Below are 72089 nucleotides of genomic sequence, written 5' to 3'. Positions count from 1 at the left end.
GCTATTGTGTGAGCCCAGGTCTTCTGATTCAAAATCCAACACTCTTCACATTATATTGCCTATGAATAGAAAGAATTTAACATTATATAACCACTTAAGAGATAATAAGTGTCACTGAAGACACCAGAGGCAGAAAAGAAACTACCATTGAGGTAGGAGGAAAACCAGGACAGTACAATGCCTCAAAAGTTGGAAGAAGAGAAAATTTCAAGGTGTCAATAATACTGAATGTGGCACAGAGGTGAGGATTAGGCATTGAGAAAAGGCCCCAGGATTTGTTGATTAGGAGGTCTCAGGTAGCCCTGCAGAGAGTGATTTCTTTATGATAGTGAAGGCAGAAGCCAATTGTACAGAGTAAAGGAGTGAGTGGGAAGCAAGGTGGCACAGTGGATAAGAGTGCCAGACCTGAAGTCAGGAAGACCTGAGTTCAAATCTGGCCTTAAACACTTATTAGTTGTATGACCCTGAGCAAGTCACTTAACCTTGTTTGCCTCAATTTTTTCATTTGTAAAATGAGCTAGAGAAGGAAATAGGAAACCGTTCCAATATCTTTGCCAAGAAAATCCCAAATGGGGTCATGAAGAGTTGGGCACAGATGAAAAACGACCGACCAACCAAAAAGAATGAGTTGATGATGAGGAGATAGAGGCAGCATATATTTTATCAGTGAATTGAAAAAGAGACATAAAACATCAGGTCAAAGGAAGGTTTGATCATGACAGGAGGGACCTGAACAAGCTTGTAGGAAAGGGGAAGGAAGTAGTGGAGAGAGAGATTAACGATACTTGATATTTTCTCTTCTCCCTTTCCTTCTATCTCTGCACATCCAGCCATTAAAACCCTGCACCTTATTTTTCTAAAATCTGTTCTTTTTTATTTATCTCTCCTGCCAAGACACTCATCATATCCTGCCTTGATTTACACAGACTCCCTCTCATTGGCCTCTCTCTCATCAATTCCCTTCTCCAGCTCTCTGCCAAACATTACTGCCAAGATAATTTTCCTTTCCTGCTGTTCAGACTCTGTTTCTCCCACTCTGCCTTGGCTTCCCTTCACCTTCAAGCTTCCCCACAACTCTGCATCTACTCACTCTCATCTGCATCCAGGCCTACAAATCCCCACTTCTTCTTCTGCTTGACCATTGCCCTTGGAGGCTCTAAGCATCTCCTTTGCCCACCCATGACTTCAGATCAACTCTATGCCCTTTTCTCCACCAAACCTTGATATCAGAGACAGTTTTCTCACTATTGCTAATCATTGAAACTCTTACTTCTTTTTCTAAGCAAAGCCACAGGTTGTATAGAAAGCTTTTTTAGTCCCAACAATGTTGTTCTCCATGCTGCCTTTCCCTAGAGTATATCTGAGTATATTGTTACACTCTAATGCTGTACTGTCCTCATTATCTCTCATTCCTGACAGTGTTTGCTCTTCCAGACAAGGATTTGGTTATTTGCCAGGTGCTGGCTACTGCATATAGAACATTTCTGTGTAACCTTGGGATGTTACACACACAACTCCCCCCCCCACATACACACACAGACACAGACACGATTTATATCACAAGAATAGGCTAATACCCAACTAGTTTGTCCTTGAGTAAATTTAGTTTAATTTCACTCATTATCTAAATAAAATTCTGTATAAAAAAGGAAAAAGGAATCAGAGATTAATATAGAGAACTTGGCTGTGACTTTCCCCTCTTATTTTCCCCTACAAATAGCATATATAGTTAAGATGTATTTGGGTGAAAAGGAAATCCTGGGAAGAAAACATGAAAGAATGAATTCATCTTAACTCTGAAATAAGTAATTAAGAGTATAGCCTACTGACATCAAATCAAATAGTGAAATACCTTCCATCCTTTGTTCTGGCTATTGCTATTTAGCTTGCTTTTGGTTTATAACTCACTATAAAGCCAAGAATTATGCAACTGGATGGGGAAGTATTTAGTTCAATGGTTGCCTATTTTTCTTCAAACCCCTTTAGTTCAGTGGTTCCTTATGTTCTCTGTATTCTTTTCAATAGCAAAAAAGTGCTGTGAACCCACAGGGTAATTTAATATTCTGTATAATTCTTTACTAATTATTTTTAGTGTGACCTCCCCTTCTTTGACCATTGTTGTCCACTAAATGGGAACCACTGATATAGTTCAACTTTCTAATTTGACAGATGAGGAATTCAAGAGGGAAAAATGAATATATTTGCCCAACTTTACTCAAGTCTTCTAATTCTCGGTCCAAAACCCTTTTTTTCTATACCCAAGGGGTCAAGCACCATAGGACTTTAGCCCCCATTGCAGCCCACTTCACTTCTAAGTTTGACCAACAATATTAAAATATAATTCAGAAATGCTTAACAAAATAAATGAAATACAATAGAATATAGATAATGTTAATATGTGGTCTTATTGACTTAAAATAAGGGATCCTTATGTATGGTTTAGTGGCTCCCCTGTTTCTATTTGAGTTTGATACCAGTGTTCCACACCAGCCTAAGGAACCAGGGAGTCATCTAATTGTATGTACATAGACAGGTAGAACAATATAAGTAGATAGCTTGTATCTTTCCTGTAATATGATTTCTCTGTTCTTTACTTAACCTTTTAAGCTTTATGTCTTTCAAGGAAAAAGCCCCAAGTACCTAGCCTTTAACTGAAGATGTCTGGGGGGGTTTTGAGAAAAAGTTAGATTTCAAAGATTTTTCTTTATATTTTTTCTTTTAAACTAATGAAATATGATGACAAAAGTCTTGCTATACAGCAGCCAAGTTTCATTTTCAACAAGAACCAGTAAAACTGTCAAAGACAAACTGTTTTCTGTCATACAAATGACTAGATCTCACATAAATACAACAGCAGAGAGCTTCAAGCCTAAATAACCATGTAAATGGGCTCAGCATTTCTTGAGACAGATGGTGGATAACATACTGATGGCTTATGAATTTCAAAAAGACTGTCCTCCAAAAAACAACGAAAAAAGTGACTGTAGAAGTATATTTAAAATATTGCTAACGTTGAAACCAAAATAGAAAAATTGCATCAATAAAAAAATGGAAAAGATGGAAAGGAAGGGCATTTAGATTACATTTTAATGACTTTGGGAAGAAAAACCTCTCTAAGGTGCTATTAACAGAAAGGCATTGGCAGGAATTTCAAAAAAAGGAACAGTATTAGTTGCTTCATTCAAATCCAAGGTTTTGGAAAACTTAAAGCTATTGTGTCAATGGACTATCAACTTTGAGGTGGCAAAGTTTATGTAGGAGAAGGAATACTTGCTCTGGAATCAAAAGACTGAGGCTTTGCTACTTACATCCCATATGGCCTTGGGCAAACCATAGCATCCCTGAACCTCGGTTCCCCCACTTGTAAAATGAGTGGTCTCAAATTCAAATAGAATTCAGGGCCACTAAACCAAATATAAGTTTCCCCACAGGTCAAATATTGACTTAGAAAACCACATGTCAATGCTCTATATGTTTTTTTGCATTTTTATATACTCCGTTCAACATTTTCCAATTATATTTCAATCTTATTTGTGCCACACTGGGGAGTCTCATATTTGATGACTCTGGTTTAAATGACTTAAAAATTGTTCATTTTTATAATATTGATATTATAGTATAATTTCTTCTGATTCTTTTTTCATTCTGCATCACTTCAAATAGGTCTTTCTATGTCTCTTCGGAAATCATCTCATTCTTCATTTCTTATACCACAATGGTTCTCCATTATGTTTGTATTCCATACTTTTGTATTCCTGATAAATTTCAAATATGTACATACATAGGTAAATCATATCTCTAAATTATAGCTCTGGGCTTCTACAGACTGGGTTCAATCTTAGGTGCTTCTCCATAAGATCTCTATTTCTGACTCATGTTCCCACCAAGAAATTCTCCTAGGAGCACTAGAATTTGATTTATATCTAGGTGTCTACAAAAATGGTATAGAGTCCTCAGACCTGCAAGCAATTTATTTCATCAGAAAGAAACACAAAATAAAAGGACTTGCACTCAAACACAAGAACAATCGAAACAACTTTCCTTTCCTCTCCAGTGAGTCTCCAACTCCAACCCCCCTGACCAAGTCCCAGACATTGAAAATCCTTTGTTAATGAACTGTGGTAAAGGCAGCTAGGTGGCACCGTGGATAGTACACTGGCCCTGAAGTTGGGAAGACCTGAGTTCAAATTTCACTCACTAGCTATGTGACCCTGAGCAAGTCACTTAACCCCAATTGCCTTAAACATCCAGGGCCATCTCTAGTTGTCCTGATGAATATCTTGCCACTGGACCCAAATGGCTCTGGAGGAGAGACTGAAATAGATGATCTTGCACAGCACTCCTTCACTTAAAATCCAATTCAGTGCTAGGCATGATATCACTCTGATGTCATAGTCCTCTTAAAGAATGAAAGACAAACAGCAACAAGGTAAAGGTAGGGGTAAAGCAGGGAGGTAAAGCAGAAAGATTTAGACAATAGAAGAAAATAGTAAGACATAATTTAATTCCATGTATGTGTTTTTTCTTTTTGCTTAATTTTTTTGTTTTTGTTTCTAAAATAAATTTTATTATCTTTTGTTTTTGCATTACCTAAATGTCTCCCTGTATCCTTTCCTTCCTTCTTCCAAAAAAGTCATCACATATAACAAAGAAGAATCAGCAAAACTGATCTATACATCAAAAAAATTGAAAATATATACAGTGCTCCATACCTGTAGACCTTCCAACCTCTGCAAAGGAGTGAACGATGTCTTCTCATACCTTTTCTTTGGAGTCATGCTTGCTCTTTGTAATTTAGCAATATTCACTTTCAGTTGTTTTGTGGGTATTGCCTTTCCATTTACATTGTTACAATAATGTAACATTATTTTCTCAGCTGTCTTTATTTCATTATATATCAGATCATAGAAATCTTTCTGTTTCTTTGCACTCATCATATTCATAATTTCTTGCAGCATAGGAATATTCCATTATATTTATTTACCCCAATTTGTTTAGTCACTCCCTTACCTATAGCTGATGTCCTATCTTAATTGTGCCCTATCTTAATGTGTTGAGTGGGCCTATGAAGAATTTATGGAAACATGTGAACAATAATTACTCAAAAAAAAAAAAGACCTGGAAAGTTGTGATCTTAATCAGTGGAAAAGAATCTGCCCTGATGATGCCATGAATCTGCCATTGTGAACACACACACACAACATTTGCAAAATTTACTCAGCACTCTATTCAGTGTACCACCTAGCTGCCTAGTGGATCTGATGGGTGTTTGAAAGCTGCATTCATGGACAACCATTCATCATTAGCCTCCTTACCCTTTCCCCTTCCTGATTCCCATTCTTTTTTTTTCAGGGCATTGAGGGTTAAGTGACTTGCCCAGGGTCACACAGCTAGTAAGTATCAAGTGTCTGAGGCCAGATTTGAACTCAGGTCCTCCTGAATCCAGGGCCAGTGCTCTATCCACTGCATCACCTAGCTGCCCCCCCCCGATTCCCATTCTTAACAACTGGAGTCTTAGAATTGAACAAATTGTCTCTCACATACATTATTATTATCATTGACCATCAGAAAATCCAGGGCAGAGAATTGGAGTTGCTCAGTATAAATCTGTTTACACTATTGGAAAAAGGATCTATCATACTAGGAGGGATCAAGTATTGAGGTACCTATCTCCACACCTCTGTTCTCATCAAGATCTCTTGCTACAATGTCCTCTCCACTTCTTTCACCAAACTGAATCCTGCTTATCCTTTAAAGCCCAATTCTAATCCAGTTTCTCTCCATGATTATCCCTAGTCAACAATGTTTTCTCTCCTCTGAACTGTCATACAGAAGATCATAATGGTTAAGTTACTTGCTCAAGATCATACAGCTAGTAACTGTTGGCATAGGGATCCATATTTCTCTGTATTACTCACTGATACTTATAATCATAAGATTTAGTACAGGAAGGGACCTTAGAGATCACCTAGTCTTAACTGACTAATTTTTCAGATTAATGGGGGGAAAATCCTGAGGTGCATAAAGGTTAAGTGACTTAGAGAAGATGATATAAGCTGTTAAGTATCATAATCTATCTTGTATTGTTAATTACTCTGTGTGTGTGCCCTATCTCCCAAAAGGAGGCTTAAGTATTTTAAACTCAAGGATGAAAAGCCAGATGCTTTCAATTAACACAAAATACTCTAATTTTATTTTGAAATAAAAGTCTTTATCCTACTATGTCTATTTTCTTATGGATTAAAAAAAAAGCACTACAGCAATGCAGCGTGGTCTTTCAAGGTATTCTTAAGTTCCACTCCTTCCAGTATAAAGTCTAGTACCAGATATACAACTCATCTTTCTTGACTGATCAAAGTAGTAGCTTCTTCATGGATTCATTCATCTATTTGACTGTTGCAACTGATATGGAACTGTGACTGAGAGCATTAGAGAGTTGGATTATTGTTGCAGCTCTGCTACTAATAAGTTATGTGACCTCTTTGTACTTCGATATCCCCATCTGTAATATGAAGGAGTCCCTTTTTGGACCCAGTGGTCCCTCTACTTTGCATGTATCTCAATGAGGTAAAAGACAAAAACAAAGGTCCAATATGCACCAGCTTATTGACAAGACCACGTTCATGGTAGCAAAGAACAGGAAAAAAACTGGTGTTCATAGACAAGGCAATGGTTTTTGTTAAAAAGTTATGTGTGGGGCAGCTAGGTGGTACAGTGGATAGAGCACCAGCCCAGGATTCAGTAGGACCTGAGTTCAAATCTGGCCTCAGACACTTGATACTTACTAGCTGTGTGACCCTGGGCAAGTCACTTAACCCCAATTGCCTCACCAAAAAAAAAAAAAGTAAAAAAAAAAAGTTACGTGAATGTAGTGAAATATTATTGGGCAGTATGAATTGATGATGGTGAGGAATTCTAAAAGAAATAAGGAGATTTGTTTGAATTGATGCAGAGCAAAATAGATACAAAAGCACTATACACAATGACTTTAACAATATAAATGAAAGGAAACCAAATTCTAATTGAAAAACCAATAAACCAATAATGTTTCCAGAAAACAGATAAGAAAATCCATCTCCCTTTCCTTGGCACAGAGGTTATAGGGAAGAATGTTGTATTCACATTAGACAAAGTCATTGTATCAAGTGTTTAAAAGTATTTCTCATTGCTATAAAGGAGAATTTAATTCAAATGTGTGGGATAGGTGTAGATATTTCCAAAAATGATTGCAAAGGGGAAAATCCTAGAGAAAGCTCATTTTTAAAAAGGTATTAAATTTAATGATATTTAAGGCCTCTTCTGGGATTAAAAAATATGCATCTCAGATATTATAGTATATATTTTTTTCAACAGTTTGCCATATCACCAGAGAATTTTAGACTGAACTGTTGCTTTCATTCATCAGTGGCACTCCTCTATTAAAGCAGATTGGCATCTGCTCTTCAAGTTAGAATTGCTTGTAATACAAAGGTTTAAGTGACTTGCCTGGGATCATACAGTCAAGGTAGTACTTGAACCTAGGTGTTTCTGATTCTGAGGCCAACACTCTATCTATTATATCATGTTGAAGTTCTCCTCATATACCACCACTCATTACATAGCATTTTTAAACTTAGGAAATGCTGTGTCAGGTATTCAGTTAAGCATATATTAATTTCTGTAATTTGGGAATTTCAAAGTTTACAGAATTATTTTACTGTCTTTTCAAGATTGAAGTCCACGTTTTTGCAAGATTGAAGTCCACGTTTTTACTGTCAAAAAGGAGTAAAATCCTATCCATAGAAAAGGAAGTCCTGTGCTCCTGAGTATTTCTCCCATTTAGAAAGCATTGACAGAGCAAATCCAACAGAGAAAAGTGAAAGAGATCCATTGGCTGGGGTATGCTCCATGGGATAACAGGACTAGTGTTCACAAATATCACAGAATCACAGAATCTCAGACTTGGAAAGGACCTCAAAATCCATGCACTCTAGTCCACACCTAAAAAAAGAAATCTCTTCTACAACATTTCCCCAAAACGGTCATCCAAAATTTTGAAGACACTTGATGAGCAAGAATCTATCAGCTGGAAGCAGCTAGGTGGCGCAGTGGATAAAGCACTGGCCCTGGATTCAGGAGGACCTGAATTCAATCTGGCCTCAAACACTTGACACTTACTAGCTGTGTGACCTTGGGCAAGTCACTTGACCCTCATTGCCCTGCAAAACAACAACAACAGCAAAAACAAAGACAAAAAACAATAAAAGAATCTATCAGCTCAAGAGTTGGCCCGTTCCATTTTTGAAAAGCTCTTAATTGTTGAGTTTTTCCATCCTCAAATGGATATGTGACCTCATAGGCTTAAATTTTCCCTCCAACACTGAAGATGGCAACCCATCCATGACTTCCTATCTGATGTGATGACTGCCCATGTTCTCCCCTAAGTCCACCACAAGGAAACCAACCAACAAGCTAGAAGCTGTCTTCAATTTTTTTCTGATATCTCCAGGGTACCAGTAGTACACTCTGCCTATCTACCTGTCATCTCTTGTCCTTACCATGCAACCCTCATGTTATCTGTCATACATATCTATGACACCTTTGTTCCTGTTCTTCTTTGAAGTTATTCATTAACAACTTCTACATATTGTTTCTGGTTCCACACATATTTGGAACACCTAGTTTCTTTGATGAACTTTATGATAATTATTTTCTTCTCACCATAAATTGCCCAAATTACTCTCAAATGTATAATAGTAATAATTCTTTTAACGAATCACTGTCATCCTCCAAAAGAAAAAAAATACCTAATGTGAAATATTTTGATTTCTAATCCAGGCCATTGTTAGCAGTTGTGAGGTGTGTTGTAGAAATGCTATTATTTACAGTATTTTCTTCATAGACATGGAAGCATTTTTGTAAATCCTTCCTGTTCTTGATAAATTTCAAAGAGAAGACTATAGGGTTCCTATAGAATTAATTTGAATAGAAAGACTTATTTTTTTTTCTTTTTTTGTTTTTGTTTTTGCAGGGCAATGAGGGTTAACCCTGTGTGACTTGCCCAGGGTCACACAGCTAGTAAGTCTTAAGTGTCTGGGGCTGGATTTGAACTCAAGTCCCCCTGAATCCAGGGCTGGTGCTTTATCTACCATGCCACCTAGATGCCCCAAACAGAAAGACTTAGTATATAAAATTCTCCTGACTACAAGTCTATTTTTGTTTCAGTTCTGTTTTCTTTTAACCTGGTCCTATTTTATTTTTATCAGTGTAGGGAACACCAGGTATGGGAACTCACTCAATTGATGTTGATAAATAATTTCTCTGTATGTCTCATTTTGTACTTAGCATCTCTCATCTCTCCACTAAAGGGTGGGAGACATATTTTATTATTGCTTAGAAATTTGTCTGGAGAACAGAGAATCTCAGTGATTTGTTCATGGTTACATAGCTTGTATAGGTCAAAGGCATGCTTTAAAACCAATTCTTACTGAGTCCAAGACCACTCTACTATTGACTTTACCAAGCTGTCTCCCTGTTAACAAAAAGAAAATGGAGCTAATAACCTGACAAAAATTTCTTCTTTAGGAAGGCATGCTGGCTCTTAGTGACCACTCTTTTCTCAATGCTCACAAGCCTTCTCTTAATAATATGTTATAGAATTTTTCCAGGAATTGAAACCAAGATAACTGGTTTCTAGTTTAAAGAATTTATTCCGGGGGTGGCTAGGTGGTGCAGGGGATAAAGCACCGGCCCTGGATTCAGGAGTACCTGAGTTCAAATCCGGCCTCAGACACTTGACACTTACTAGCTGTGTGACCCTGGGCAAGTCACTTAACCCCCATTGCCCCTCAAAAAAAAAAAACAACCCAAGAATTTATTCCATTCCCTTTAAGAAAAAAAATCAGGATATTTGTCACCTCTCCATCCTCCACAATTTTTCTTTTTCTTTAAAATGAAATGTTTTTATTATGAATTTGACGTTATTACCAAACAAATATTTTTTCATACACAAAAGACAGAAAAATAGGATTGATTGTGAAACTACAAACCTACCATATGTAGCTTATTTTAAGTATTTATCAAATTTAACATGGTAGTACATATACTGCCAATCTTGCCTTTGACCCCTTTTGAATTTCCTTCTGCTCTCTTCTGCGTTTTATTAAATGTTTAATCAATACTATTTCATTGTTTTCTCTTTTTAATTTTATTATCACTACTCTGACCCCAACTCGAAGCACATCCTGAATTTAAAAAAAAACAAAACAAAAACACAGCGCTATTAAGTAGATAGGCTCAAGGAAAATAAATTTGTATGACACTAGTCGTGTCTGAAAATATTATTTTTTATCTTATTATCTATTAGCTTTCCTTTAAGAGGTAAGAACATGCTTATGTATCACTGTATTTCTCCAGGGACTGTTTCTCAGGGTGATGGTTGTAGACACCAGCCTGAAAGTACCTCTATTCCAGAGGGTCATGGCTTCAGGATACTGGCTTGTCTCCATCAGGGTTTAAGGGGATATGGTGCTAAAATTGGTTGTAGCTGCAGTTTGACTTGCCTGACGAAGACTGCCTCATATTTCTCTCTCGGGATGCCTTGCAGTTGGTTGGCATTTTCAGGGGATGTCTGTCCCCTTCTCCCTTTCTAGCTGTCTCCTTAGATGACAGTCTTGGGTGATAGTCTGAAAGAATTGTTGGTATGTGGGACACTACTATCCCCAAGACTTTCAGGTTCAGGGTCTTGAGCTATTTCTATCAGCATCTGGGTAGAGATGGTGGCTAAGGACGTGGTGATGCCTCCCCGGCTGATGATTTCTAGAATGATTTTACCACCTCCCAAGTTTATTAATAATCCACCAATGTGACTGTACTCCTGTAGCCCCTCTAATAATTGCGATTTTCACTTTTTTACCACAACAATCTGATGAGTATGAAGTGGAACCTCAAAGTTGTTATAATTTATATTTCTCTTATTATTAGTGATTTGGAGACCCTTTTCATATAGTTATTAATAACTTGCATTTCTTCTTTTGAGAATTGCCCCTGTCCATTGGCTATTTGTCTACCATAGAATGCTTTTTGTTTCTATATATTTGTGCTACCCTATATATCTTATTAATCTGACTTTTATTAGAGAAATTTTCTATGAAGATATTCCTCAGTTAACTGATCCTTTCTAACTTTATGCTTATGCAAAAGCTTTCCAATTTTATGTAGTCAAAATTGTTTATTTTATCACTTGTGATCCTTTCTATATTTTGGTCAAGAACTCTTCATGGTTCTGAAAAGTGTTTCCCTTCCTGTTCCTCTTTATGACCTTTTAATCTATATCTTTTACACATTTAGAGTTTTATTGTGGTATAAGGAGAAATGGTGATCTAAGCCTAATTTCTCCTGGACTGCTTTCTAATTGTCCTGGATACTTTCATCAAAGGGTAAATCCTTATTCCTTAGTTTGTGTTCCTTGGTATTATTAAACATTATGCTGTGATGGTCAAGTAATTCTGGATCTTGTATACATAATGTATTCCACTGATCAATTTTCCTTTTCCAGAATTTCTCTATTATACTTAATGCTAGCTCTTGATTTAGATATGTGCTATTGACCATATTAAGGAAAGGTACATTTCTGTTCTTTATTTATTCTGAAACCTAGTACTGTTTCTCACATTTTCTCTCTCCTTTTTACATGGGATCCACCCTTGAAAGTTAAGCTTTTTCTTGTTTGTAGCTAACTATTTCTTCCCCAATTTTACCATCTACCTTCAATTACCCCTATCCTTTTCCTGCCTTCTGCTTGCTTCCCTGATAAATTTCATGCTAGATGAGTGAGGTCCCTGAGTTCTCCCCTTTCTTCTTCTTGTGCACCCCAATGTGAGAAATAGCAAGTTCTTCCTCCATTTTCCTTATTTCTCCCTCAATATATTCCTTTTTGCTCTTAAAATAAACAAAAAAGAGACAACCCATCCCCAGATCCTATATTTGTTGTTCCTTGATTCCTCTGTAACATGAGAAGCTAATGGGATTTTGGAGGTATACTTGTCTCTTCCCCTCTATTAAAATGTCAGCACTTCATCATAAATTAGCCCCTTTCCATTAATCAAATGTATTTTCTTTTCTGGGTTTCTTTTGTCTCCTGATTTACATTTCCAAGATTCTGTTCAACTCTGGTATTTTCATCAGTAATGCTTGAAAGTCCTCTATGTTGTTAAAGATTTTTTTTAACCTTGCAGGATTATACTGTTTTGCAGTGCAAGTTATTCTGGGTTGTAAGCTTTTAGAGTTGGCCTTTTAGAATATTATATTCTAAGACCCTCTTTTTCTTCAGAGTAGCTTTCTTGTGTGATTCTGTGATTTCTTGGTATTTGAACTCCTTCTTCTTGGTGACAATATTTTTTTTTCTTTGACTTAGACGCTCTGAATTTTGGCGATGGCATTTTCAGTATTTTCCATTAGATTTTTTTCAGGAAAAAGCCAGTGTATTTTTTTTTTAATTTTCACTTTTCCCTCTAGTTCCTTTTTATCTGGCCATTTTCTTTTATGTTACCTTGAAATATGGTGTTCAAGTTTTTAAAAAATTGTCATTCATGGTTTTTAGGTACAATGATGATTCTTAAATTATTTCTCCTTGATCTTTTTTCCAGGCCAGTTTCCTAATTATTGACTTCGTTTTAACCTTATTGTCCCATGAAGTTGTTTTTCAAGAGGTTCACTACTTGACAAAGGTTTTCCACCTTCTATTCTGAGCTGTTTATTATCTTCCCAATTTTCTCTTCCTACTGAGATTTTATTTACATTATAATTTCTTTTTTTTCCCTCAATTCATTTATTCTGGCCATTTTTGTTGTCCTTATGACTAAATCATTCTTTTTTATGGAGTTTTATTTTAATTTGTTATATAGGCCCTCTTTCCTTTGGGGTTTGCTTCTTGGATTTTCTCAAGCACTGGTATTTCTGTATTGTTTTGTTTTCTTCTGATCACTTTTTATCTCCAGCCTCAATTTTTGGAGGGTGTACTTTGTGCTTGGGTCAAACTCTACTCACTCCCTCATTTTTGGATGGCATTACCTGGCCCTGCTTGGTAATTTCTCCTCTATAATCTGGATGCCCCTGGCTCTCCCACTCTTGATGTATTGGCTAAGAATTAGGCCTCATCCTCTGCATGAAACCATATATTTTTACTCAGTGTCCTGGTTGCTAGATTTGGATTTTATTATCAATCCCTTTATACAAGGTGGGCCAAAAATCATAAAGAGATTTCAATATTTAACAATGCCTTTATTTTTGTTTTTCATTTATAATAGAATCATGTATAATATATATAGGAAATGAATTTATGTGTGAATAATCAAATCTAAATATAAAAAAAAATGTTCAAAAAGTTATTAAAATGTTGTGGCTTTTGGCCCACACTGTAGTTCTTGTCCTCGTCTTTTTGTATAAGCTCCAGTTCAGAGTTGGGCCCTCCCCTTGTTATGGCCTAGACAGGTCCTAACAAGATATGACTGATCTAGTGGTTGGCTTACAAAAGACCACAGTTGCTTTAATCAAAAGATATTGCATTGGCTTCAACTAGTGCTGTAGATTCAATAAAGGTTGCCTTGGCCAGAGGGCTTTTACCTCCCCTAGCTTGTCTCTCCTACTGGTTTCCGGGAACCTTAGTGTAAAGTCCTGTCCTAGATACAGGAGCTGATAGCCTTTTATCTTTAGTTTTCTTTTTCATTATCCTTTCAAAGATTTTTAAAAACTTTACTCAAACATTAATGGAAGAACTGGGCTTCTCTAGGACTTTTCATCTCATCATTTTAACTGATGTCTTTCTCCCAAGCTTCTTAAAGGTCACTGGTAGCGATATTTGAAAAGATCATAAGCTCCCAAATATGGCAGTTCTTTTAGCATTGTAAAGTTATAGTTTACCTGGACCTGGTGACTTGGACTCATTGAGGAAAATTTAAGTGCTTCCTTATCATCACCTTTCTCCAATTCTGTTAACCATTTTTGTTCTATCCTTCCATGCCAGAAGATCATTTTCCTAGCTAGAGAAAACAAAAGCAAAATCAGAGTGTAGTAGTTTCTTCATGTTATCACCACCCCCACTCCTTCCAATAAGTAGTATAAAAGCTGTGCTAGAGCCAGCTCATACCGGCTCACAAGAGCCAATTAAAATTTTCATTGTGGGTATTTCAGAAATTGGCAAAAACTACAAATCAGGGCTTGGTTTATTGTTTTATTGATTTCCAATCTTAAGTGATGGAGAAAATGTTAATGATGAAGATTAAACTTTAATGTGTGTTGGGAAAATGTTTTTCCTGGAGGGCCAATAGTTAAACACTTACCAGCAAACCACTGAGTAGTCAGTTCTTTTTTGCCTTCATCTTGCTTTCAATATACCTTTTTTTTTTTAAAGGCTCTTTTTTTGTCTTTATCCTTCAGCAGCCGCCTCAAGTAATTTTGAGATTTAGGACTCCTGACTATTTTTAGCTCACCATATAACTTATTATTCATGTCATTTGTATTCTTATTCTTCCTATTATTATTTGTATTTTTCCTCAGTTACTTAATACACTCTATTTGTATCTTCCATACATATCTGGGTTTTGGTTCACTTAATTTTTTTTAAGCAGACTTCTGCTTTCATTGTTATTAAGAACTCGTTTTGGCAGTGTAGATCAGCATCTGCTCTGCAAATTAATAGTTTTAGTCATCTTTCCTGGGTACTTAGATATAGAATGACTTGCAAATAGTCACACAGCCAGTATGTGTCAAAGATGGAATTTGAACTGTAATATTTCTTACTCCTCCTTTCTCTATCACTTCAGTAGACTTACCTCTCTATAATTTTAATCTCATTTGGTAAATGAATTATCCTTGCATTCATGTTGGTGTTTTAAGATAGCTCCCAATTTTGTGGGAAATTTTTGCATTCATATCTTTAGAGATTTATTCTTGAAATCTTTCTATTACTTTTGGACTGACTTCCCCTAGAATTGCAATCCTTCATAGAGAAACTACATAATGCACTAGAGACCTTCTTCTCATTCCATATATATATATATATATATATATATATGTATATATTTTTTGGTGAGGCAATTGGAGTTAAGTGACTTGCCCAGGGTCACACAGCTGGTAAGTATCAAGTGTCTGAGGCCAGATTTGAACTCAGGTCCTCCTGAATCCAGGGCCAGTGCTCTATCTACTGTACCACCTAGCTGCCCCTCCTTCAATATTTCTTGAATACACTTAGACTGTCCATCTGATGTACCCTACTCTTACTCCTCCATCAGCCCTCTTCCTATTCTATTCATGCACCTTTAATAATGTCTTCTGTAATTTTTTGCGGTCTACTTTCATTCAATATGACTCTTTCCACTGTCCTTTGGCTTATATGTCATTTTCATTCTTTCAGGACCATGGTATTCCATAACTTACCACCAAGTAGCCTTGATAGGAAAATATTTTCAAAAGATGAGTTTTGAGAGCAGGGAAAGGCTTGGTATCCATTGAAAAGTCTACATAAAATCACAAATGTAATTCAGCTTTTCTCCTCCTATTAATTTTAATGCCCAGCTCATTATCTGTATGTAGCACTTGTTAAAAGTATACTGACTGGGGCAGCTAGGTGGCACAGTGGATAAGGCACCAGCCTTGGATTCAGGAGGACCTGAGTTCAAACCCAGCCTCAGACACTTACTAGCTGTGTGACCCTGGGCAAGTCACTTAACCCCCATTGCCCTAAAAAAAAAAAGAAAAAGAAAAAAAAGTATACTGACTGATGGATTCAGTGTGATAGTATTACAAATAATACATTTTGAGCACTAATCTAGTACTTTATAAAAGGAGCTTATAAAATGTAACTTTTTCAGATTTCACACAGCAGATTGTTCTATTTCAAATAAAGACACTCCTGGGCCCAGAGTCAGAAAGATACAGGTTCAAATTCCAGTAGCTTTGTTGTGATAGGCAAGTTACTTATCTTCTTTTTCATTCATGTTTTAAGGTCAAAGAAGTTGAGTGCTACCTTAGTGTTTTGTTATCACTTATTCCACTATTTTTCATAGTAAGTCATTAGATAAAATGTATTTAATAACATAGCAAACTAAAAAATAGTAACTATAGGGGCAGCTAGGTGGCGCAGTGGATAGAGCACCGGCCCTGGGGTCAGGAGTACCTGAATTCAAATCCGGCCCCAGACACTTGACACTTACTAGCTGTGTGATCCTGGGCAAGTCACTTAACCCCAATTGCCTCACTAAAAAAAAAAAAATAGTAACTATAAAATATGCTTTCTCCTCAGTTAAACCAGGAACATACTCCTCACCCCACCCCTACAAAAACAAAAAACAAAAAATAAAATCCACCATACAACATCTAGGAAGAGGCAGCACAAAAGTAGACTATAATGGCAGTAAGACTCTTGTGTAGGGAAAACATGTATTAAGACAGTTCTCTACTTCAAAACCATAAAGCATTCTCTTCATGCAGTCCTCTCTGTGGCCCAGCTCTTACTTGCCAGGCCTAGATCTTTCTGAATTCATAGTCACCTCTCTGCTTACTTCTCTGCTTTCTTCTCTGCTCCTTGAAGTTGCTTCCTCCCTCATGTTCATATTTGTCTGTTCCCACATGTTTTTAGAGTGTATCTTCTCTGTCTATTGGATCCCAGCCATCACAAATTCTCCAAGTGCTTGGTGGGCTTCCTCTTTCTGGAAGAGTAAATCCGTTGACTAACTCCATAGCTGAGAGGAGAGAGGAGAAAGAAATCACTTCCTCCTGGATCCCTGCAGATGTCTCATTACAATTACTCTGAAACTTGATTCCTTCTTACTCTCTAGGGCTTAGTTATTTAACCCCCCATGGGTATGGCTAATTTGTTGAAGCCAATTATGTTGTTCCTCTCCTTCTTTTTTCCCCCATTGGTTTCAATTTAATCCAATCCAATTCAATTCCCAAAAGAATATTATTTTTTTTTAAAAAGGGAATAGGAGAAGGTGTCCTTAAGGAGGCATGGTAGACAAAGTCCAGAGAATAAGGAGTGGAGCCTGGAAAGGAATAGAGACATGGCTGGCCTGGGTGTCCTCTTTAAAATGGAAAATCTAGGAGGAAGTGAGCAATATGAGGAAGGTGCTGTAGGGGGCAGAGTGACTTCCAGCCCATTTCACATTGTCAAAGCTCCAACTGGGAAAATGTCCCCATTATCAAACTCAAATCTCCAATTAACTCTCTATATTAAAATCGGCCCCCACAGATTGCTTAACATTCAGTGTATATATGGTCACTCTGATCCTGCTTTCTTCCCTCTGCATCACTTCATAGACATTTTCCCTTTCTTTATGTCCTTTCCATTTGTCATTTCCTAAGCCCTTTCAGCTAAGTCCTGTTCCCCTCTTTCTTAATCAGAAGATGCTTATACTTTATGAAAGTGTTATAGAAAAGCTCCTTAACACCTCCTTTACTCTCCTGCACACCTTGTTGTGAGGTTATAAGAAAAACCTTAGGCAACAGCTAGGTGGCACAGTGGATAAAGCACTGGTCCTGGATTCAGGACAACCTGAGTTCAAATCCATCCCCAGACACTTGACAGTTCCTAGCTGTGTGACCCTGGGCAAGTCATTTAACCCTCATTGCCCCACCAAAAAAAAAAAAAAAAAAAGAAGAAGAAGAAGAACAAAAAAAGAAAAACCTTAAAACTCGTTTTATATAGGAATCTTAACCTCCCTCTTTCCAAAATGTCCATGGCATAATTCAGTAGAGTATAAAAATGTTTATAACTAGTAATAAATGTTGTGATTTTGCAGTTACTAAAGCAGTATGGCATCATGAATACTTGCACCTAGAGTCATAAAGATCTCAATGAAATCCTGAATCTGACAATTATTGCATCACCTCTTTCTGGTACCTTTAGCTACTGTTGCTGTTCCACCAGTTACCTTGTATCTCTTATTTGTATTATACATATATATATACATATATATGTATATGTGTGTACATATACACATGTACATGTTTTCTCTGTCATTAGACTATAAGTTGCTTGAGGGAAGGGAATGTTTCATTTTTGTATTTGTATCCTCTACCATACTACCTGACACATGATAGGCATCTGACACTTGAATGATTATTAGTTGTGTGATGATTGGCAAGTCACTTAACCTGTCTGAGTCTTAGATCATTCTTCAAGATTATTCTTATGGAGAGGTAGCAACCTTCCTCAGTGTAATGAGTTCCCATACCTACAAAATAGCAAGTCATTGACATAAAAATCAGAGAATTAGTGTCATATTGGGGATTTTGCTTGCTTAAAATAACCACTGGGATTTTCTGTGTCATTGAACCATTTGTGATCCTGTTTTAGGGATGCCTATGTAGTGCAGTGTATAGAGAACTGGGCCTGGAGTCAGGAAAACCTGAATTTACATCCAGCTTCACACACTTACAAGCTATGTGACCCTGGATAAGTCACTTAACCTCTATCTGTCTCAGTTTCCTCAACTATAAAATGAAGATAATACTACTATCTACTTTGCAGGGTTGTTGTAAATGATCAGATGAAATAATGTATGTAAAGCGCTTAGCATAGTGCTTGGTATATAGTAGGCACCATGCATATTAGTACTTATTCCTTCCACTTCCCTCCCCACCCCTTCCTTATAGGAAACTGAACATAAGGGACTGAAAGCATGGAAGAATTTACTTCAGAGCCCTCCCTCCTGGCTTTCTTTTCAGTGGCAAATAAATACAGCCCATCTAACTAAATGTCATAATCTGGGCAATGGTATTAATAAGACAGCTTTATGATTAAATGTTAGTCACCTTCCTGCCAAATTGTACTAAAAAATAGTAAGACATTACCTTCATGCTACAAGAAACCACTTCCCCAAACATGTAAATGTTTTAGTATATATTTTATTTATATGATAATGCATTTTGCATACTATACTGCTCTTTGGTTTCTAATAGCTTATATATCACTCATTCCATTCAGTCAAGCAATCTTCTTCAGTCCCAACGGTATCTGTTAGCAATGGCTCCATAGAAGTTGTATCTTTGAATCTTACTGAGCTCTCTTCAGAGTGCATCTCTGAAAGAGAGCCTTTTGTTGCCCAGAATGTTTTTACAGTACCCCTAAAATTAAAAAAAAAAAAGCAGGAATTAAATCTAAGTCTAAATGGTTTTGAATTTACACTTTCTCCTATCTACCAAGAGTTCCTTCATTTATTATGTGTGTATATGTATGTATATGTATGTCTATAAAGATATTAAACTAAAAATGGGGGGGTAATTATGGATTTTAAAATAGAATGGATCTTAGAGGGCCTCTATTCCCATTCCCTCAATTTGAATTTAAAGAAACAAGACTGAGAGAGGTTGTGACTTGCTTTATTTCACATACGAAGAAAATGGGAGAGCAGGAATTTGAACCATGAGTCTCCATCTCCAAATCCATCACTTCTCCAATGTGCTACATTGCTTTGAGAGGGTACAGAAAGGGTGGAGCCAAGATGGTGGAGGAAAGGCAGTGACTTACCTGAGCTCTCCCTAATGTGAGATTTATAAGATCCCTCCAAATACCTTCAAATAATGCCATAAGACAATTTCTGGAGCAGCAGAACCCACAAAAGGACAGAGTGAAATAATTTTCAGCCAAAGACAACTTAGAAGGTTATCAGGAAAGGTCTGTTGTACCAGGGTGAGAGTGGGGAGTAGTACAGGGAAGGCTGCACCAAAGCATACCTAGCTCTAGCAAAACAGGAGCAGGCCTTGGGAGCCTTTGAATCAGCAGCAGCAGTAACCACTTCTGGAACTCTTAGCTCACAAATGGTAAGGGGGTTGAACAACTGGCCAGAAGGAGATTACAGGGGTCTCTTTGCTAGCACTGAGGCAGGACTCTGTTGTTTTGCCCATACTCAAATCCAGGCCACAGTCTTGGGTAGTGATTCCAAGCCTGGGAGGAGCATAAGCACACTAGAGCTTATAGCCACAATGGAGCAGGACTCTGTTTATAGTTCCAGGGAAGAAAATCAGGCTTGTGGTTGCTTGCAGACTAGAGCACAGGCCAGGAGAGTAGTAAACATACCTCTCCTTAAATCATACCACCTTAGAAGAACTAAAAACTTACAAATTCCTAGAAGTATCTCTGAAAATAGCTGTACAACCCCCCCTGAAGCTTGGAACAGTGAGTCACCTCCCCCACTTTAACAATGAGTTAAAAGTCAAGAAATAGGCTGGGAAAATGAGCAAACAAAAAAATTCTGACCATAGAAGGAAGATCAAAATACACCCTCAGAAGAAAACAAAGTCAAAGTTACTACATCTAAAGCTTCCAAGAAAAATATGAATTGGGCTTAGGCCATAGAAGTGCTCAAAAAGAACTTTGAAAATAAATGAGAGGTAGAGGAAAAAATGGAAAGAGAAATGAGAGTGATATGAGAGGGGACAGAGAAAAAAATATCCACTTATATTAATCTAGTCAGATGTCACAGAAAACAAGTGGGAAAAAGAAAAACAAAGAAAACTAAATATCACTATTTGTTGTTCAGATATTTTAGTCGCATCTGACTCTGTGACCCCATTTGGGGTTTTCTTAGCAAAGATACTGGAGTAGTCTTCCATTTTTTTCTCCAGCTCATTTTTCAGATGAAGAAACTGAGAAAAAGAGGGTTAAGTGACTTGTCTAAGGTCACACAGCTAGTAAGTGTCTGAGGTCAGATTTATACTCAGGTCTTCCTGACTCCAGGCCTGGCATGCAATTCACTGGCCACCTAGGTTCTTGAATATCACTATGGGAGCCCATTAATTCACAAGACACAACATATAAGAGGGGTAGTAAAAATACGCATGAAATTCATTGTCTATTCACAAATAAGCATGGTATTGGTAATACAAAAAGTGAACAAAAAATCTAAAGTCAAGGAGACTAACACTTGGGATATTCCTCATGACTGACATAAAAGAGTAGACCTCAGTCAAAAGGAGTGGAGCACATTATATATCCTGAGAAGATATTAATTGAGCAATATCCACAAATCAGAGGGATGAAAATGGAGACCATTTTGGACAACAATCAATACAGAGAGAAAGAAAGGTGAGATTATGGTAGAAGTATAATGGTCCATCCAACAATCAGAAAGAGTAACTGTTGGTGAGACCCAGAAAGAGCACAGAATTGTGATATTGTGATCAGAAGCTTCAGCATTTTCTGGGATTCTACCAGGAGCAGAACAACCAATAAAGTCTTGACTTTCCTTAGTGAGTATCTTATCCTTCAAAAGTTTCAGCAAGCAATGAAGAAAACTACTACTATGAACCTAATTCTGACCAATAAGAAAGGACCAGCTGCTGAAATAGAAATTATATGAACATTGAGAGGAAGAATCCACTCCACCTGACAGTTCTTGGCAAATAGAAGCTGAGAACTGAGAATCACTTGGTGTGTAACCTGGCTTTAAAGAGTGTGAATTTCAAAATGAATAAATAAATTAATATAAAGAAAGGGTGGTCAGGAAACCATTATTTTAAATTCTATAAAGAAAATAAGCTCAATAGAAATGGGATGTTCTTGAGAATGAAATCCTGACAATAAGCTTCAGATGAGGAGGAAAGCTTAAAAATATCTAAAAAGACAGATGTGGTTGTATAAGGAACTCATTAATGAACTATTTTAAAGAGACAGAAAATGAGTATATCCTCTTATCACAAGCAAATAACTGAAGATACTTAGAAACGAATGGATGGTCCCACAAAGAACAGTGTCAGGAATGAGAAAGTCCATAACTAACTGAAGCCAATTAGGTTAAATAAAAAAGGGGCTTTAAAGACTACATCCATGTGGGAGACGTGTGGCATAGTTATAGAGATTATAGGATCACAGATTATGGGACTTCAGAGATCATCTAATGCATGAAGTAACTGAGGCTCAAGGAGGCTGAGTCACTGACTCTAAATCAGGAAGTCTTGGTTTTGAGTTCTACCTCTGACATACATTAATAGCAACTCTGAAAAAGTCACCAAGGGTACCACTATCCTCCCAGTCACCCAGGCTAATAACCTAGGTGTTATCCTTGACTCCTCTTGATTCACACTCACTCCACATGTCTACTCTGTTGCCAAGTCATATTCCTACTCTCTCTCTCTATATATATGGTAGAAGTATAATGGTCCATTCAACAATGAGAAAGAGTAACACACACATTTGTGTGTATGTATGTATGTGTGTGTGTGTGTGTGTGTATATATATATATATATATATATATATATATTTCTCATACAGCTGCCACCCTTGTACAGGCTCTTATTACTTCACACCTGGAATATTACAATAGGTTTCTTGTTAGTCTCTCAACCTCAACTTCCTACAACCCAAAGCATCTTCTACTTAGCTGTCAAAGTGTTTTCCCTGCAAAATGCAGATCTGACCCTTACTCAGTAAACTTCAGTAGCTCCCTATTACCTCTAGGATAAAATATAAAATATTCTCTTTGGCTTTTAAAGCCCTTCATAATCTAGCCTCTTCCTATTTTCTAGTCCACTTAGATTTTACTGGCCTTTATATATTCTATCATCCAGAAACACTGGGTTCCTGGCTGTTCATTGAACAAGACACTTCATCTCCTGACTATGACTTTTCACTGGCCCTTACCTTGGCCTGAAATGCTTTCCTCTTCACCTCTGCCAATGGTTTCCTTCAAGACTCAGCTTGAATTGTACCTTCTTTAAGAGGCCTTTCCTATTTTCTATCCCTTCTCCTCCCCACTCAACTCCAGTGCCTTCCTTCTAAAAATCCCTTCTTCTTGCACTAAAGAGATTATGTGTGTATGTATGTACACACATATAGATATATTTTTTTCTACACATTTTAGCCCCTTTAGAATATGTGCTCCTTGAAGGCAGGGACTGTATACCTGGTGTGTTGTAAGTACTTCGTAAATGCTTGCTGACTGACAGAGTAAATGATCTAACTATGCATTCATAGATGGAGTCACCTTACTGAGAGTTCCTAAAACAAATGTAATCATTGGTCTTGTGCAATAAAAAAATAATAATAAATTTGGGTTAAGTGTGACATCAAAGAAAACATATGGCCCCTGCTTGGGGTGGATTAGACAATGGTAACAAATGATGAAGAGAAGGCAGACTTGTCCCATTCACATCTGGTTTATTTTTCTCCCAAGAAGAATGATCTATGGTCAGTGAAGAAATGAATGAAAATAGTTAACAGAGAATTAAAACTGAAGATAAGTGAGTAAAGCTATATTAAGAAAGTTCCTAGCTCTTCTTCATGAGCCTTTAAGACTGAAATATCCAGGTGAAATATATCTCCCAGTGTGCAAAGAAATCTGAGGATATAATGGTTCAGCTGTCATTGGTGATCTTGAAAAACTATGGAAAACAGTAAAAGTGGCACAAAAATGGAGGAAGATAAATGCCTTAATTCCCAAAGGAAGAAGAAGTAAGATTATCCTAACTTCAATTCAGTGAATGTTGTGACCTCTTTAGAAAGGGAAGTAGATCATGATGAGAGCCAAGATGGGTTCATTAAAAATAAGCCATGCCAGGGTAAACTCATTTTTTTTTTAAACTGGTTTCTAGGCTAGTAGAAGAGAGGAATACTGTAGATGTGGGCTGGATGATAGAACAAGTAGGTGGGCTTAAGAATTAGTTGAATGGGGGGGGGGACAGCTAGGTGGTACAGTGGATAAAGCATTCAGGATTCAGGAAGACCTGAGTTCAAATCTGGTCTCAGACATTTGACACTTACTAGCTATGTGAACCTGGGCAAGTCACTTAACCCCCATTGCCCCGCAAAAAAAATAAAATAAAAAAAAATAATTAGTTGAATGACTAAATATTAAGAATAGTCATTAAGGTCAACCTAAAGAAAGGTCTATAATAATAAGTGATATGTATATGGTTCTTTAATATTTGCACAGCACTTTTATGTATTATCTTACTAAAACCCTTTAATGACTCTATGGAATAAGTACCGATACCCATTTTATAGTTGACAAAACTGAAGTTCAAAGTGGTTAGTGATTTGCCCATGGTGACACAATTAATAAATGTCAGCAATAAGATTCAACTCATGTCTTCTTGTCCCCAAGCCTTTGCCACACTGCTTCTCTAATAATAACAAGTTTATATCTTTATTGGACCTGTGAGTTCATTGGTATAGGGATTTAGGGTCAGAGATTTCCTCTGCTAATACAGTTTAGTACCTTCTGTCTGTATCTTGCAAACTAAAAGTTACCTGGAATGAGAGATTACCCAAGGTGATTTGCCCATTTGCCCAAGGTGACACAGACATCACATGTCAGACAGGTCTTGAACCCAGGTCTTTCTAATTCCAAGATTACATTTTTATATCATACTGCCTCTCTAATAATAATTATTATGGTTATCATAATCTCACCATCTCAGAGAGAAGAAACTATAATTAAGTAATAATTGGAATTATGGAAAGATTTACTTCTCATGTATGGTTGTCTATGGTTATTACCATTAAGAATCCTACATTTACAATGGCAAAGCCTTGGTGTAAATGACAGAGTAATTATTGAGTTTATTACCTTGCTTTTGAGAAGGGTAATGCCTAACCAATCCTCATTAAATATATAGTTCTCTGCAACCTATATATTTGTGTAGAGCTTTTAAGTTTGCTAAATACTTTACATAAATTATCTAAGTTGATGCTTATAACAACCCAAAGAAGTAAGTTCTATTATTATTTCCATTTTCAGATGACAAAAATGATGCTCAGACAAGCTAAATGACTTAACCAGGGCAAGTATCAGAGCAAGGATTCAAACCCAGATCTTCCTGACTTCCAATCAAGTGCTCTATATGTTATATACTATGCAGGGACCTGTCCATGGCCCTATACTGTAACACATCAAAGGTGTCAAACCTGCAGCCAGTAGGCCCTGGCAAAATTAAGGAGTGCAGTCCAAACCAGATTAAAATGTATTTGGAAACTTTAGGAAAATAAATAAAAATACAATACAACACAGATAATGTTAACTTATGGTTTTCTAAGTCAATGGCAGCCTGAAAGGATCTGTTTCTATTTGAGGTTGACATCACTGTTGTATTTTATCTATGACTCATGTGAATGCATAAATGGTTAGCATATATATTGCATTTGCTGATGACAGAAATCAGGGGGAGACAGCTAACATATTGGATAACAAAATGGGAATATGAAAAGATCTTAAGAAATTATAACTATGGGACAAAACAAATGCAATTAAAATAAAAATAAATGTAAAGAGCTATACTTACATTTAAGAAAGCATCCATATAAGTTCCAGACAGAGAATGGCTCAGTGTTCTCATAGTCAAAAAGATCTGGTGACCTTATGGACTATAAGACATGTGTCCATCCATCCATCCATAGATATAGATATATAGACACATATATATGTATGCAAAATATATCTACAATATATGTATATAGATGTATGTGTGTATATGTGTATATATATATGTATATATATGTGTGTGTGTATATACATATATTATATATACATATACACACATAGAGAGACTACAGTTAATTGAGTATTAATAACAGTTTAGTGTCCAAAATGAGGGAGATAAGAGTCAGTCCTGTTTTACTTTGCTTTTGTCAGATGACATTGTGAAGGAGTAGTATATGTTCACTTAAGTGCCCCATAGTATAGAAGAGACATTCACAAGCTGTAGTGCTTATGGTATGTTTTGCCTTAGAAGATATAGTGAATAGTGAATTAGACTAACAGGTGACCTTGCAAAGATGTTGTTGCTAAGGGATCCCTGGATCAATAGTAACACCACTAGGTGGGATCAAGGTTCTAATTCTAAGCTTGTATGATTCTATTCTAACTTTCTATCCAATGAAAAAACTTTTCCTCAGCCTAACTTTCCTGGCAAATTGTCATTTGATCTTTGCTTGACTATTTCCAATTACAGGAACTCCACTAGTTCATTCTATTCCAGAGTCAATGTTATATAGAGGATAGACAGCTGAATTTTGCTTTAGATAATTACTAGCTGTATGACCCTAGGTAAATAACAACCTCTCAGAACCTGCTTCCTTATCTGTTAGAAGGAAGTAGATCTGACCTCTGACATCTCTTCTGGATTTAAACATATGATCTTATGGCTCAAATTGTTAAGGAGTTTCTTCTTCTATTGAGCCTCCCTGAGGCTTCTATCAAGTGGAAATTAGTTCCGCCATTTTAAGCTTCTACACACAAACACACACACACACACACACACACACAAGCACACAATGTAATCTAATCTTTGTTCTCCATGACTTTGTCCTCCATGTTCTCCTTCAGCTATCTAAAGAAAACTTTTATCACTCCCTTTCCTAGAAATCTTCTCTTTTCCAGACTATATGTCCTCATTTTCTTTTAGTTTTCCTCAATTGGCAGGATTTGAAACCTTCTTGTGAGCATCCTTTGGATACACTCCAGTTTGTTGATGTCTCTCCTCAAATATGGCTCCTGTAATCAAAAACAATGTGCCAAATGTGTTCTGACCAGCACCGACTAAAATGGGACTTTCACATCTTTTGGATACAATAGTTCTATTAATGCAGTCTTAAAGAGAGAGAGCATTAGTTTTTTTTTTTTTTTTTGATGCTACATAGGGTCACAAAAATCATAGGACCTTAACATCTATTAAGTTTAAGGAGTAGTATAGTATAGTGTATGGTGGCTTGTTGGGCTTAGAGTGAGGAAGATGAATTCAAGTCATGTGGTAGACACTTATTTTCAATGTGAGTTAAGGCAAGTCACAACTACTCTAAGACTCAGTTTCCTCATACGTAAAATGGGAATGATCAAAACACCTAATTCACAGGGTTATTTGGGGATCCAGATGAAAATAATATATGTAAAATACTTTGCAAACCTTATTTTGTTCAGTTGTTTCAGTCATGTCTGACTCTTTACGATCCCATTTGGGGTTTTCTTGACAAAGGTACTAGAATGGTTTTCCATGTCCTTTTCCAGCTCATTTTATAGATGAGGAAAACTGAGGAAAATGGGGTGAAGTGACTTATCCAGTGTCACACAGTTACTAAATGTCAGCAATCAAAATTGAACTCAGGGTTTCCTGACTTCAGGCTCAGTGCTCTCTTCACCATACCATCTAGTTGACTGTGCAAACCTTATAGTGCCATATAAATATAAGCTATTATTATTGTCTATACTCAACCTGCATTACTAAGTCTTTTTTACATGCTTTCTAGTCCTACCTACCTTATCAAAAATGTGTTTGGCTGATTTTTTACAACTCAAATACATGATTTTACATTTATTCAAAGTAAATCAGCGCACTTTCATAGCCTGCTCTTTGGGGAGCCAACTAATTTATAAGCTCCTCAAGAGCAGAAAGAATGTCTCAGTTATCCTTTTATCTGCCCTAGAGCCTCAAATAGCTCTCTAAATATCATAGGCACTAATAAAAGTTTGTTGAATAAACATACTCTCTCTCTCTCTGTGACTTACTATTAATGCAGATATTACAAATATTATTTCAAGAAGTTGATTTTATTTATATATATATACATACATATATATATGTAATAACTAGCCCCCAATACCCTAAGTTGAAAATTGGAAGAATCATGATTAAAGAAAGCTAAAATCTAGCTGTCACCCACCAGTGAATAATTATGAAGACCAATGCAAAGATCACACCAATACAAACGATAACACCAGTGATCAGGACAAATACCAGTATTATATCAGTGTCTGGTCGGCTTAATCTTCTTGACTTCAATTCTAAAGGGAAAAAATATATTCAGTTATTGGTATTACTATTATCATAGCAAAATGTCTATTGAAATATAGAAATACAGAAAATAAGTTCTTGGAAAAAGTTATTTTAAAAGGCACAGGGATGTGTCAGTAGACAGTAAATTATGTATGAACTTGTTTTATGTTTGAACTGCAAAAAGTGGCATCAGAAATCAGAACAGGAACAATAGAATAGAATTACACAGAGAAATATATCCTGTCTTCTTTTATCTTTACTTTTTCCAATTCCAGAAAAATCCATTTATAGAAGAAATTGAGATGATTTTTTTGTTCTAACTTGTCTTGGCAAACCTCTATTTTCTAGTCATTATTTAGGAAGCTGTGTTGGTCTACTTTGTGAATTATATTCAACAAATACCCATTAATCATTTTTACATATTAGGTATTGTACCAAGTGCTAGGAATATTAAGATATACTAATATAGTCTCTTCCCTCAAAGAGCTTACCATCCAATCACCATTTGGGACCATAAACTCCAAGCAGAGTTATAAATATAAATTCTATTTCATCATCACAGAGCATAGCCTTAATTATAATGAACCATTTTGTAAAAATATTACCATGCCATATGGGCATGTATTATCCAGATTAAAGCCTATTCTTATTAATGGCAAATACACACACACACACACACACAATCCCAGGTGAAGGAAGATGCTATCTGTATTCAGAGAAAGAATTGATAAATAGATATATAGAATGATTTTACATATATATGTATGTGTATATGTATGTGTGTGTGTGTGTGTCTAATTAGCCATTTCTAAGGGGGGGAGGGAAGGGAAGAAAAAAAAGAAATATACATGATAACTTTATTATATATTTAAAAGGAATAGCATGTTGTGCCTATAGATTTGCAGCTTCATGTGCAGTCATCTTTTTATTATTCTACTGTTGTGGAAATGCTTGTTTTATTTCATGAATTAAAAATAAAATTAAACCAAAAAATAATCCCATGTCTTACTAATTGTGGTTCAGCAGTTATTTTTATATACTGAAGAAAATACTTTAAAAGACAACACCCTTGAATTTAACATATTTATGTTGTCTAAAGCAAGACCTGGAAAAAAAGGAAAGAAAAAGAAAAAAAACACAATTGTGTGCTCTCTACACAGTATACCTAAGCAGCACCAACCTTGGTCTGAATGAGTAAAGAGAGGTTTAGAGTAGGAGATGAGGGGAGAGAAGAAGAAAATTACAAGGACAAATTCATGGCCACATTTGATGTTGCTCCTCCATTATTAAAATAATACAGTAAAAATAACCTATTCTTGGATATTAGACATATTAGATAAGCAGGCAAATGGGTACACGGAAAATTAGGTTTTAGGTAGACATAGGCTATATTTCCCCATTATAAAGGCTTTTACCACTTCAGATACAACTAACACTTTAAAGAAGGCATCATTGACATAATGGAAAAAGCTTGGGAGTGAAAGTCAAGATACTTGGGCTTTAATCCAATTCTGCTACTAATGACTCTTCTAGATCTCATTCTATTTTCCCATCCACAAAATAAGGAAATGGGGCTAGATGATTTCAAACTTCTCTCCAGCTCTAAAAGTCTATAACTATTCTTACGGCAGAGAAAGAACACTTGGTTCTGATCATAAGTCTATCTTAAGAGGCCATGTAGCTCTTTTTTAAACCTTATCTTTTTTTTTTTTTTTTTGGTGAGGCAATTGGGGTTAAGTGACTTGCCCAGGGTCACACAGCCAGTAAATGTTAAGTGTCTGAGGCCGGATTTGAACTCAGGTCCTCCTGAATCCAGGGCCGGTGCTCTATCCACTGCGCCACCTAGCTGCCCCCAAACCTTATTTTTTTGAGATTATATATGAACTAAACTAAAGATAGGTGGCGCAGTGAATAGAGCGTCAGGCCTGAAGTCCGGAAGGTTCATCTTCTTGAGTTCAAATCTCATCTTGGACATTTACTAGCTGTGTGACCCTGGGCAAGTCACTTAATTCTGTTAGCCTTAGTTCCTCACCTGTAAAATGAACTGGAGAAGAAAATGGCAAACCATTCCAGTATCTTTGCCAAGAAAACTCCAAATGGGGTCTCGAAAGATTCGACATATGTGAAAAATTACTAAACAACAATCAAAACTCCTCAACCAACACAGGAAGAAGAAACTCAACAGACACTTAGAAAATAATGTCTGTCCCTTGACGGTAAGGATTATTTAATTTTATATCCAGTGCCTGAAACACATTCTTGTACATTGATTGATTGGCCAATCATGTGCAAGTCACTCTCTTATTGTTATATTTTATTTTCTATCACAAGATCATAAATTTCCATTACTTTTCTCCATCACTCATTTCAGCACCTAACGTCTCGCACTCAGGAAATATTTCCTTATATACAACCTATACCCTTCATGTCACAGATTAGGACTCTCTTCATGACACTCCATGATAGCTCTTCAAATTCTAGAAAATATCTAGCATGCTCTCCTCCCACCCCAGTTCTCTTATTTAGCCTAAATATATTCAGTTCCTTCAACGAATTCTCACATGACAGGGACTCAAGGCTCTTGTCCATCCTCCTCTGGATACTCTAACTTGTTATTGTCCTTAAATGGTGGTACCCAGACTCGGACACTGTACTTTAGATATGGTCTGATTAGGGTAGAATACAGAGATACTATCATCTTCTGATTCCCCAAAGCAATGATTCTTTTAATGCCACTCAAGAACACATTCACTTTTTGGCTACCACATCACGCTGCTCGCCAATATTGAGCTTGCAGGCCAACCAAAATTCTCAGATTTTTTTTTCAGACATCGTAGATCATAGAATCCTATACAGCATGTCTACCAAAAAAATCTTAGTGTGGTTTTAAACTTTAATAGATTAAACTGCACTAAGACTGGGTTTACCCATTGAGACTGACACCTTCTGTTACAGATAAGGAACCTAAGGAACCTCTAGAGAGGTTAACTGACTTTGCCTGGGGTCAACTATGAGTGTCTGAAATTATTTTAACTCAAATCTTCCTAACTCCAAGTTAAAAGATCCAGCCACTACACCATGCTGTTTCTAATGGTGTGTGTGTGTGTGTGTGTGTGTGTGTGTGTGTATACACATACATACATATACACATTCATATATATATACACACATGCACATGCATACATATACACATATAAAACATACATATATATATGCGTATCCCTTCTCTTTTTCTATATATATGAGAGAGAATGAAAAAAGTGATGAGCAATATTTTTTGATGATAGCATTGAATTCACCTTCTGTATTGTTAGTGTGTTCTACCATATTGTGTGTATATTTTCAGCTAAAACATCTGTTTGATGAATAGACTGTTAAAATGATCACTTTGGTATTGTGTTCAACTGTCATTTTTTTAAAGTGAGCCAGTTTGCCCAGACAGGTTTCTGCTTTTTAAACTGTTGAAAGTATTTTGTCATAATAAGAATGAATTTGTCTAGTGTTATGGCTGCCAGAGGATGCACTCAATTGAACTGTATCATCCATCTAGGTTAACTTATTGAAAATACTCCAGGGATTGAGACCCTCACTATTGGTAACCTGAAAATAAGACAAAGACATAGAAGTGTGAAGATAAGGGTCAAATAATAATCAAGTGATCTCATAGTGAGAGTCAACACCAAGCTTTATTTTGGATTTTTAGTTCTCTGAAAACCAAGACTTAATCTACCATTCACTGCCACTATGGAATGTCACTATTTGAAGCAGGGTTTCTGTAATAATGCGAATAACACATTTATTAATTCCTTAGCTGTGTCACTGCTTGGTCTATATATACCCCAAAGAGATTGAGGAAATAGGAAAGGGTCTTATAGGTACAGAGTATTTATGACAGTTCTTTTCATGGCCTGGAAGCTGGGGAGATGCCTCTCAGCTGAAGAATAGCTGGATAATTTGTTGTTGTATTATAAGGAAATAGATGGTTTCAGAGAGATGTGGAAAGAATTATATAAATTTGTATGTCAACTGTGGTGAACAGAACCTGAAGAATAATTTGTACTATAACAATACAATTACTAAAAAGAAACAATTTTGAAGACTTTTGTAAACTGATGAGAATAAAATGAGCAGAGCCAGGAGAACAATTTATCAAAAATAATATTATAGAGACAAACAACTATGAAAACGCTAATATCTATAATGAAAAAAATGATCATCCACAATTCCAGAAGACCAATGGTCAAGCAAGCTATCTACCTACCAACATAGCCAATGGACTAATGGTATAAAATTACATATGTGTGAGTGCATACATGTATAAGTATTTGTGTGTACATATACATATATGTATACATACACATGTTTATACACTGTATATATCATATATGGTTTGTGTGTTATATTGTAAATTGTGTGCACATACATATACATATATACATGTACATATATTTGTCTAGAGCCAATAAAGGAATTTGTTTTGCTTGACTATGCCCATTTTTTATAAGGAATTTGTTTTCCTTTTCTGTTTTTCCCAATGGGGTATGGGGTATAAAAGAGAGAAAACAGATTTCTATTCATCTATAAAGAAATTTTCTAAAAATAGAAAGTTTGAGATATTGAATATTGTACACACTATTTTCCAATGAGGTTATATATATTTTTTCTATTTTATTTCTTTGTTTTCTTTGCAACAAACATTTATTTTTTCCAGTTACATGTAAGGGTAGTTTTCAACATTCATGTTCATAAGATACAGTTCCAAATTTTTCTCCCTCCCTTCCCTTCCTCCCCCCTCCACAAGACATCAACCAGGTTATATGTGTACAATCCACAAGTGCTCCTTTTATCAGTTCTTTCTATGGGGGTGGATAATATGCTTCGTCATTAGTCCCTTTGGGTTGTCTTGGATCATTGTATTGTTGAGAGTAGTCAAGTAATTCACAATTGTTCATTGAATAATTCTGCTGCCACTATGCACAATGTCCTCCCAGTTCTGCTCCCTTCACTATACATCAGTTCCTATGAGTTTCCAGCTTTTTCTGGTATCATCCTGTTTCTCATTTACTAATGTACAATATCATTCCACTACAATCATATACCACAGCTTCTTCAGTCATTCCTTAATTGATGGACATTCCCTTGATTTCCAATTCTTAGCCACCACAAAGAGTTGCTATAAATATTTTTTGTACAATTTTCCCCCTTTTCTCTTTTTCACAATTGCTATTGTTAACTGTTTCCCTCCATCCTATTCTCTTCCCCATGATATTTACTCTATTATCTATCTACTTTCATCCTATCCCTCTTCAAAAGGGATTTGCTTCTGTCTGTTCCCTCCCCCAATCTGCCCTACCTTCTTTTGCCCCTCTCTCTTTATCCCAATTGAGTGTGTATGTTATTCCTTCTTTGAGCCAATTCTGATGAGTGTTAGGCTAATTTACTGCCCAAATTAAATAGATTACTCCACCCAATTGAGTGTGCATGTGTTAATCCCTCCTTGAGGCAACTCTGATGAGTTTAAGATTTTTGAGCCTATTCTCATGAGTATAAAATTCATTTACTGCCCTGCTCCTCCCCCATCTCTTCCCCCACTCCATAAGCCCTTTCCTGTTTCTTTCATATGGGATTTCACCCCATGCTACCTCTGCCCTTCCCCCTCCCCCAGTGCATTCCAGTCACCCCTTAATTTAACTCTAAAGATGCAATCATGGGGCAGCTAGGTGACACAGTGTACAAAGCATCCAGCCTGGACCCAGGGGGATCCCAACCAAAATTTGGCCTCAGACAGAAGACAGTCACCCACTGCACAATCCCAGGTATGTCTCCCGACTCCAATTTTTTATGGTTCTCTAGGGTCTTGTATTTGAAAGTCAAATTTTCCATTCAGTTCAGGTCTTTTCATCATGAATACCTGAAAGTCCTTTTTTCATTAAAATTCCATTTTTTCCTCTGAAAGATTAAGATCAGTTTTTCTAGGTAGGTGATTCTTGGTTGTAATCCCAATTCCTCTGCCCTCTGGAATATCATGTTCCAGGCCCTCTGGTCCTTTAATGTAGAAGCTGCTAGATCTTGTGCTATCCTGACTGGGGCTCCACAGTACTTGAATTCTTTCCTTTTGGCAGCTTGCAATATTTTCTCCTTGGCCTGAGAGCTCTGGAATTTGGCTATAATATCCCTAGGAGTTTTCCTTTTGGGATCTCTTTCTGGAGGTGATAGGTGGATTCTTTCCATTTTTATTTTACCTTCTGCTTCTAGAATATCAGGGCAATTTTCCCTGGCAATTTTTTCGAAGATGATGTCTAAGCTCTTTCCTTGATCATGGTTTTCAGGTAGACCGATAATTTTCAGATTATCTCTCCTGGACCTATTTTCCAGGTCAGCAGTTTTTCCAAGAAGATATTTCACATTGCCCTCTATTTTTTTATTCTTTTGGATTTGCTTTATTGTGTCTTGGTTTCTCATAAAGTCACTAGCTTCCATTTGTTCAATCCTAATTCTTAGGCAATTATTTTCTTCAGAGAGCTTTTGTACCTCCTTTTCCATTTGGCCAATTTGGCTTTTCAATCTGTTGACTTTTTTCTCATGTCTTTCCTGCAACACCCACATTTCTCTTTCCATTTTTCCTCTATCTCTCTAACTTTATCTTCAAAGTCCCTTTTGAGTGTTCCTATGGCCTGAGACCAATTCATATTTTTCTTGGAAGCTTTAGATATAGGAGCCTTGATGTTGACATCTTCCTCTGAGGGCGCACCTCAATCTTCGTTGTCACTGAATAAACTTTCTATGGTCCTTAACTTTCTCTGTCTGCTCATCTTGCCTTTCTTTTACTTGAATTTTAGCTCCTTAAGTGGGGTACTGTTTCCAGGCTGCAGTATCCCAAGCTTCAGAAGTCCCAGGTGGTATGATTTAAAGAGGATCAGGTTCTTCACTCACCTGGCCTGTTCCCTGGTCCATAGATGACCCCAGATCAACTTGCTAATCATCCAGCTTTGTGTGCTGTGGTTGTCAGCTCTGATGAGCCTGTGCCCCTCCCCCACATGGGCCACTGCTATTCAAGCCTACCTCCTGGTTCCCAGCAGGGGTGAAAAACCCATTTTTTGCCTCAACACCAGCATAGACCCCTGTAGTTTCCCCCTTGCCAAGGGCTCAGCCCTCTCACCAGATTGTGAGCTTAGTTCAAGATGACACTGGCACTTCAGCTGTTTCAGAGGCTCTGGGGAATCCCTTTCTCTGGAGAGGCCTTCCTGGAACTGGATCTATGTCAGGGTGACTTTGGGGTTGGGTTCCACTCCTGTCTCAGCACAGCAGCTCTCTCCTTCAAACTTTCCAAACTGTTTTTGGTTAGAAGATGATTTCAGCACATTCTTCTGTGGGTTTTTCTGTTCCAGAAATTGTCCTATAGCACCATTTGGATGTTTTTTGGAGCAATCATGTCATGAGTTCAAGAACTTATTCAAGGTCATGTATTACTAGTTTTATTTAGTTGTTTTACTTTGTTACAAAAGATCTTTCATTGATTGGGGTAATCTATAAATGCTTATAATGTAAAAAAGCTATGCCAATAAGACTAAAAAAGATAAATTAATAAATCAATTTCCTCAAAACATTCCTGAGAGACAGGTGATAAAACTATGATTATTCCTAATGCAGAGATGAGGAAACTGACACTTGGAGTGTTTAGGTGATTTGCCTATGGTCACATAGCATCAGAGAAAATATGGCACCTAATAGTGAATTAAATTTTTTTTAAACATCTGTTGACACTTCCCAGTCTGTCAATACTCTGAATCTTATTTATGTCTATATATAGTGCCAGGCACTGTACTAAGTACTAGGGATACAAATAAGAAAAAGAAATACAGCCCCTGCCCTTAAAGAGCTTACAATCTCATGGGGAAAGAGATTACACAAAAAGCTGAAGGATGGGCAGTGAGGTAGGGGGCAGCCAAAGGGCATACTAATGGAGGAGTTGGAACCAAGCTATGAAGTTTGTGGGAAATGAAGAGTTGGCTGGGATTCTGAGCCCTCTTTAAGGAGAGTCTTTGGGAAGAATTTTTTGCTCTGTCTTCCAGCCCTCAAATCAGAGGGGGCAGATGCAACTGATGAGATGTAAGAACCAAAGCTGAGGCTAATATGACAAAAAAGAAAAATGATAAATGTTGGAGAAGCTGTGGAAAAATTGGAACACTAATGCATTGTAGGTGGAGCAGTGAACCGATCATTGTGTGAACCATTCTGGAGAGCAATTTGGAACTATGCCCAAAGTACTATAAAACTGTGCATACCCAGCAATACCACTATTGGGTTTTTTCCCAAAGAGATTGTAAAAAAGGGAAAAGGATCCACATGTACAAAAATATTTATAGCTGCTCTTTTTATGGTGGCAAGGAATTGGAAATTGAGAGATTGCCCATCAATTAGGGAATGGCTGAACAAGTTGTGGTATATAAATGTAATGGAATAGTATTGTGCTGTAAGAAATTATGAGCAGGAGGATTTCAGAGAAACCTGGAAGGACTTGCATGAACTGATGCTGAGTGAGATGAGCAGAACCAGGAGAACATTGTACACAGTATAATCAACATTATGTGTTGATCAACTGTGATAGACTTGATTCTTGTCAACAATACAATGGTACAAGATAGTTCCAAAGGACTCATAATGGGAAATGCTCTCCTAATCCAGAGAAAACAAAAGAACTGTGGATTATGCATGCAGATTGAACCATACTATTTCTTTTGGGTTTGGTGCTGTTGTTTTTCTTTTTTGAGGTTTTTCCTTTTTGCTGATTCTTCTTTCACAGCATGACTAATAAAGAAATATGTTTAACGTGATTGAACATATATAACCTATATCAGATTACTTGCTATCTTCGGCAGGGAGGGAGGGGAAAAATTTGAAACTAGAAATCTTATAAAAACAAATGTTGAAAACTATCTCTACATGTAACTGGAAAATAATAAAATACTTTTAAAAAAATAACCAAAGCTGAAAGCTTTGATCAAAGCTTTATGATGATTGGTTTCCTGGTGACATATGTATCCTTCAGGAGGTGGGGTGGGATTTGGTGGAGGGAGCTATGATGACGGTAGATTTAAAACCACAATACAGATGGTGGGAAATGAATGTCCCTTGAGAACACAGGCTGTTTTTGCTTTTTTCATATTTCCAGAGCCTGAAATATAGGCCAATAAATGCTCATTGGTTTGCTCCTTATAAGTCATCCAAATCCTTACATATATTATACAAAGTTCTGCAGATAGCTTATGGGTAACTAGACTGACCACAGTCATTCCTGAGAACCAAGTTAGTTGATAGCCATCATAGATTCAGAGTTGGAAGTGAACTTAGTGACCATAGAGCCACTTCATCTGACATATGAGGAAATCGCCGTGAGGCCCAGGGAGGTTAAATGATTAAATCAAGGTCACAGAGGTAGTTAGCATCAGAGATGCTTCAGAACATCAGACTACAAAACCAGTTCTCTTTCCACTATATCAGGACACCTCTACTTCCTGAAGTGCTTATAAGTCAATAGAGTGTTACTACAGCCTCAATATCATTATAGAGTACTCTTTAGAGTAATTTCTTAGAGCTACATTGGGGCATCCCCATATTGCTATTTGATGGTTACTGCCAAAAATAACCCAAAATACTACATGAATGAAAATAAATTGTATTGGGCTAAAACCAAATTTCTAGTAATTTAAAAAAGGAAAGAAATAGTCTTGTTATTCCTTTGTGATAAAAAAAAGGTTTTCCCCTTTTAAAACTTGAAATAAACAGAGTTAAAGTCATAAAATATGTACATATATATGTATGCAAAAGGTGAAAGAGTATAGTCAAGGAAAATAAATAACATATACCAATTACCAATTGTGCCCTCCCCAGCCCCACCAGCCAATTGTACCATGATCTAAATTATAGACATATTTTGAACATTTTAAAGAAGGAACTCCCTTTACTGAAATTACATTTTTTTTTTGTGGGGCAATGAGGGTTAAGTGACTTGCCCAGGGTCACACAGCTAGTAAGTGTCAAATGTCTGAGGCCAAATTTGAACTCAGGTCCTCCTGAATCCAGGGCCAATGCTCTATCCACTGTGCTATCTAGCTGCCCCCTACTGAAATTACATTTTAAATATAATGAGCGAAAAGAGAGATATGAAGTCATTTGAGAGTCTCCAGAAGGCTAAATCTTCAAATTAAACTTCTTGATTTTCATTTTTGTGTCGACTACAAATTTGAAATTAAGGAGTCCCATCCAAAGGATGATACTTTTGGAGTCATAAATTTGCAAGGTTTTCAGTCATCTAGGATTCACTACACAGTGGAGATGTAACAAAGAATACTATTTTTTTTTTTTTGGTGGGGCAATGAAGGTTAAGTGCCTTGCCCAGGGTCACATAGCTACTAAGTATCAAGTGTCTGAGGCCAGATTTGAACTCTGGTCCTCCTGAATCCAGGGCCGGTGCTCTATCCACTGTGCCACCTAGTTGCCCCCAAAGAATACTTTTTAATATTTTATTTATATGTATGTGTTTCTGTATGTATACATGCACTCAGGCTTTTGGAACATCCTTTTTATACATATACATACTCATATACATGGGAATAATATAAATATATGTGTATGCCATAGACCAATGAAACTATATTCAAATATATTTAAACAAATATATATGAAATATATGCATGTATACACATATGTATACATGCACATACACATGTGTGTGTGTGTATATGTATGTATGACACAATTTCTAGGGCAGCAGTCTAGGCTGATTCCCAAGTGATGTGTGATCAATCAATTGAGAGAGTAAGAAAATGGGTCAATTCCAACCTTCCTTGCAATAATCAATCATGAGGCTGGTCTCCAACAAAACCACAACTACCTACTTCCCCAACCTCCCCTAGATATGGTTGTGAAAGGTATTCACATCCTCCTTTCAATAGCATATATTCATTCAGTAACCAATGGGTAATAGCATTGCAACCCCTCCATTTGAGGGAGAGGACAGAATGAATTGATCAATAGAGTATATGTTTAATTTATAAATGAATAAATATACATGTATTGAAGGTGTGTGTTTAATTTTTTTCACATGGGGCACACAATTTTAAGAAATTGTAGATCATTATTTGAGGGAATTCCCAAAAAGTCAACTCTCATACAAGTTAACAATGTATAATCTTAGAGAGTTGCTTAGACACTGAGAAAGTGATTAGCCCAGGGTCACACAGTTAGAATTTGTCAGAGGTAAGATTGGAACCCAGGCCCTCCTTATTCTGAAGTAAATCTCTGTGTCTAGGAAGATAAGTTGCTCTTTTAAAATGCTTTAAAAAAAAAAAACAGAAAACAATCACCCTTAAGAACATGCAGGTGTTTCTTTGCAATATATCAAAATGCTTGCTACAATGAAGATTCAAAGCCATTGGTGGGCTGTGATACAAACAGTCAAAGGTTGGGGGTCTTGCACCAAAAACTCTGTATGTGTCTTTTATTAAGGCATACATTCATACATAACTTCATAGATTGTTAAGAGTTGGAAAAAACCACAAAGGTGATCTGTTCTAGCCTTTCCCTTGATGGGGGGGGGGGGGCGGGGGAGGGGGAGGGGGTTGGGATTTGATGTCCAAATAGTTAAAGTGATTTTCCCAAAGTCAGAGAGCTAACAAGTAGCAGAACTAGTCCTTGAACTTATTCTTATTCAGCAACTATATGGCTATTAACTTCATTTTTATCATGCAGCCCTAGTGGGTTCTCCAAGGGAACTAATAAATATGTCAAACTAGAATATTAGAACAATTGATTCGTAACCCCATCATGAACTACCACTGGGCCATGGGAAGAGTGAATTTGTTGAGAGAATTCCCAAAAGAACCAAAGTTTGAGTTCTTGATAGTTATAAGACAAAACCAAATGAAATAATTATTTCTTTCTCCTTAAACTTCCTCTTTTAAGGTCACAAACCGTGGAATACAAGTGTTGGAAAGGACCTCAAAGGCTATCTAGTCCAATCCATAATTTTTTTTTTAAATCCCCAATACAACATACCCAACAAGCAATCATCTAGTTTTGCCTTGAAGATCAGGAAGGAAGGAAGGAAGGAAGGAAGGAAGGAAGGAAGGAAGGACAGGGGAGGGGAGGCGAGGCGAGGCGAGGCGAGGAGGCAGGGCAGGGCAGGGCAGGGCAAGGGCAAGGCAAGGCAGGGCAGGGCAGGGCAGGGCAGGGCAAGGCAGGGCAGGGCAAGGCAGGGCAAGGCAGGGCGGGGCAGGGCAGGGCAGGTCAAGGCAGGGCAAGGCAAGGCAGGGCAGGGCAAGGCAAGGCAGGGCAAGGCAAGGCAAGGCAAGGCAAGGCAGGGCAAGGCAAGGCAAGGCAAGGCAAGGCAAGGCAAGGCAAGGCAAAGGAAAGGAGGAAGGATTTATTAAGCACTTATGTACAAAACACTGTCCTATTCTCATGGAGCTAATATTCTAATGGGGAAAATAAAACATATGGAAGATTTAGGTTGCAAATTAGATGGGAAAGTACCATGGTCCTTAAGGTATGGTGGCAAAGTAGATGTTAATGTCATTTCACTTCCAAAATGTTTCTAATGTTGAACCCTTTGACAGTGCCAAGGACATTGGTGGTAAGAACTTTCTTTGGTGTGTGTGTGGAGGATCTTTAAAAGATGTGGTTAGAGCTCCTATAAAAGTAGTTGCCAGGTTGCATCTCTACAGTGGTTGTTTCCCAGAATGATGGCTACAGGCTCTTGGGTTCAATGCCCTTTGCTATCTCCATTAGAATATGATGTAAGATTTAAGCATCCCAGTGGTGGTGTTGGTGGCAGTTTGACTTGCCTGGCACATACTGCATCTGTCTGTCTCTCAAGGTGCCTTGCTGCTTCAGCTAGGCTTACTTGCCTGTGCTGTGTATAGCAGTTGGTTGACAGCTTCCAAGGATGGCTAGCCCCATCTCCCCAGGAGTTGCTTTTCCAGATGGTGGCCTTGAGGGTTGGACGGGAAGCAGGACTGGTGATCTAGAAGATGCTGTCATTCCTAGAACTCCTGTGCCTATCAATGAAGTGGAACGTACTAGCTTCCAAACCAGTCCATTCCACTGGAAGAGAGTCATCATGTCTCCCCACCTTAGTCATAATATACATGTAAATATTCCTGTGGGTTCCTTTTTTTCTTTATATCACAATAATTTGTTACTCCCATCCAGACACCCCAGGTTGAACCCTACCTTGTGACAAGGAAAGACAATTAAGCAAAAACACCTAATACAGAAACTTGTCTGAAAATATAAATAATATTCTGTCCAATAGTCTCCCCTCCCCCTAATATGCCAGTAGATAGGGAGTGGTAAGCTGGTAAATATATAACAAACAGCTCTCTTGTGGGGTGGGGAGCAGGGAATGGGGGAAGAATGTACAAATTATAATACTTATAAGTTTAATATACATTGTCAAGATTTTCTCCATCATTTCTTAAGTTTATACAATCAGGGCACAGCTAGGTGGCACAGTAGATAAAGCACTGGCCCTGGATTCAGGAGGACCTGAGTTCAAATCTGCCCTCAGACACTTGACACTTACTAGCTTTGTGACCCTGGGCAAGTCACTTAATCCTCATTGCCCCACAAAAAAATAAATAAACAAAAAGTTTATACAATCAACAAAACATTAAATCATTTCTTAATTTGTAGCATTTGCTTGCAAATGCACATGCCAAAAACATAACAATAGGCTCTCTAGAGCAGCACAGCCCTAGGAGAAGTCTATGTTGTTATTTTTCCTCAAGGACCTTCACTGGTCTTTCCATAACTCGGAATGCAGTTTCCTTTTCTTGATCTTTTTATTTGCACAATCACAATTTAAGTGAACAATTCTTAACCATTTTTGTGTGATGGCACTCTTCTCAGATAATATTTTTAAATGTATAAAATAAAATAAATTACAAATGAAACTAATTAGAATGAAATATAGTTATTCAAATATTTTTAAATAAGTTTATCAGGGCAGCTAGGTGGTACAGTAGATAAAGCACTGGCCCTGGATTCAGGAGAACCTGAGTTCAAATCCAGCCTCAGACATTTGACACTTACTAACTATGTGACCCTGGGCAAGTGTCTTTACCCTCATTGCCCTGCAAAAAAAAAAAAAAAAAAACCAAAAAAACAAAGTTTATGATCTGTATGACAAGAACCCCTGGCTAAGTCTTCTTCAGTAAGTGATTCACTCACTACCTTGTTTGCCCTTCTCTGAATACCCTCTTGTTTATGTCTTTCCTATCAACACCCAGAACTGAACACAAAACACCTGATGTAGTTAACTAGGTCAAAGTACAGATGGCACGATGGAAATAATGTTAGACCAGAAATCATGAAGACCTAGCCTCAGACACTTACTAGTATGTAACCCTGAGCCAGTTGCTTAACCTCAGTTTGCCTTAGTTTCCTCAACTGTAAAATGGGTGTAATAATACCTACCTCTCAGGGTTGTTGGAACAAATGGGATAATATTTGTAAAAAAAAAAATGCTTAACATTGTGCCTGGCACCTTGTAGGTACTTAATATATGCTTGTTTCCTTCCCCTTCTACTTCATTAATCAGCTGAATATCTTTCTTGGCTGCTATGTTTCACTTTAATAACTTGCAATAAATGCAAGTTTTATTATTCATCTCAAAAATCCTCCAGATCATTTTTTTTCCAGATGAACTTCTGACTAGCCAAGGATTCCTTATCTTGTTCCTGTACTTGTGATATTGATTTTTTTGAATGCATGGATAAAACTTTACTGCTCAATTTTGCTTTTCAATGAGGTCATATCACTCAAGCAGTAATTCAAAAGTATATCAATAGGTTGAAAGGCAACTTCAAAAATGCTAATAGATGAAAGGTCCCAGTAACAAACATTCTTTAAGAAAGAGAAAGGAGAGTTGACATGGCTTTTTCCTTAGCTTCCCTTTTTAAAGTATGTAATTGAAAGAAGGGTCAATGTGGGAATTTGTTTTGCTAAACTATACATATTTATTACAAGGATTTTTTTCCCACTGGGGTGAGGGAATGGTAGGGAAAGAAAGATAGATTTTTGTTCATTCAAAAATAAATTTTAATTAAAAGAAACACTAAAAATTGCAGGGTGTGTGGAAAGAAGGGAGGGAGATAGAGAGAGAGAGAATGAATGAATAAATGAATGAATGAATGAATGAATGAATGAGATTATACTACATAGAGCAGAAGCATGAACAACATCCAGATTTTCTATTACTGGTTCATTGCTCTATAAACCTGTATAGACCACATTAAATAATACCAATTCTTGAAAGGAATGGGATGGGGAGGACATAAAGAGAATAGGCAAAGAAGAAAAATAAGGCAAGCTCATGAAACAAAAACCAAAGGTTATTAGAAGAAATGTGAAAATGTCAGTATGTTTTTTAAAAATATATTGGACCATAGCTACTTCCACAGTGCAAATGAATAGAAGAAAATGAAAAAGAACTATAAATTTTATATGAAAGATAATAATGATGCAGCATTCACAATATTTGATGCCTTAAGGGCATGATATTATAAAAGGCTTTTCAAAGTAGAATCAGGAAATAACAAAGGCAAAGAAACAATCATTCAAAACTCATACAGAAAGTCAGTAAAATAAAGGCTAGGAGGACAAGGAAGTTAGTGGCAAGAAAGCCTGTGAACAGTTCCTGATAACTTTAATAATATAGATTCAGGCTGTGTTTTCTTCTTTTTTCTTTCTAGATAAGTCTGGAGGGAAAAGGGCTATCCTCCCTCCCCCCAACAAAGTAGCCATCATAAAGTTTCTTGTTGAAAGCTTCACATGGTGGGGGGAAAGGGAGTGCACTTAAAGTTATTTTATCTTTTGGTATATTGGAACTTTGTGCTCTAAAAAGAAGTCTAAAGAGAGGGGGAAACATGTACGTCACTTAAAGAAAATCCATTATGTGAAACCTCCCTTCATTCCTCCTTCCCAACTCAGATATTAGTGCTTTCTCCTCTTCCCCAAATTATCTTTTCCTACTTGCTTGTGTGCCATTAGTATTTCTCCAGTGGAATGTAATTTCCTGGAAGTCAAGAAATGTTTCATTTTATCTATTTTATTATTTTTTCTCACAAAACCAGCCTCTAGTTTTATTAATTAATTCAATGGTTTTCTTACTTTCAATTTTATTAATCTCTCCTTTGATTTTCAGGATTTCCCATTTGGTGTTTAGTTGGGGATTTCTTGTTTGTTCATTTTTGGGTTTTTTAGTTGCATGTCCAAACCATTCATCTGCTTTTTCTCTATTTTATTGATGTAAGCAGTTTGGCATATAAATTTCCCCCTAAGAACTGTTTTGGCTGCATTCCATAAATTTTGATATGTTGTCTCATCATTGTCATTTTCTTTAATGAAATTATCAATTGTTTCTATAATTTGTTCTTTGAGCCACTTGTTTTGTAGGATCAGATTATTTAATTTACAATTGTTTTTTTGTTTTTTTAGCGAGGCAATTGGAGTTAAGTGACTTGCCCAGGGTCACACAGCTAGTAAGTGTCAAGTGTCTGAGGCCGGATTTGAACTCAGGTACTCCTGACTCCAGAGCCGGTGCTCTATCCACTGCACCACCTAGCTGCCCCCTACAATTGGTTTTTAATCTCACTTTCAAGTGTCCATTATTAAATGTATTTTTATTGATTTATGATCTAAATCCAGTGGTTTATTATTAGTCCTCATTCTTCTTCTCTATAGCATTGCCACTGTTGAGCTCTCCCTTCTCCTGAAAATTCTCTACTCCATCAGTTTTCATTATAATAACTGCTCTTCATTATCTTATCAGAATGTTCCTTTTCAGTCTCCTTTGGTGAATCACCAGCTATGTACCATTCCCTGACAATAGTGGTAGCCTAAGCCTCCAATCTCAGCCTAACTCTTATTTTTCTCTATCATCTTTCTCCATAATATATCAATATCCATATGTCTAATGACCATCTCTATAAAGGTGATTCCCAAATCAATATAGTCAGCACTAGTTTCCATCAACAACAGCCTTTTGGATATATCCAATCAATGTTCAGTAGGCATTATCAAACTCAACATGTGCAAAAATAACTGATTTTCCCCCTAAACCCCTTCTCTAAACTCCAGTTTCTGTTGAGACACCATCCTTCTAGTCATTCAAGTTTACAACCAGACTCATCCTTTAACTCTTCCCTTCTGTCTTCTCTATTTCTAATTCATTTATAAACCTTATTGATTCTACTTTTACATCTCTCATATTCACCTCTTCTCTATTCACATGGATAGCACTATAGTTTATGTCATCATCATATCTCACTCAGATTATTTCTAGGTTTGGAGACATGGTCTAGGTTCAAATCCCTTCTCTGTCACTTACTACTTGTGTGACCTTGAGCAAGTCACTAAACTCTTCCAGCCTCAGTTTCCTTATCTATAAAATAAGGGTCCTGGCCTATGTGTCCTCTAAGCTCCCTTCTACCTCTATGTCTATGATCCTATGGTGTCGTGTGCCTTTTACATTACATTTTTGTTCAAAAGTTCTAAACAAACTACCAAGAGCTAAGCAGCTATATTAACAAATAAATAAATACTCAAGCTTTTAGTTTTTCATTCTAGAATGATTTATTTTCTATGATATCCCTTCAAATCAAACCTTTACCCTGAGATACAGGGAACTATAGAATATGACTCTCAAAAGTCCATTGGTATGGGACTCTTTCATTGGTGGAGCTCCATACCCTGCACCTGCATAAGGGATAGGATGGAGTTGGGGAGAGGGAAAGAGAGGAAAACTCTTCAATTTCTGCTAGTTTCTTCAGTCTCTACAGTCATTTGGGGAACATTTGGCTTTAGCTTTGAGAGGATGATGATCACCTCACTTTAAGAGGATGATGTAAGAATAAAGCCATGGGAAGACCCAGGGTGGGGGTGGGGGAGAGCTAACATGAGAGCAGATAGCAGTCTCCATCATGTCCCTATCCCCACTTTGCTACTTTGAAGACTATGGGAAATTTCCCTTTGGGTAAGATCTGAGGCTGTCTCTTGGTTGAACTGAGTTACTTCACTCCCAAAGGGAAAGCTCCTTCATTCTGTATTGTCTGGAATAATATTCTCCTATGTACACTTTCTCTGATTTCTATTTTGCTATTAACTTGGATAAATGAGTTTCTTTGCTAGTGGCTATGTATATTCACCATGGTATTGGTATTTGGTGGGAAGAGAGTCAAGTCTTGCATGTAAAGCTTGAGTCTTCCTTTACCCATTATTGAACAGCAATCAGAATTTTAGCTTGAACCTGAAAATTGCATCCCCTAGACCAATAATATTTAAGGGAGAAAATGGATGTAATTCTAACCTGGCACTGCTTTTTCTCTGAGGAAAGTAGAGTGGCAAAGTTTCTGGGACTAAGCTCTTGTGAGTTCTCTCTCCTTCTGGTAGGAATTAAAGTCTGTCTTCAATACGGGTAAGGGGAGAAGAGGTTTGAGATACCTATTCTTACTCCCTTCAAGACATACAATGACAAGCCCATGCTACAGTTGGAGGGACAGCCCCTACCCGCAAATAAATGTAAGAGGCTAGGCAACAAACAGAATGCAACTTTTTCCCATGTAAATTCAAAGCCAAGGAAACAGTTTCTGGAAAAAAAATTAATTTCTAGTATAGCATTTGTTAACATTAATGTTTCATTAGAAACCAGTCATATTTTCTTTAAATATGTAATTTCAATTTTTTGAGGTTTTCTGATCTGTCATGGGTATCCTATTTTATGTATCATGTTTACCTAATTGTGCTGAAAGTCTTCTAAGTTTCCTCCATGCCCCCCACCATAGGAACATATCTCTAATTTAAAAATGGAAATCTAAGAGAATTGATGATTTGGTTTACAGAGTTCTGCTTTTCAGTAAAGTTATAGTTTAAGAGAATTGATAACTTCATTACTGGCAGGAAAGCAGTCAACAAGTATTTATTAAGTGCTTACTATGTGCTAGATACTATGATACAAAGAAAGATAAAAATACAGGCAGCCCAGGCACTCAAGGAGCTCATGTGCTAATGAGAGAGAAAACATGCAAACATTGGATATCTCAGATACATACAGAGGAGAGATGAAAGGGAATCTCAGAGGGAAAGTAGTGGAAATAAGGGGTAGGGGTACGGGTAGGAGGATCTAGAATAGCCTCTTGTAGAAAGTGAAATCTGATTTGATTCTTTCAAGAATCCTGAGAGACAAGGAGGCAAAGGTGAGAAGGGAAAGAATCCCAGGCATGGGAGACAACCACTGAAAAGGCAAAAAGACAGTGTTGTATGCAAGGAATAGCAAGAAAGCCAATTGTTGGAGGAAAAAATGAATATGTAAGAACCTTTAAAAGCTAAGAAAGGGTCAGGTTGAGAAGGGCTTTAAATCCCAAACAAGATTTTATATTTTATCCTGGAGGTAATAGAGAATGTGATGTTTAAAATCTAAATGTGTGGTTGCCTTAAATTAGAAGCTTTAGCACCAGTCTTTGGACATTAAGCATTTATTAAATAGCATATTAGGTATTAGTGAAAAGGAAAACACGTGGAGTTCAGAAAGTTAAGAAAAGGCCTATCTAGCCTAGAGTTCCAGCCTGGTCTGGTTCTTCCTCAAGTCCTCCGCCACAAGCCTGCTTCAACCACAAACCGCTCCTCAAACTAAGTGTGGAAGCTTTTAATAGGTCCGGAGCAGAGGCTGTCCTTACACACTGCTTCAAGTTGATTGGTTAGCGTCATCCAAATCCATTGGTTCACTGGACTACTGGATTTTCTTGAGTACGGGATAATATGGTCAGACCTGTGCTTTAGGAAAATCACTTTCAGAGCTAAGTGGAGGGTAGACTGGTGTGGTGAGAGACTTGAGACAGAGACCAACTAGGATGCTATTAGAATATTCCAGGTGTGAGGTGATGAAGGCTTATACCAGGTGAGCTTCTGTGTAAATGTAAAGGAAAGTATAGGAGTGGTGTTGTGAAGACAGAAAAGACCAGACTTGATAATGATTGATTATGTAGAATAAGGATAAGAAGGAATAGAGGATGAGATAGAAGTTACAGGTGACCATAAGGAAAAAGCAGGACTAAATTCACCAGCTTCACCCTTTAATTTTCAGTCTTGCTAGATGAAAATGTAGGGATTATTTGTATAGACCATAGGTATCATGGGGGTTGGAAGAAAATGTCCCACCTGGTCAAGGAATAGTCTGAAATCAAGAAGTGGCAAATGAGGAAGAAAAGATAGACAATGTCCTCAAAGAATAGACTGAATTCAAAGAGTGGAAAATTGTGCAGAATAAGACCAATTTTAAGACAGCTAGGTGGCACAGTGGATAAAGCACTGGCCCTGGATTCAGGAGGACCTGAGTTCAAATCAGGACTCAGACACTTGATACTTACTAGCTGTGTGACCCTGGGCAAGTCATTTAACCTTCATTGCCCCACAAAAAGGCACTCAATGCCTAAGGTCTTCTCTGTCTTTCTGGTTGGTTATCAGATTTGAATAGAAACAGGTGCCACTGAAAGATCATAAGGATCCCTGGGGTCTCCGAGTTTGATATCTCTGTCTACATTTCAAACAAATGAGAAACCATCCAGGGCTACAATCTAAAAGTTTAGGGACCTCTCTCTTTCTATGGGGGAAAAGGGGGTTTTATAGCCCTGAAATTAAGTAGACCCCAGCAGATGGCAACAGAAGAAACCCAGCAGAGAACAATTTAGTAAAGATAACAGCAGATGGCAGCACTGTTCATCAGAGAAATTAGAATAGCAGAGAACCTCAATGGTTTAGCAGCCCACTGATGTCACCAGACCAGCAGATGACATCAGTAGTTCAGTAGAGAAGCAAACAGCAACATCTACAACAAAGAGGGATTCCAAAGGGTTCACAGGCCTAGGAGTCTGAATTGTCCTGTTTATGTGTATCCCTTAACCATGCATGTGCCCTTTTCCAGATATATCACCCTAGTCATATGTATTTTTATACTTGTGTTGCCTCTCCTGCCTGTAGTTGAAGAATCTTTGGTGTGGTACACCCTTATGTTTGTGGATACAAGGAAGAAGGGATTTTCCTTGTCTTTAATTTTTGATATGCAACTAAATTAAGTGGCATTTGCTCTGAACCAGTGAATCTTCTGTTTCATCTGATAAATGAAATATTGGTGAGAGCTTGTGAGCTGTTATCTTGAATAGATATAGACAAGATGTGCACCTAGGAAACTGGAAAGCTTTCAGAGAGTTCACAACTGAGGGGACCTGGTTTACCTAAGGAACATACCAATTTCATGAAGTAAGGTTCATCAGAATCCATTTTCAAACAGAAATTATTGAGTCAGCTGTTCTAAGAAAAATCCAAACAATAAGTACAAAACCAAAGACTACTGAAAACTTACCATCCGTGGTATATACGGTATACTTTACAGAGGCAATTATTTCATTGTTTTCTGATGTGTCACACTGGAATGCTACTGGGTGAGTTTCCCGGTGTACTTCAAGGACAGCTGAGTCATTGGGAAGAATGAGTGCTTGCTATTAAAAAGTAAAATGAAATAAAATAAAAGGCAGCAAAATGGAACATTTTTATGTATGTTTGGAAGAGAGAGTAATTTTAGTCAACTAGAGAATGACCATTTTCTTTGGTTATTCTACTCAACTAAAATTATATAAGGTTTTGTTCTGAAATAGAGTACTTTTTTAAAAAATGAAGTTGGGGGCAGCTAGGTGGTACAGTGGATAAAGTACCGGCCCTAGATTCAGGAGGACCTGAGTTCAAATGTAACCTCAGACACTTGATGTATACAAACTGTATGACCCTGGGCAAGTCACTTAACCCTCATTGCCCTGCCCCCCCCCAAAAGAAAAGAAGTTATTGTACTCTGATAATAACTAAAGGAGTGAACTAGCACAAACTTTGGCTTGTTTTTCTACATTTTTGCAACAAAGAAAAATTCTGATTATGATAATAAAATTGCATTTGTTATTCCTTTAAAAAAAGAGAAAGTAATCTACGATCATTAGACCTGGAAACCAAATGAACCATCATACTATAAAACTCCAAATTATATAGATCGATTACTCACCTGGTCAGGAATGAGCATTTTCCATATGTACTTGAAACGGTTCTCTGGTGGTACATAAATACAAGCAAGCTTTACCGTAGAAAGGCTTTCTGAAATTGGTCTGCCCCCTAAGGGAAGAAAAATTTAGTTGGGACGTTAAAATCTTCTAAAGTTTCTATGAACATAATAAATTGCTATATAAAAATAGAAAGACAGATACATACATACATAGATAGATGATAGACAGTTTAGCTAGACAGATATAAAACAGGGGTTCCCAACTCTGCTGTGGGAAAAAGATTACTTCATTTCCATAAAGTTCTGAGATCAGCAGAGATCAGTGGCTAAACATGCAAGTGTCATGTGCCCACAGCAAAAACTCTAAGTGTGGCGAGAAAAGGACCTTATTGTTGATTGAACTCTGAGAATCCCAGCAAATTTTGGAGAGTAAAGTATAATGAAAATAAATAGCTTAGTGCTACCAGGTAAGACTTTAATGTATATTATTAGACCCAAATAGACTGGCTGGAGACCATTATCATACACCGAAACGGCGATATAGAACAATATGGTGCAAAGCAGGTTTCAGTCTAAGGTGGAGCCATCAAAGACCTAATTTCTTCATTATTGAAATATTAAAACCTCTTCATTATAAGGGAGCCTGACATATAAAATCATTTAACAAGAAGGCTTCTTTCTGAAATAAAACACTTTTTAAAAATTAAGTTATTGCATTCTGATAATAGAATTGTTGTGCCCTGGACTCTGGGATAGGGCTGTGACAATGCACTATTGTATTATTTATAATATCTTTAATATTACAAGCACATGTGAGTTTCTGAAATAAGGCAAGAAAGAGAGCTAACCTAATTTACAGGCTAGTCTAGGGTAGAAATGACATCTTAAATATTACTGTGATTTTCCTCTATTCTACTAGGCAATTTTTTCAACTTAACAAACGTGAACATTTGTATAACTAAAAAACAGAAAGAAGATTATATGTGAAACTGAATATATTGATGTATATATACACACACATATATATATGAGTATGTGTATATATATATGTACATGTGCATATATATATACATGGAAATTACTATATGTGGATATACATATATGTATTTTTTGTTGTTCAGCCATTTTCAGTCAGGTCTAACTCCTCAGGACCCCATTTGGGGTTTTCTTGATAAAGGTACCAAAAAAGTTTGCCATTTCCTTCTCCAGTTCATTTTACAGATGCGAAAACTGAGATAAACAGGGTTAAGTGACTTACCCAGAGTCATACAACTAGTAGGTATCTGAGACTAGATTTGAACTCAGGGAGATAAGTCTTCCTGATTCCAGACCTAGCTTCCCATACATATGTGTGTGTTCATGTGTGTGTATGGGTGTGTACGTATGTATACATACATATTTGTGTGTGTATATATATATATATATATATACAAATACACATATACATACACATATATATGGAGAGGGAGAGCAGTGTCAAATTTTATATTCTTGGGCACAAAGATCACTGCAGATGGCATCTACATTAAATTAAAAGATGCTTGCTTCTTGGAAGGAAAGCTATGGCAAATGTGGACTAAAAAACAGAAACATCATCTTACTGACAAATATCTGCATAGTCAAAGCTATAGTTTATCCATACTTTTGTATGGCTATGAAAGTGGAGCTATAAGTAAATCTGAGTGTTACAGAATGCTTTCAAATTGTAGTGCCAGAGAAGACCTTTGAGAGTCCCTTGGACAGCAAGGAAATCAAATAAGTCAATACTTAAAGAAAATAAGTCAGACTATTCTTTGAAAGGACAGATACTGAAGCTGAAGCTTGACTACTTTGACCAAGTAATGAAAAAACAGGGCTCACTGGAAAAGACCCCAGTGTTGGGAAAGATTAAAGGCAAAAGGAGAAGGGGATGAGGGCAGCTAGGTGGGGCAGTGGATAAAGCACCAGCCCTGGATTCAGGAGGACCTGAGTTCAAATCCGGCCTCAGACACTTGACACTTACTAGCTGTGTGACCCTGGGCAAGTCACTTAACCCTCATTGCCCTGCAAAAAAAAAAAAAAGGAGAAAGAGATAGCAGAAGATGAAATGGATAGATGGTGTCATGGAAACAATGAACATGAGCTTGGACAGACTTTGGGAGACAGTAAATCATAGAAGGGTCTGGCATAAATAGTTCATGAGGTCACAAAGAGTCAAATATGCATCAATGGGTGAACAACAACAAAATGGAGGAAGGGGGAAAAAGGAGGGGAAAAAGGCAGCGAGAGAGCACAGAGAGAGTTGGAGAGATAGAGAGGAGGAATCAAAGAAGGAAAGAAGGAAGGAAGCAAGGAAAAAAAGATATAAAATATTCCTTTATCCAAGGAGTTGGACTGTATTTAGATAATCATTTCACCCCAGTTGTAGAAAATTTCCATTTTATTTTTCCAGGATAAATATTTCTACCTGACCTTGCTTGAATGCTGAGTCTTACTTACATCCACAGTCTGTTGGTCCTCTGCATTCTTCCACTCGAAGAAGACATTTTGATTCCCCCCCAGGACATCCATTTGTTAATATAACTTCTCTAATTCCAATGCCTTTGGTAGAGAAAAAACAAACACATAAATCACCAATAAATTTTTAGAAATCACTTTAGAGTTTCCTTCTTCTTTCTATCAACTCTTTCCCAAGTATAATTCTATGGTCTTCTGATGTTTATGTTTATTCACGAAGCTTATAACTCCTGCTTCAGGCTCCCTATGTTGGATTATTCTATAAATATCTCCTTTTGCATGTAGCAAATGACTTAATTTGCATAGAGGAAAGCACAATATTCCTGGAGATATAATGCATTCCTTAAAAATCATGTTTTGTCTGTCAAATATGTGCATCCTTTAACATTTTCCTAACTATTTGGTTTTCTTAAATCAACTCAACACTTTATAAAGGGAGTATACTGTTTCATCCAAATTAGCTGCTCATCACTAAGAATGCAATATGCTGATGACCTACAATGTTGTCACAGGTTGAAGAATATTATAATGAAAACCTTATATTTCCCTATTTGGCTTTTTAGCATTAAGAGAAGTCTTAACCCTCAAAATTAATCATGTGAAAGACAAGGAGAAGAGAAAGATTGAAAGTGACATTTAGAGGACTCCATTTAGAACATGGTGGGATGAATAAAGATCAATACTTTTGATGAGAAGAGATAGTAAGGTATGACAGAAGCATGACTTCATTTGCATTAATAAAATTATTTCCTGGACAGTACCAACATAGGACAGAATTTATAAATGGACTTTAAGCAGATATGTTATTCATTTTAACCACACTGTACATAAACAGTTTGCTGGGTTTAGGTATATAGTCATCTGTAGGTGATGTAGGATCAAATGAGAACTAATTTTTATGAGTTCAAATAGCACCAGCTGCCCTGCTTTTCAAATCTTTGGACTTCTCCATCATGCCCTAATTCCCCAGGAAACTCTATTGGGAAATCTCATTATCCTGCAAGATTGAATTAGCCTTTTACTCACATCTCATCAGTATTCTCTTCTTTTCTGATTGGACTCTCTGATTAGAAGACAGAACCATGAGCTCCAAAACCTCCATTTAAGGAGGGAGCCAAGCACCATCTTTTCCCCATTTCCCACCAGTTGGCCTGCCTTTGGACTTCTTTGCATTTCTCCATCACACCCCTGCATGGGATACCTTCTCCCCACTTCCAGCTTCTACCCTTACTTTTCAGCTTCCTTTGGGGGGCGGGGTTGTTGTGGGGCAATGAGGGTTAAGTCACTTGCCCAGGGTCACACAGCTAGTAAGTGTCAAGTGTCTAAGGCTGGATTTGAACTCAGGTCCTCCTGAATCCAGGACTGGTGCTTTATCCACTGCGCCACCTAGCTGCCCCCTTGTGCTAGTTGATCTTGACATGAGTGTCAGAATTCCAGGACAGATTAGTAAGTAAATGGTTTGTGAGCCCTTAGAAAAGAAACTGATGGTTACTGTGAGAAAGCATGTTTACTATGCTACCATGTGAACTCTACAGTTTGAAATAGAGAAAACACTTGAGGAAGTTGCGAATTATTAATAACTAAAGCCCAGGGAAAATATTAGAGATGGGTGGATAGGTGGAAATACATTTTCAAGGTGAAATTGCCTCCCTAGACTTATCACAAAAAAACCTGTGGAATATTTCTAACTTCCGCTAATTAACAGAGTAACAAATACCACTGAAATACCTGGGTACACTATCTAGGATTTTTTAAATGAACATAGGCAAGAAATTAAAGAAGTTGGGACACAGGTAGTGAATTATCACTTTTGCTCATTGAAGGTAAGAAATTTTAAAAAGAAAGGAGAATATGGGAAATGACTAGCTAGCCTAAGGAATGATGTTAGTATGAGATTTGTCTTTTTGGATTGTGGCATAAGATATGGAGGGCAGCTAAATAGTGCAGTAGATAGAATGCCAGGCCCAGAGTCAGGAAGATTCATCTTCCTGAGTTCAAATCTGGCCTCAGACACTTACTAGCTGTATAACCCTGGACAAGTCACTTAACCCTGTTGACCTCAACTTCGTCATCTGTAAAATGAGCTGGAGAAGGAAATGGCAAACTACTCTGGTATCTTTGCCAAGAAAACCCCAAATGGGATTATGAAGAGTTGGAAATGACTGAAAAATGACTGAACAATAACAAGATATGCAAATAATGGGCACATAAGCAGGGATAGATTACATCTATAAGAAAGCAAGTTAGAATGGATTGTCTCTTTACACTGGCTCATCTGATTAAGAGGCCTTTAAGATGAAAAGGGTAAGGGAGAATGAGTGCCTAGATACAGCTACTAAGCAATAGGAAGAATCAGGCTTGACATAAGAAAAATAACACTAAAGATGCTTGGAATTTCCCAGGACAGAAGAATAGAGAAGAGGGGCAGAAATAATATTTTTAGTCTCATATAGCTATACACCAATGCCAAAATTGTGAGTAATAAAATGTACTAGATGTTTTAACTCAAAGTAAAAATCGCGTGATGATATCACTGAAACTTGGCTTAGTGATATTCATGACTAAAATGTAGCAATGATAAAGTACACATTCAATACAACAAGAATTTATCAAGTGCCTTATTTAAAGCACTATGTTAGGAGTTGAAGAGGGAAAAAATAAATATGTGGATGTTAGGTAGTGATAATGCAGTGCCAGACTTAAGGAACATGACTAGGGCTGAATATACAGATTGGAAATAATTTGAATATAGATCACAATTCAGCCCATGGGAGCTGATAAGATCATTAATATAAAGGAAATAGAGAGAGAGGAGGGTCTAGGACAGATTCTTAATATGTTCCTATACTTTGTAGGCAGGAGATGATGTTCTAACAAAGGAATCTAAAGGGGTACTATCAGACTGGTAAGAGCAGGACCAACAGGGAGCAGGATCATGGAATCTAAGAAAGGAGAATATATCCAGGCAGATAAGGTGGTTGAAGGTGTCAAAAGCTTTTTTTAAAAAAAGAGTAAAGTAGGGGCAGCTAGGTGTCACAGTGGATAGAGAACCGGCCCTGGAGTTGGGAGGACCTGAGTTCGGATCCAGCCTCACACACTTAACACTTACTAGCTGTGTGACCCTGGGCAAGTCACTTAGCCCCAAATGCCTCACCAAAAAAAAAAAAAAAAGTAAAGTGGAATAATGTCTGAGAAAAGTCTGTTGGGTTTAGTAGTTAAGAGATTGTTGGTATCCTCAGAAAGAATGGTTTCTATCAATTGGTGGGGTCACAAATTAGCTTTTCCTATTGAAAAGTGAAAGGGAGATTAGGAAATAGGAGCAATGAGCATATAGTAGAATGACTCTTTCTAGAAGTTTGACTGTGAAATTCAGGTAAGGTAAAGGACAAGATCTTAAGGGGGTGGCAGATCAATTTAAGATTTTTCTAAGGACAGGGGAGATGATAACATGTTTGTGTGGTTGGGGAGGTAGAGATACAAAATCAAGACTGAAGGAACACAGAGAGGAAATGACAGGAGAGGACAGGAGAGGAGAGAAAGAATAATAGTCAATGGGACAACTTTTTGGAAGAGACAGGAGAGAATAGGATCAAGTGAATAAACAGACAAGGCCTTGTCAAAGAGAAATGTCATCTCTTCATCAGAAGCTAGAACAAATAGAGAGAGAATGGAAAATAATAAAGTATGAATTATTAGCAATAATAACAATAACTTAGAGCTCATAAAGGATTATTCTCTTTTTTCTTAGTAAAGCAGAAGGCAATGTCTTCTGCCCATAGGAAGAAGAAAGCTGATAGAAGACTAGAACAGAGAAGAGAAGGAATGGAATTGCTACTGTGTAGAATGTCATAGAGAGTTGATTAGAGAAGACTAAAAGAATTACTGAGCATCTGTGAGGGTCAAATTACAATTAGATAACAAATTCAAAATGAACTCTGGGTCTGGTTCTACGACTTTTTTGCTCTTATAAGATATACAGATAACAAAACCAGGAGGCATAAACAATACTTCAGAACCCTGAATCACAATCACCAAAGATTTTGATAGGCTTAAACAAGAGGCCAAATCTAACAAAAGGAAATGTAATTGCATGTGGAGGCTCAAAAAATCAACTCAGAAGCACAGAGGTAGAGGAGGGAAGGATCCATGACTAGAAAGACATTCATTACAACTAAAGGTTATCACGCACTCCAATCTGCAAATTATATGTAATGAAGTTGTGGAGTGTTGCCTGGGAGAATGAAAAGTCACATGACTTGTCCCTGGTCATAGAGCTAGTATGTGTCACAGGTGGGACTCGAACCCAGATTCTTCCTGAGTCCAAGGTGCTGACCCTTTGATCTACTACCTCTCTTAGATTACCTTCCAAAGCATAAATGGAAAGCGATAATTCCACTCTACTTGAATTCTCTTTGTGCTACATCAGGGCTATTATTTCTGTCTCTCCATTTAAGATTTCATTGAGAGTGTTGACAAGTTGGAATGAATCCAAAGGAGATGAATCAACAAAAACTAGAGTAGGTCTCAAGGAGATTGACCAGTTTAAGATGGAGTGAGTGCAGAGGATGCCTACTGATATGGTCAGATGACTCAATACCATGCTATCTAAGGATCAATTGAAAAGAACTTGGAACTTTTAACATGGAGAAAATTCAGTGACACTATGATTATTGTCTCCCAATATTTGAAATGTGATCATGTGGAAGTGGCATTAGGTTTTCTTTTGGTGCCCAAAGGCAAAAAGGGGAACAATGGATGGAAGATTCAGAAAGATAAATTTCAGTTCCACATAAAGATACATTTCAGTTCCTTTAAAATTACAGTCCTCCAAAAATATAATAGGCTATCAAGAGGGGAAATGAGTTTTCTCTCACTTCGGGTAGTTACATAGATGTTGGAATGCTAGATTTATCCTTTGAACATGGGTTGCTCTAAATCCCCTCTGTACTTCTCAACTCTGTGAGTTTCTATCTATTATGACTGTGCTACTGAACAGGGAAGCCTATCATCCATAATCATGGAAGCAGATGCTATTAGGCCCATGCACTTACCCATAGAACCATTGGCCCCTCAATATATGCATATTTGATGTTTGCTTCCACTCAGTTGTGAGAACACCAAAAGTCTCAAGTATATGCCAAATGGTCTGAGGGTAGAGCATTGGATTTGCATAGCACATTAGCTTGGATTTTGATGGGAAAGACATGGAGCTAGGAGCATGTACAGAGCAATGCCTCTAGAATGGATTCCCTCAACTAGATCAAGGACAAAACCATTCCAATGAACTGTTAACTGAACCTGATTATAGGGTTCCTACATCTACTTAGAGACAAATGAGAGTGTCCACATTGAGCAATGGTTGGTCTGCTATAAAATTATCAGACTACAGTTTGGAAAGTAGGGATTGGCAGATACAACCAATTTCTTGAGAATGCTCCATGATGCATATACTGACAAATAGGATTGAAATAAGGTCCAACAGATTTCTTTGGCGACCCATCAGGCCCAAAAGGCTCTGGCTTCCATTGTCAATTCTATAGTGATTGATTCCTATGGCTTTTCTATATGAATGCTATTACTACTGCTGGCTTAAGCAGCAAAGATGAAGCCTTTGCTCCTAGACTATGATTCAGTTAAATGGACATCATCTTCAGTAAGCAGCATATATACAGGATAAAGCACAACAAAGGCCAAGCATCCCTATTGAGAGATCCCAACTCTGATGCTGACTACCTCTGTGATCTTGGGCAAGACACATAAATTCCCTGGGTCTCAGTTTCTTTATCCACAAAATGAAGGGGTTAGACTAGATGACTTCTAAGGTCAATGGCAACTTTAGATCTGTGACCCTATGGTCTATGATTCTAAAGAGGATCCTTTAGTCTAAAGTCCTCATTTTACAACCTATGGGAGATAATAGCATCATTGAGTTAGAGTTGAAGGAGACTTCATAAGTCATCTAATTTAATCTTTTAATTTGAAAGTAAGGAAAATGAGGTCCAGGGAGTAATGTGACTTGTCTAAGATCTGTGGTAGAGCTGCAGACAAAACCCAAAGCTCCTAACTTTTAGCTCAACAGTCTTGCACACTTAGATAGGCTCTGCTCAAAAATTTGCAAATTTTTCATCATCAGAAGACATGACTCCAGCTCACAATTTCTCCTAATGTTTACCTTAGTGTATTTCCAAGCACAAATGAAATTTTTAAATCATATCCTTAATTCATCAACAATTTATTTGAGCAACACAGAGGCAAAGTGTTCAGCGTGGTGGGATTAGAACTAGTGCATATTTGTACAGACAACATAGACTCATGAAAGATGGAGTAGTCTTTGAAGTCATCTATCCCAGCTCCCTCATTTTACATTTAAGCAAACTGAGTCCTAGAGAGGATTATGGTTAACTGTGATTTTAAGTCATCTACCCAAATTCCCTCATTTTACATTTAAGGAAACTGAGACCTAGAGAGGTATGACAGGGGCAGGATTTGAAACCAGATTCTCTGGATTAAAATCCAGTCCTTTTAACAATGTACCACACTACCTCATATATTGTGTAGCTTGATTCTATCTCCATGTCACTTATATTTATCTCCTTATCTCCACTAACAAGACCACCAACCTAGTTCAGGATTTCTCACCTCTCCCCTGGACCATTGTAATAGTCTTGCAATTGCCCTCTCTTTTGTTTGTCTCTTCCTTTCTACAATCTCATCTTTCATGTAGCTACCAAATTGGTATTCTTAAAGCACAGGTCTGAACATTCCTGCTTCCCTTTTGCTTCTAAGATAAAATGTAAACTCCCTTGCCTGACATTTAAAATGCTTTAAAATTTGGCTCCAACCTATATCTCCCAATTTCACATTATTATCCTTCATTTACCCTACAGTTTATTACAGCCATACTGTGCTATTTGCTGCTAAATATTCTATCTCTAGCCTATACGCCTTTGCACAGCCTGCTCCCCCATGTTTCCAAGGTTCCCCCTCTTCACCTCTGCCCCATAGAATCCTCATCTTCTTTCAAATAACAATTCAGGAACCACTTCCTCCAGGCAGCTTTTTTCTGGTCTCCCTAGTTATTAGTCCTCATCCCAGTAGAAATTATATTCATTTTGTATCTATCATGTATATATATTTATCTATGTACATGCTGTTTCCCCCAGAAGAATATAAACTTGAGGGCAGGAGCTGATTTGATTTCGGTTTTTTTGTCCCCAGAGTACCTAGATTCTGCCACATAGTAATCACCAATAGATGCTCAATTAAGGTTGGAATATCTCAATCCATAACCATTTATTAAGCACTTATCATGTGCCAAGCATTATGCTAAGAGTTGGGGGTACAAAGAGAGGCCAAAACAGTCCTAATAGAAATGTCTGTATGAGGCATCAACTTTCATATTGAACCTCTTTTGTAACATTGTATATTTTGAATATCCTGTTCAATGTAAGCACAAGCATTTATGGATGTCTTCCATTTGTAAGGCACTGACTATGCTAACTGCTGCAAGGATGGTATCAAGATGGGAAATCTATGGTTCCTGTGCTCAGGGAGCTTTTAATATCAGAAGGGAAATAAACTATGTCTGCAAATAATTGATACCATAATGAGATAATGGAGAAAAAGATCACAGCCATAAGAAATACAAATGAAAGTATATAAGATGAATGAAAAGGGGGAGATGACTTCAAATTGGAGGTTATTAAGGTGAAGGAAATGAGTATGTCCTCTAACTATGTTGAATGGTCATCAAGTTAGAGCTGGAAGAGAACTTAGAGGTCATCTAGTCTAACATTCTCATTTTATTGATAAGGAAACAGAGGCTTGGAGAGATTAGGGGGTTTCCCAATGTTGCAACAGTAATAAAAGACAGAGGCAAGATGTGAAACTAAGGGGCAGCTAGGTGACACAATGGATAAAGCACCGGCCCTGGATTCAGGAGAACCTGAGTTTAAATCCAACCTCAAACACTTGACACTTACTAGCTGTGTGACCTTGGGCAAGTTACTTAACCCCAATTGCCTCACCAAAAAAAAAAAGAAAAAAAGATTTGAAACTAGATAATTTGATTACAAATCCATGTATGTGTGTATTGTATATATGCGTACATATGTATGTGTATATGTGTAGAGCTATACATATTTATGTGTGTATACACACAAAGCCCGAAAGTGTATATATATATGTGTGTGTATATATATATTCATATATACATAGCTCTCATTTGTATGATATTTATGCTTATGTATATATGTATGTTTATATATTTGTGCATATATACTATTCTCTAGCACATAATGAGCAATAAGTCTAGCAAAATAGGTTACCAGACCCCATCTAGATCATGTTCAGTTCTGAGTTCCATAATATAATAGGGACTTGGACGAAATATAGCACATTATGAAACAGGTTGTCAGGATAGTGAAAGGATTTGAAAACATGTCAAAGGAACCTAGGGGCAGCTAGGTGGTGTAATGTAGAGAGCACGGGCTTTGGAATCAGGAAGACTCATCTTCCTGAGTTCAAATCTGGCCTCAGACACTAACTAGGTATGTGATCCTGTGCAACTCACTTAACCCTGTTGGCCTCAGTTTCCTCATCTGTAAAATGAGCTGGAGAAGGAAATGGCAAACCACTCCAGTATCTTTGCCATGAAAACCCCAAAGGGAGTCACAGTCAGATGCCACTGAAATGATTCGATAACAACAACAAAGCAACCTCATGAGGCTGGTGAGATTAAACAAGAGAATATCTATGACACTTACAAAATCAGACTGAGAACCAGAGGGGATCTTAGAGATCATCTATTACAACCCCCTCACTTAATGGATTAGGAAAATGATATCAAGAGAGATGGCATGACTTTTCATAAAGTCACAAAGTTGGCAAAAGCCAGGAATTGACCTTGGGATGTCTGACTTCAAATCCCTTGCTATTTTTCACTAGGCTGCCATTGTTGTTTCCAATTATTTAAAGGTTGAGAGCAGGTGAATGGCAACTCCAGGGAGGTAGATTTTAACTCAATATCAGGAATTCTTGTCCATCAACTAGAGTTGCCAAAGCTGTAGAACAGGCTAGCACAAAAACCAGTGTGCAAGCTGAGGGTAGATGTCTGACTGGCATCTCACTAGGTATATTGTAGACAGGGGATTCCTGACCTAAGTAGTAGGTGGAACTAAGTTATTTCTGAGAACCTTTTCATGGATAAGATTCTATGCTTCTATGAACAAAGGATAGAATGAAGGAATTTGGTCCAGGGAAGAATAATTTGCATTGGAAGCATTTACTTCCTCTAAATATGCATTATGAGAGCCAATACAGCATAATGGATAGAGAATCAGCTCTGAGTCAGGAAAACCAAGGTTCAAGTCCTGGTCTTTGACACATATAGGCTGGGAAACTGTCTGCAGGTCACTTTTCAGTGCCCCAGCCCATTGTTTAAGAATCAGAGTTGTCAAAGAGTTGCTGATCTGCATTGTTACTGGATTTATCCTGTCTAGAATTTCTATAGAACAATGAAATTACAGGTTTGGTTCAAAAATGTATACCATATAATTTGAGAAGCTTTTTTATTTCTCAGAGATAACATACAACTTATGAAATGAGTTCTCAAGTGACAGACACCAAACATATAATGATAGTGTCATGAATCAGAGATCCTTCTCCACCTGCTGTGAATATCTTAAGAAGACAGCAAGAAATAAGTGTAAATTGTAGCTAGAGATTCACAAGTTTATGACAGGGATGCCTCATAATTTGTGATTCCTATCAAGAAGGGGTGAAAAGACTGAGTCTCAGAAACCCTTCGATTAAAGAATCTAGATGTCTGAAGAGGTAACTATACACACTGAGGGAAAGAAATCAATTGTTATAATTGCCTTTTACTGAGATAAGGAACTCTGATGACCCTCAATATGGGATATAGAATTCCACCTTGATACCAGCTCAGCAGGAATTCTTTTTCATGACATTGTTTGGTGCCACACCTCCCCCTTTCTCTCTCCTATCAGCTTTTTTCCCCATATCTTTTATCTACTGCCAAATCCACAGCAATTAACCTGTTTTCAAGAGGGCAGATTCTATTCAGAATACAGTTAATTTTATTTGTGAATATACAGTGCTTTCTGAGCAATGGGGCCCATACCATCTGAGGCCTCATTCCTACCCTGAAGCCAAAGAGTTTATCTTTACAGTAGGGCCAACAGCTAGCTATTCAGAGAGAGGACAAATACTCAGTCAGTCAGAAGCCTGAAACATTATCCCTCCCACAGTCCATTACTCTTTTCTCCAATGTCTGATACTTGCCTTACAGTTTGCAGAAATTAAAGATGAAGAAAAGACTGCTATAGACCAGCCTATTGGGGGAAGGGGATCAATTTGTCAGTGTTAGATATGGAAAAACATCCCTGATCTGCATTGGAAGATTTCTTTATTTTCTCAACACCTCTCCAATGTTCACAAATGAAGAAAATTGTTACTTAGATGAAAGCAGCTCCTGTGCCAAATTAATAAAATGAGCTGCATTAAAATTAAGCTTTTTTTTAACAAAATGAAAACGATCCGCCCCAAACTTTTAAGGACAATCAGTTCAATTATTTTTGTTAATTATAGCCATTGGAAGTTGAAATGAACGAAAGGTGAATAAAAGTAAATGACTGCAAACGACAAATTGCTACAGTTAGCATTCCCTCTCCCATATCATCCCCTAAAAAAGTGACAGTATATTTTCATCTGCTGTGCTACTTACCACATGTAACTGTGCACATTCCAAATTCTACCTCCTTGGCTACTGTATTATTTATACCTAAACATAAAGCATGAAGTCACATTTTACAATCAGATTCTTCCCAGGTGGAGCCCTATTAGTCAAGGAGAAAGAAAAAGACATATCTTATTATTGGTAAATATATTTCTTAATTTTGTATGTGGTATAAGAATAAATAACAAAAGTAAACATTCTGTTGCTAAGTATGTAAACAGAGCTCAAGTGCTTGAAGAAATCAACTATTCTTGTTGTGCTATAAGAAATGACAAGCAGGATGGTTTCAGAAAAACCTGGAAAGACTCATATGAACTGATGTATAGTGAACTGAGCAGAACCAGGAGAACATTGTGCAGACAGCAATATTGTTTGATGAAGAACTGTGAATGACTTAACTATTCTCAGCAATACAATGATCCAAGACAATCCCAAAGGACTCATGATGAAGCATACCATCCACCTCCAAAGAAAGAACTGATATTGATTGAAGACAGACTGAAGCATGCTATTTTAAAATTTCTTTCATTTTTTCTTTTGTTCAAGTTTTCTTCTACAAAATGACTAATATGATAATGTTTTATATAATTGCACATGTATTACCTAAAAACAAAAAGAAAAAAAACTAGGAAAATATATGAACTGATGCAAAGTTAAGTGAGCAGAATCAAAAGTACATTGTACACACAGTAACAACAAGGATGTACAAAAAAAGTACATTGTACATACAGTAACAACAGTAAGGATGATCAACTGTGGAAAGACTCAGCTACTCTGATCAAGACAATGATCCAAATAAATTCCAAAACCATGATAAAAAATGCTATATACCACCAGAAAGAGAACAGATGACCTCTGAATACAGATTGAAGGATGATTTTTTTGTTTAAGTTTTTTGCTTTCTATTATTTTTTTTGCAACATGGCTAATATGGAAATATGCTTTGCATGACTTGACATGTAAAATTGCTATCATATTGCTTGCCTTCTTAATGAGTAGGGAGGGGGAAAGAGGGAGAGAATTTGAAATTTAAAAAAAATAAATGTTAAAAGTAAATAATTTTAAAAGAAAGAAATCAAGTATTCAAGGAGATAAACTATAAATAAGGTTGCTATTCAATAGCCCCCACAAAGTTTTTGCAACAATATGTTTTCTTTACCAATAATTCCATGCTAAATTAATGTTAGACGTATGATCTAGTGATTGGGAGGGGGACGGGAGAAATCTTCCTGCTTAAAGTGAAAGCTCTGCAGTCTATTTTCTAGCTTGCTAATATACATACAGCCAGACAGATTTCATGCATTGGATTTATTAAAAATTATAAAAGCTATACATCAAGTCTATTCATTTTCTCCCTATTATTTCCAGAAGTTGGCCTTGGTATCATATGGAAAATGTTACTCTATGTTGAATGCAAATATGTGAGGAATTTAGACAACAGGTATTTTTTTTTTTTTGGTGAGGCAATTGGGGTTAAGTGACTTGCCCAGGGTCACACAGCCAGTAAGCGTTGTGTCTGAGGCCAGATTTGAATTTAGGTCCTCCTGACTCCAGGGCCAGTGCTCTATCCACTGCGCCATCTAGCTTCCCCTAACAGGTATTCTTTCAAATCTCCAAACCACACCTTTAAAGTGAAGATCAGCAAGTCCAATTCCTTCATTTTATAGACAAGGACCCTGAGACCAACAGAGGTTGATTCCTTCCTAGGGTCATTCAAATTAAGTAAGTGGCAAAACCAGAATTGAAACCCAAGTCCTCTGACTTCCAGTCCCCCACATATTGACTGTGATGAAATGTCTCAAATTTTCTAACCCTTCTTCAGTTGGGGTAGAAATTCAAAGGAAAAGACTGAGATATAAACAAATGTGAACTTCACTTCTCAAACTGAGAGTTAAATCTCAGCTAATTAAAACAGAAAAGAAGGTTCATATATATACATATATGTGTGTGTGTGTGTATGTACACACACAAATATATGTATGTATACATATATATGTAAAACCAATTTGCTATCACCTACTAACACTATCACAGTACATTTAAGGCAAAAATCACAAAAACTATACAAGTTTTTCTCCTTTTTCTGATGAATATAATGCCTTAATATCTTAAGGAAGACAAGTTTCATGTATACTTTTTGCTTAGACTAGTAGTCATTAGAACCACTGTACTTTGTACACAATAGAAACTCTGAAATATTTATAATGGATTTGTTATGGTCAATTTCAAATAGAAGCTCAGGATGGATCACAGATTTGGGATCAGAAGGGATGATATAAAGGTGGCCTAGTATAATTCTTTCATTTTCCAGCAAGGAAAGTGAGGCCTGGAGAGATGAATGAAGTTTCCCAAGGAAGCAGAGTTGGAATTTGAATCCTAGTCCCTTTGATTATAAGTCTGGTACTTTTCCCACTACAAACATATATTTCCATTACTGAAATAATGGTCCTTGTGGTCAATATGATCAGGATAGTTAGGTGGCACAGTAAATAGAGCCCTGGGCTTGGAATCAGGCTGGCTTATCTTCCTGAGTTCAAATCTGACCTCAGATACTCATTAGCTGTTTGAACCCAAGCAAGTCATATAACCCTGTTTGCCTCAGTTTCCTCATCTGTAAAATGAGCTAGAAAAGTAGATGGCAAACCACTCCAGTATCTCTGCCAAGAAAACCCGAAATTGGGTCACAAATTGGACATAATTGAAATGACCAAACAACAAACGGTCAATTTCAAATAGAATCATTGGAAAGGTAATAAGTTTTATAGCTAAAAGGATGATATATGTAATTCTGTACAATCCCCTTATTTTCCAGGTTTGGAAACTGAGAACGAGAAAGGTGAAGTCAGTTTCACAATATCACATAGGCAAATACTGGCAGAGTTGGGATTAAATCCAACTTCCTTTGATTCTAAATCTAGTACTTTTCCTACTACAAGCATATATTTTTATTACTGTGATAATGGGATATTTTACACTGATACAGCAAGAAACAAATTAAAACTCAACCTCTGTACATTAAAGAAAGGTAAGGCCATAGATACTCAAACTATCATTTCTTTAATATCTTTTTTACAAAAAAAAAATCCTAAATCAATCAGAACTTATTGAATCATCACCATTTCTTCTTCATCATGCTAGAAATTATGAACATGTGACAATATATCAAGTCTGCCACTCCATCTTGTTACCATGAATAAAATATATGTGATTTTCCATTATAGATTTGAAGAAAATCTAGCTCCCAGAACAATTTTTTAAGGATGATATTTGAATTAATAGGAACATTTTCACTTTCCAAAATCATTGCTCCAACATCATACAAGATCTTTTTTCCCCTAAGTAGCAAGGCAATGAGAAATTGATGACCATGATTCACTTTAAAGGGTATTTGCAGATATTTGTTACTTGCAATATTTTCAGATACATCTAAGTCAATATTTTAAAGCAAGAAAGCTCAGTAAAGCAAAATTTATGACCCTTTTATCTGTATAGAATGCTTGGCTTATTTTACATCAGATAAATAAAATTCTTGTATTACGTATATTTCATGGGGGAAAATCTTTATCCACAAATCTTCTATATTATACGATAAAAGAAAATGCTTTTTTAAAATATCTGCTGTTTTAGTCAAAGAAATGCTAGGATTCTCAAATCAAAGGCCATCTAGCCTTGGGTTTGAAATATCATCAATTCATATGCAACCCATTATACATCAGCTTCAAAACAGGTTGTATAAATAATGAAAAGTAACAGTAAAGCATTTTTATGTGTCTCTGAGATATTTGTTAGAATTTGCTTTGACCAATTAATTTAATATTAAAATACATGAGGATGGAGTTTCAAAACCAGTATGTAAAGGCAAACTCATGCATCCTACTGGAATGTTCATTCTTTCCCAAATTTAGAATCACTGAGTCACCTTCTTTTTCATACTTTCACAGTCAAGTATTTTTCTACCATTACATGATGTCATGCTATATAGGCAGCTAAAACCTTGATCCCCCATTCCCCCAGTCAGTTCTTTTCTGCCACTGAAGATCACTGTCATCAAGGAAATAAGAAAAGGCTTTAAACAATCAATTTCCAATAGATGATAGATAGATAGACAGACAGACAGATGGATAGATAGATAGATGATATGTAGAGATGGAGATAGATATAGATTATAGATAGAGAAAGAAAAAGAAATGGAGAGATGGATGGATGGATGAATGGATAGGTAGGTGGGTGGGTGGATGGATGGGTGAATGGATAGATAGATATATAGACAGATAAACAGATTATAGTCTCAAAGGCACGAGACCACCAAGTAGACTAGGAGGTAATCTAATGACCAGTCCTGGGCAAAGGGAAAACATTCAACAATAGGAAGATCTAAAAAAAATCAAAACTTGCACATATAAAAACCAACTTGCACATAAGCTTTTTCTTGCAAGCATGTGAGCAACTAATTGACATAAGTAACAACTTGTCAAGGTTTCCTGTTTCATGAGCCAGTAGAATGCAGCAAATTTATGTATCAGGCAGATACAATAGCAATAGCTCCTTTATATTTGAGACAGTCACAAATTAAGTCCCTTGTCTGGTATTATCACTTAGGTAAGAAGTGATCTGGCACAGTTGTGTGGCTTACTGGAAGCATTAAGCTGATACATATATGCATATATGTGTGAATATAAACATAGTGTCCCAAAAGTCTTAGTGCAGTTTTATGCTTTAATAGCTTAAAACTGTATAAAACTTTCAGAACAACAGATATATGGATACAGATACAGCTACAAATATAAATATAGCTATCCATACAAACATAGATATGGACATATATAGTCATATTTCTATTTATATCTGTATCTATATCTATCTGCTATTCCAAAAGTTTTAATGCAGTTTTAAGCTATTAAACCACACATCTCACTAAGATGTCTAGGGACACTGTGTGTTTATATTCACATATATACCTATCACAATCTCTCAGAGATCCTTGGATTGCTCAGTGATACTAAAAATCATGTTTTCTCTGTATTAAAAAAAATGTAGGGGCAGCTAGATGGCGAAGTGGATAGAGCACTGGCTCTGGAGTCAGAAGTACCTGAGTTCAAATCCAACTAAAGACACAACACTCACTAGCTGTGTGACCCTGGGCAAGTCACTTAACCCCAATTGCCTCATAAAAAACAAAACAAAACAAAAAAAAAAACTGTGAGGTGAGGGGTGGGGAGTGGTAGCATAGGGGAAGATGGAAAGTGTTACTTGCAGGGAAGTGCTTTCTCCTGAATATTAACAAAATCCTTAAGAGTTGTAACTAAAAAAAAAAAAAGTAGTACACAATAGAATTGAGATAATTGTTTTCTTTGGTGACCACCCTCAAAACAAAATAAACAAACAAAAACAAAAGGAGTTGTTGAATGGAGTGGGGAAGACACAGAAAAGCTGTCAAGTAGTAATTTGAGTGTTTCTGTCACATATTTTATTTAGAAAAGACAATGTCACCATTCGTGATTATGATTTTTTTTTCCTGGGGAGGGGAGGCTTGACTGGCACTTGGGACCAGCGCCCTTGTGACGTCACAATCAGAACGTGGCCACTCTGGGACCCCCTCACTTCAGAATGGCTAGAACCCATATAAGACACACTTAGCACATTCAAAAGCATCATCAACACGCTGCTCACCTTCTTTTAGAGCGGTGTTACTGGAACTTGAGAAGGAGTAAAGGTTGACAGGTGACACGTCCAGGAAACTAGCGTCCCCGTGGAGGTCTGGGGAAGGAAGGTAACTCGCACTTCCCCAGGCCCACTCCTCAGGGCTGCCACCCCCTCCCTTCCTTTCCCTAAAGCCGCCCCCCCCCCCACCCAAAGTAGGTGAAGTTGAACTAGGGGGCCCCAGCCCCAGAATAAGTTCCCTCCCTCCCCTCTCTCCATTCTTAGTCCACAGTCCCTGGCCTTCTACCTTCCCCATTCCTTCCTTCTCCTGAGCCCAGCTGCAGCCTCTCACCACCCTCCGAAACGACTAACACGGGGGTCTTGCGCTCGGTGGCGTTATTTCCCCCCACTAGTTCTCTGCCTGCCAGCAGCAGGAGCAACGCCCTTAGCAGCAACTCCAGCCGCGTGAAGAAGCTGCAGGCAGAGCCCATGGCCCATACAGCCTTCAAGTCCGGAACACAGCCTTCACCAGACCGAGAACGCGCAAAAACCCTGTGGCACCCTGCTGGGCCCTGCAGGCGCCCAGTCCCCGGGGCAACCATTGAAGCGTCACTGGGTCCGTCACTATTCTCCGGTCTTGCAGTGTTCGGGTGCGGGCTGGCAGCCTTTCTCCCGCTCCACAGAGATGAACCTAGGGAGGAGAATGGCATGAACAGTAGGTCTAGTAGGTCTGGGGTTGGCCAGAGAAAGTGGAATTGACTTAAGGGGAGGTTCTAAAGAGGCCTTCAACCCACTCTGTCCATGGTGCTGGCGAACTTGCTGGAGATAAAGTACAGCTGCAGGGTTGAAAATTCATTTCATTTCCAGCCATGGACACCTTTACCTTTCTCGTTTATTATTGTCGACATTGGAGGACACCTTCAGCTCTGCTTTCCTCTGTAGCTCATATCACAGATCATAGATCTAGAGCTGAAAGGGACCTCAATCCAAACTTAACAGAAGAAAAAACTGAGGCACAGAAAGGTTAAATAACTTGCCCAAAGTCACACAGGTAGTAAGTGGGGCGGGACTACTATTTGAACACAGGGGTCTTCCTACTGCATTACTTTGCTCAATATTTGGAAACAATATTGTGGTTGTTTTCTGACCAGCACAACATTCTTTGAGACTATAACAAGATGGAGTGTTTCCACAAGAAGACAACCAGGATGGTGAGAGAAGTAAAGAACTTGCCACATAAGGATTGATGAAAAGAATTGGCAATGAATTAAAAAAAATGTAAAGGTGACATGAACCTAAGAAATGCTTGTCCTCTTCCTTTCCCTGCTTCTTCTCCATTGTCTTTTCATAACTGTGTTGCCTCTCTTCATCCCATTCCCCATTCCCCTTTGTATCATCAAGGAAAAAGGAACTAAAATATTGAAGAAAATAAAAGAACTGCTCCCCCCCTTCCGCAATATATGTATATTGAGGAAGAAATAAGACCACTTCTTAGACTAGAAGGAATTGCTTAACGTTCTCCATACACACCCCAACACACACACACCTTATACATAAATGGGATCACAAAGAGTCAGACATGACTGAACTGACTGAATGACACCACTATTGATTGTATTATAGGTTAATTAACAAATGTGTTAGTGCTAATGTTAATAATCTGACATATTTTCAATTCACTTTGGCATCACTCATGATACAGACATAGCTATTCAATAATATTAAAATATATCGGGGCAGCTAAGTGGCACAGTAGATAAAGCACTGGCCCTAGATTCAGGAGGGCCTGAGTTCAAATCTGACCTCAGACACTTGACACTTACTAGCTGTGTGACCCTGGGCAAGTCACTTAACCCTCATTGCACTGCCCCCCCAAATATATATATATATATATATATATATAATATATATATATATATATATATATATATATAATAGAACCTCTGAGAGGAATTCAATGTCTTTAATATTCCTGATTCCAACACTGAGGAAAACAGGTTACAGGTAAATGCATATTTTCTACATGTGAAAGTTTATTTTTCTGAAAATTTGACTAGTATACTTAACAGATCTAGTCTCCTTGAAGAGACATTTCAATAGGTTTCATTGAATAAATATTTCAAAAAGATGAGAGGTAGAAAATCATAATGGAGAGCAAGATGGTATTGAAGTCAAGATTACTTGGATTGAAGTCCTGCCTATGACACATACTAGGTGTGTGTATGTCCCCAGGCAAGTCATTTAACATCTTAGTGTCCCTGACAATTCTCTAACACTATAAATTGCAGTGAAACTATGGGTCTGTGATGGTATAGGGAATTCCTCAACAAGGGTTCACTACACCTATAAAATTCCAGGTTCAATTTAAAAAAAAGATCAAAGCACCTTGCTAGGTAATAATAGTTAACATTATATTGCTTATTCTGTGCTAGGTACTGTGCTGAGCTCTTTACAATTATCCCATTTGATCTTCACAACAAGAGGTAGATGCTATTACCTTCCCCATTTTATAGATAAGGAAACTGAGGTAAACAAAGATTAAGTGATTTGCTCAGAGTCACATTGCTAGTGTGTCTGATGCTGGATTTGAACTAAGGTCTTCCTGACCCTAGGTCTAATGCTTGATCCACTTGTGTCATCTAACTTCCCCTATAAGGTAAAACATAGTCCCTGCTTTCCAAGAACTAATCAATAAAATTTATTAAATATTTGCAATGTGCCAAATACTGTGCTAAAGCACTGGGGATACCAAAAAGGGCAAAAGACAGTCCTTGCACTCAAAGAGCTTACAATCTAATGAAGAAGACAACATGCAAGGAAATATAAATGTACATATACACAAATCTGTGTGTGTGTATGTGTGTGTGTGTATACACACATACACATACACACACACACACAAAGGAAGCTACATATAGGATTAAAAGGAAAGAAGGAAGGCACTGGAATTAAAAGGGGCTTATCTAAATGGAAATTAGGAATGTGCAAAGATAAATATGATCCTAATTAGAACATAAGTGCAGGAGTAGTTAGATGGTGCTGTGATAAAGCACCGGCCTTGATTCAGGAGGACCTGAGTCAAATCCAACCTCAGCCACTTGACACTTACTAGCTGTGTGACCCTGGACAAGTCACTTAACCCTAATTGCCCCCGCCCCCAAAAAAACATAAGTGCATAAGGGAAATTTTAAGTGGACAAGCTCAACAAGCATTTTATTAATAATGCTTGTTGGTCTATTATGTGTCAGGACACTTTGCTAGGTTTGTGGGGGTATGAAGACAACAATGAAACTATCTCTGCCTGTGAGCTTACATTATTGGCAGATGGAGGAGAGGTGGGGCAGATA

At 37.2% G+C, this 72089-nt stretch overlaps 1 protein-coding gene across 1 annotated transcript; it reads right to left on the bottom strand.

Annotated features, from left to right (window-relative positions):
* Window positions 1–18947: 18947 nt before the first annotated feature.
* Window positions 18948–69336, bottom strand: SPACA1 (sperm acrosome associated 1). The gene is made up of 8 exons (XM_043964090.1): window positions 69050–69336; window positions 68773–68859; window positions 63091–63147; window positions 52326–52427; window positions 49851–49957; window positions 49164–49299; window positions 27633–27753; window positions 18948–19104 (listed from the first exon to the last, which is right to left on the bottom strand). The coding sequence occupies exons 1-8, from the start codon at window positions 69231–69233 to the stop codon at window positions 18948–18950; spliced, it is 951 nt and encodes a 316-aa protein (XP_043820025.1). The 5' UTR covers window positions 69234–69336.
* Between the last annotated feature and the right edge of the window lie 2753 nt (window positions 69337–72089).

This window comes from Dromiciops gliroides, chromosome 4 (genome assembly GCF_019393635.1).
Source record: "Dromiciops gliroides isolate mDroGli1 chromosome 4, mDroGli1.pri, whole genome shotgun sequence".
NCBI lineage: Eukaryota > Metazoa > Chordata > Mammalia > Microbiotheria > Microbiotheriidae > Dromiciops > Dromiciops gliroides.
The sequence above is the reverse complement of the archived record's forward strand: the minus strand, read 5'-3'. Positions and strand labels throughout refer to the sequence as shown.

Bases quoted from the DNA above. Each gene is read 5' to 3' on its own strand.
- SPACA1 (XM_043964090.1), bottom strand. From the start codon at position 69,233: ATGGGCTCTGCCTGCAGCTTCTTCACGCGGCTGGAGTTGCTGCTAAGG. The intron at 63,148-68,772 runs GTGAGCAGCGTG...CTTTATGTTTAG, and splicing joins TAACACCGCTCTAAAAGAAG to GTATAAATAATACAGTAGCC. The intron at 49,958-52,325 runs GTAAGTAAGACT...TTCTTCCCTTAG, and splicing joins AGGACCAACAGACTGTGGAT to GGGGCAGACCAATTTCAGAA.